Source organism: Podarcis erhardii, assembly GCF_964252035.2.
Source record: "Podarcis erhardii genome assembly, chromosome: 10".
Lineage (NCBI taxonomy): Eukaryota > Metazoa > Chordata > Lepidosauria > Squamata > Lacertidae > Podarcis > Podarcis erhardii.
The window spans coordinates 51,314,175-51,386,263 of record NC_138500.1 but is presented as its reverse complement, the minus strand read 5'-3'; the positions used below and the strand labels follow the sequence as shown (position 1 = coordinate 51,386,263).

At 41.5% G+C, this 72,089-nt stretch overlaps 1 protein-coding gene across 3 annotated transcripts; it reads right to left on the bottom strand.

Moving 5' to 3' along the window:
- Positions 1 to 37,057: 37,057 nt before the first annotated feature.
- GXYLT1 (glucoside xylosyltransferase 1) lies at positions 37,058 to 71,320 on the bottom strand. Of its 3 annotated transcripts, none has more exons than XM_081878047.1 (8): positions 70,905 to 71,320; positions 60,170 to 60,262; positions 53,489 to 53,663; positions 51,875 to 52,000; positions 48,018 to 48,269; positions 44,784 to 44,907; positions 42,602 to 42,774; positions 37,058 to 40,084 (listed from the first exon to the last, which is right to left on the bottom strand). In XM_081878047.1, the coding sequence occupies exons 1-8, from the start codon at positions 71,132 to 71,134 to the stop codon at positions 39,923 to 39,925; spliced, it is 1,335 nt and encodes a 444-aa protein (XP_081734173.1). In that variant the 5' UTR covers positions 71,135 to 71,320; the 3' UTR covers positions 37,058 to 39,922. The 3 variants fall into 3 exon arrangements, with proteins under 3 accessions (XP_081734173.1, XP_081734175.1, XP_081734174.1); XM_081878049.1 differs by lacking the exon at positions 70,905 to 71,320 and adding an exon at positions 65,377 to 65,685; XM_081878048.1 differs by lacking the exon at positions 60,170 to 60,262 and having other exon boundaries at positions 70,905 to 71,316.
- Positions 71,321 to 72,089: the final 769 nt, after the last annotated feature.

The following is a 72,089-nucleotide window of genomic DNA, read 5'->3' as shown; positions in this document are numbered from 1 at the left end:
GTGCATAAAAACCCAACAGTTAATGACAAGAGGGATTCATCTAGCCCTTCAATTATTTTAAAAGATCCAAAGTAAACACTGATAACCTCACAAAGATGAAATTCTAAACAGAATGGCCTTTTAAAAAATTTAATTGAATTTGAAATTATTTTCAAACTTAGTGACAAATTCTTTTCTTAGGATGTTCCAGGAGCTCGTTTTCAATTTTGCAGACCAGAGGTACCAGAGTGTGCCTCAGATTATCCTGGCCCTTCAGGCTGACAGGGAATTGTCATCAAGCCAGTAGAGAAATGTTCAGTCTGCAGGCCATGTAAGAAGGGGATCCTGGGAAGGAAAATACCTGCTTTTTCCTCGGACACCCATGGACAAGAAGGAGGTGCCAGCATGCTTGGCATAACAGCAAGCTATGCAATAATAAGAAAGATATTTAGAAAATAAACCTCTCCAAAACAGTCCAGTTAGGATTGTGCATGCTTCGGTGGTATGAAATGATTGAGTACTGGGCAGCGCCCCTGCTTGCCGCTGCTGGAGAAGCGGGGAGAAGCTGTTGTAGCTTCCAGCAAGCTCTCGTAAGAGCTTTGTGATATCTCACTAAAAGCCAGCGCTGAGATGGGCACTGCCTGCCCCTGGCCCCCACTGCCACCAGAGAAGCGAGAAGCAGCTGGTTCCAGTGAAATCTCACAAGGCTCTCTACATATTCCACAGGGGAGGGACACGGGTGATACTGTGGTCTAAACCATGGAGCCTCTTGGGCTTGCTGATCAGAAGGCTGGTGGTTCAAATCCCCATGATGGAGTGAGCTCCCGTTGCTCTGTCCCAGCTCCTGCCAACCTAGCAGTTCGAAAGCACGCCAGTGCAAGTAGTTAAATAGGTACCACTGCAGTGGGAAAGTAAACGGCGTTTCCATGTGCTCTGGCTTCTGTCACGGTGTTCTGTTGCACCAGAAGCAGTTTAGTCATGCTGGCCACATGACCTGGAAAGCTGTTTGTGGACAAATGCTGGCTCCCTCAGCCTGAAAACACGATAAGCGCCACAACCCATAGTGGCTTTTGACTGGACTTAACCATCCAGGGGTCTTTTACCTTTTTTACCACAAGGGGTGAGATGTGATGATTAGCTCAATGCAACTCAATAAAGAATGGTTAATAAACTTGGGCCATTAAGACTACAATACTAGACCCGCTTACTTGGGGATAAGACCTGTTGTTCTCAGTGGGTCTTATTTCTGAGAAGAGTCTTCTCATATGAGTATGCTGCAAGGCTGTCAACCTATGCAAACTTATGAGGGAGCATTTCCCATTGATATCTGTGGGATATGCAGAGAGTTATGTTGTAAAACTTCAGTTCTGTCTCCAAGCATTTATGCGGTAATGTCTCAAAGGTGCAAGCACTAGCTCTGTAGAGTCAGTGATCTGATTGGTCTCACCAAAGTATCTCTCACTTGTTCTCCTTGTCCTTAATACACTTTTCAGATTCATCTTTTGCATCAAAGCTGTGAAAGCCATGGAACACCTCAGAGACTCATAAAGATCAGTTAATAGAGTTGCTGGCAAGGGAAGGATTTGCTTTAATTTGAAAAATACAGGGGGTTTGACACCACCTTTCATAAATGGAAGCTTCTCAGGAAGCTATAATACACACAGCACCCAAAGTACCCTAAAATAAAACCTCTGGCTGCAATAATATAGTCTATATTTATGGGCACAACACTCAGGACCATTTCTGAAAGTACATGGGGCAACTGTAATTGCACCGCACATCAAGGTTAGATTTTTATTTTTTTTTACTTTTGACATAGAACAAAAGGTGATATATGATGTGTTTTCAACTAAGCATAACTCCCCTCTGTGAAACACAGATATGCATCCCTGATGGAAATTGCACTGTTCATAATATCTCAGATCAATTAAGTCTTTCTTACTTCTTTGGATTTACACTGCAAATTCCATGTGTGCTCTGATGCATGAACAGAGGTCCTGTAAGAATAAATACATACATGCATCGTCTATATTTGCGTGCTGCCTTTCCATAGTTGAAACCATGCTTGAGGCGGCTTGCAACATGGGGGGGAAATTACATAACAAAAACAGTCAAACAATACATAAAACGTCAAACAGCATACAACCAAACTGAACCATTTCCACATACATAATAAGATCTAAAATATTCAAAAATAATAATACCAATAGCAGCAACACCCGCCCTCTCACAACCCGTTAAACAACACCCCAACCCAAGAGTTTCCTCAGACTCCTCAGAGAGATTAAAGGGGGTGCCCCCAACTTTGGTTTCAGCCCTACCTACTTTTGGTTCCAATGCTTCCCACGTTTTCTTTCAGCCTGCCACTACTGATATCCGGGCCTTGGCAGATTACTCCTGAGGAAACATGGTCCTGCCAAGATAAAAGGTAGTCATACATACATACATTGAAAGAAAATGTTAAAAGTCTGACCAACTCTGTTATTCCACTAAGACCAGGTCAATGACCAACCTGTATAACAATTTACTCACACAATTGTCACAGCCATATCTAGTACATAACAGATTAAGCAGCCAGCAAGACTTTATATATGAGTGCCTGCTTAAAGGTTGGCCATTGGTTTATTTAAATTTATTAAACAAGTAGCATAAAGTAACAGGTCTTTTATGTGGGCACTGAAAACATTGTTTACCGCCTCTTTTTCATAATTTCAAGGGTTTTAATTGGGCTGTTATTGTGTTGCTGTTTTATTGGGCTGAGTGCAAATTTAATGTTTTGATGGTATTGCTGCCTGCCATGGTTCACTTTTATCACGGCTGCGTGTTTTTAGTTTTTGACTGTATATCTTTATAAATTGGTTTCAGCTATATATTATTGGAAGCTGCCTTATAAGAACATTCCTTTCTCCACCACCACCACCATAAAAGGTGCAAACAAGGCAGGGTGGTAGCAAGGTTGGGACAGTACGAGCACACCACCAGGCGTGCTCTATTGGGTCCACTGGGGCGCAGCTCTGACCACACTCCTGCCCTGCCCCACTCAATCCAGGTAACCAACAGTGACACCAATGTTTGGGGTGGTGGGGAACTCTGTGGTACCATGCCAGCCACTTCCAACTGCTAACTACAATCAGAGATATACTTCACTTTATTTTTCACTTTCCCAATAATGATAAAACTAACCCTTTAGAATTTAAACGCCCCAGTCTGAGTCAACCCCAAGACTTTATAGAACCACTGTCTCTGGACCAATCTGTTTGTGGTATGTTGACCTGCTAGAATGGAGGATGAAGCAATTTTTTAATTCCTTCTTTCCAGGCTGCCATGCCCTGATGAAGGCAGAGGTACAGCAGACAGCAAAGGATGTGGTGTCTCAGGGTAAGCAAACTCATACCCTCCAACATTTCTCTGATGAAAAAAGGGATGGTGATGTTGTTGTTGTTGTTGTTGTTGTTGTTGTTGTTGTTGTTGTTGTTATGCCCTCCCATCTGACTGGGTTGCCCCAACCACTCTTGGTGGCTTCCAACATACATAGAAACATAATAAAATCTTAAACCTTTTTTTATATACAGGGCTGCCTTCAGATGTCTTCTAAAGGTTGTATAATTACTTATCTCCTTGGGTCAGGGGTTGCATAACTCCATACCCTCCAACATTTGTCCAGTGGAAATAGGGACATCCTAAGGAAAAGCGGGACATTCCAGGATCAAATCAGAAACAGGGAATACTTATATAAATCCGGGACTGTCCCTGGAAAATAGGGGTATTTGAAGTGTCCACAACTCTAAGAGTTGGCTGGATATGAGCAATATTGATTGTGATAGTTCTTGTTACATCATGGTTTTCAGCTTGGCTTCTACCCCTCTATATTAGACATTCACTCCTATCTCCCCAGCATAACTTGCCTGCCTCCATCAGAGTTAAATAAATTACATTTTCAGCCAGTGTCATCATTTGCATAGCCAGATTTCTTCATTTAGAGAAGCCACGTTACAACCCGCTTGCTGCTTAATAAAGCTCTTCATTTCTTAGGCTAAGCACATGCTTGCACCAGCTCTCCTCTCTGAATAAAAAGCTTCATGTGTGACTAAGAGGTCTGAAATTTTATTATTCAATGTTCTAACTTTTGGGCTGAATCAAATGGAAGGTCAGTAATCTTCTTGACAGTAGATTAAAAAAATAAGAAGCTTAGCAAGATAGTCTAGAAATTTAACCTCTAATTTCCCATTAATATGCTTTGCATTTAAAAGGTGATCAGAATGGACTAACCTCTCTTTTTATAACAAACACTTTTATTCTCTCTCTTTCGCTTTTTTGGGGGGTGGTAAAATAATGAATAGTGCTTTGTGCCAGGGAGTGAGACCTTGTCCTGGTCTTTAAAGGATAATAGGAAATTTCAGTGGTACCATTTGCTTAAGTACAATTTCAGCCAGTTACCAAATAAAACTAAATAGAATTGATCTCTTATGCAATGAAGCATCTTTCAAAAATAAACAGAAAATGATTGCATTGTGAATCTCAGTTTCACAAAGGAAAAAACAGATATGTTTCATAAACTGTTAGAGGTATGTACATAAAGTTTGTTGTAATATATATACATTTTTAGCACTATGTGCAAACTGGGACAATGTGTGAGGAAAGAGTAATAGTCATCTGAACCTTTCTACAAAGATCAAGCAGCTGTAGCACAGCCAATGATTTTGAAGACTTGCAAACACCATATTAAACAATAATATGTAGATTTATTACCAACTTCCTGTTCGTGATATTATTCTAAGCCACTCTTTGTACTGAGCAGTTTAATCAGTCTGGATGTTTCCAATACATCAGTGAGTTCATTTTTTAAAAAAATAATATTTATTCAGGTTTTAAAACATTACAAAAAAAAAAAAGAAACAAAACACAATACAGAAAAACAGGACAATTCCAAGAAAAAATGAAAAAGTAAAAAAGCAGGAAAGCGATAAAAAGGAAAAAAATAATTAAAAAATACATACAATCAAAAAAGAAAAAGAGAAAAAAAACAAGTTAAACCTTTACATGATTTTCTTTCTATGACTTATTTCCTTGACCTCCTCACACCTCCCCTCTTTGTTTTCTAGTTCAAATAGGTATTTCAGCAAATCCTCCATCTTTGTTTCTATCCTAATAATTTATCTTAATATACTGTAATTTTCCATTCTCTCTTTCACCAATTAGCCACCCACTTTTACCTTATTTAATCATCAGTGAGTTCAATAGCAAAGAGAAAATTATTGAATGTCACAACATTTCATTTAAAAAAACTGCACGGCATATTGTGGGGAGCGTTTATTTCTAAAATATCCTAGTGTCTTCCTCAAGAGAAAAGCCTTTTATTAAGAAAATTAATGGATTCCTATGGTTCTGTCTAATCTGACAGGGGTGCCACTGAACCCATGAATGCAGCCTGGACCCCCTCAAACCAACTGAGAAATGTGGAAAGCATTTTTCAATGCAAGTAATTAACCACTGGAAAAGTCAGGGGGGGGTTCTCAATATAGTGCCTTGAACTTTTCAGCTCACAATTAGATAGCTTTGTTCTATAAGCATTAGTCAATTAGGATGCACAATGTGTAATGAATGGAAGAAACTCTGGAGAAGCAAATAGGCTGCGTGAATCCGAAGTGGGGAACCTGCCCAGATCTTCCATTCCTTCCAGTGTCTCCTTACGATCCTGTGTACATGGCTATGTGCTCCCGTCAGCACAGACTATATGGGACTCTGCACTCTCACTTACTAGCTCAAGCCCAACATATGCAATGTCCATTTAAGAGTTTCAAAGCGGATCAAAGAAAAAGCATATAATTCTGATCGGCACTGAAAAGGATATTTAATATGAGCTCTGTATATAGGCAGCCTTCAAAACACTGCTGGTTAAGTTATTCTCCTGCTCAGCAGGTTATTCCTCTTCTGCAGGCATGCCTTTGATATATCTTCTATAGATCATGGCTGACACATGCCATTTTCTACTGACCCTTAGCCTGGTGGGAATTTGGCAAACATCAAGAGAAATGTGGATTGCAGGTGTTTTCTTCGCTGAGGGAGATGAAAAGAGGTGGCTTAACATCAAGACTGTTCACTTTGGGTATCTTTCCATTAGACTTCCATTTCTTGTGAAGGAAGATCTTAGACTAAACCTTAACCCATTCTCCTTTGGAAAAGATTGAAGCAGTCATGTCTGAATGTTTCTGCCATCAGCACACTGGCTAATGGAAGCTTGCATTTGTGCCTTTTACGCCTCCTAAATCCAACCAGTTGCTGCAGCAGGAGTTTTTGCCTTTCTTGAAACATATCTGAACTCCAACATATTGACCTGCATGCAAGCAAACAGTTGAACGGACATGTCTGGCCTTCTGCCTTCAGCTCGGTGTTGTGATCAAGAAAAACCACAATGATTAAATCAACAGGCCTTGCAATGAATGCCCATCTGTAAGAGGTGCCTATGGGACAGGCTGGGATTAATGCAAAATCAAGGACTAAATATACCCCTGGGATGTACAGTAAGACTCAAACCAGGAAGTGGTGGGAAGAGGGGGAAGAGGGTAGTCACAGTATATACACCGGACGAGGAATCAAGTGCATTTTTGGTGTTGTGGGCACCCATGAAACATTGCCCCCCCCCAAAAAAAAAAAAAAACCTGAAAGATAGCTTCATCCCTTTTATACACAACTAACCTTCTTTTGCAACTCATGGTTACTACTAGTGAAAGGTTACACATTTTGACAGACTCCCATTACCATCTGCAAGATTTTATATTCCCTGATGTCCAGCCAGGTATGTAGCAAGTTCCAGCAAGATGGCTGCTTTGCTAGAAAACACAGGATAATTTTGCAGCCATCCTCTTTGTACCACTGCATTTTCCAACCTTTTCTTTTGGGGAAGGGGTTAACTTTCTTTTGTCACCCTCCTCCCCCATTTTATGACTGAGGTAGTGCTTCTGTTTTTGATGAATTGCCTCAACTCTGCCATGGCGTTTTTCACTCTGCAGCATGCTTGGAGTTGTTTTACAAATACTGTGCCTTGTTTTCCCACTGTAAACATTTTTTAGCCTCAGGGTGCAGTTCTAAATTGCAAACTACTGAAGCTTTAAGCATGCTTGGTAGCAACAGATGCTGAGCATTCGTCTCAGGTGTTTAGTTTGTGCTTGGATGGCACAGGTTTCTGTGCTACTTTCTAAAGACTGTAGGCCTAGGACCCTCGTACCTACAGGACCGCCTCTCCTGGTATGTCCCATGGAGGACCTTACGGTCTTCAAATAAAAACATCTTGGAGATCCCAGGCCACAGGGAGGTTAGGCTGGCCTCAATCAGAGCCAGGGCTTTTTCGGCTGTGGCCCCGATCTGGTGGAATGCTCTGTCACAAAAGACTAGGGCTCTGCGGAACTTGACATCTTTCCGCAGGGCCTGTAAGACAGAACTGTTCCACCAGGCCTTTGGCCAAGGCACAGTCTGACCCCTTCCTTTGGTAATCCTCACAGAACTCTAGCCCAATGGTTGCCATTAAATTGATTTTGAATTGATTTTTGAATGAATTGATTTTACAATGCATTTCAATTAACTGATTGTGATTTTATGTTAACTGTGTTACTTTTATTGTTGTTAGCCACTCTGAGCCCAGCTTCGGCTGGGGAGGGCAGGCTATAAATAAAATTTTATTATTATTTATTATTATTATTAGTATTATTATTATTATTATTATTATTGTTATTATTAGATGTCCTCTTTCTACTGAGGTAGAGAAGCGTTGTGGGCCTTCCATATGGGGGGCGGCCAGTATGACAAAGGGTCTGGAAACCAAGTCTTGTGAGGAATGCTTGAAGGAGCATGTTTAGCCTGAAGACTGAGAGGTAATACGATAGCCATCTTCAAATATCTGAAGGGCTTTGTCATGGAAGATGAAGTAAGTATGTTTTCTTCTGCTCCAGATGATAGGACCCAAACTTCTCCAGGCCAAACAAACCCAACTTCCTCAAATGTTCTTTGTAAAGTGTAGTATGCTTAAGGGTGCTCGCATTGTGCCCTAATATCAGGAAGCAGCAGAAGTCAGGAAAACTTCAATGGCTTCATTAATTTGTGGACAACAGATCAACAACTCAACACAGTAGCTAGAGCTTTCTGTAGAGGTAAGAATAAGGTTCCAGCTATGTTATGTACTGAGTTGAATAGGATCCAAAAGGCAGCAGCCTGATTGGTCCTAGAACAATAGGATTCAGAATGCAGCAGTCTGATTGGTCCTAGAACAATAGAATTCAGAATGCAGCAGTCTGATTGGTCCTAGAACAATAGGGTCCAGAATGCAGCAGTCTGAGTGGTCCACAGGAGCCACCCAATCCAGCTCCAGGTGGAAGTGAATCCGCAACCTGATTGGCCTACAGGTGAATCCCGGAATTAGCCAATCACGTGGGGCCCATTGTGTAAATAATGTATATAAAGCAGACATTCTGGAGGAACTTCCATTCCTCCTCACCACTATGAGCTGAGCAAAGAGCATGAAATCCACTCTTGACTCCAAGTATATTTCACTAGTTCTTATTGAACCGTAGAGGGAGCCACACCCAAGAAGAGGAGGGGAGCATTTCTATTACAGACCAGGCGCATCTCATAAAAAGACAAGCCACATTCACTACACTGCAAGGCTGCGATAACCTCCATCCTCAGCTGAACTGCATAGATCCGCAAAAGGAGAAGGGGCTATGTGTTTCCACATGTAAAAGGATGGGTGCGAGTGTGAGGTGGTCACATCTACCACAGGCAAGCAGCTTCTGCAGGGTAAATGCAGTCCTTGGGCCCAAAAAAGAGAGGTTGGCACCTCTGCCTGAAATTAATTTGGCCTGCAATTATTTATTATTAACTGCAGCTCAACTTTCTTTTCAGTTCCAGGGTTTCTCCTCTCCCCCCCCCCCATTTTTGTACAGTTATATACCATTAAGATGAAACACAAGTTTCTAAAATAAAATAAAAGCCCTCTGCAGATTATCTGCGCTGAAGTAGTGTTATCCTATTTGAAATTCAACAATATATTTTCTCCCAACAGCTTTATGGTACAATTAAATTTCATTCTTTCTTTTCAGCATATTCTGAATATGCATTAGAAGATCAACCATCATAATTCTAAGCCAATTGGCTTGATTTGCTTGCTTAAATTCAAATCTAGCTTCTTTCATCCTTGCCCTAGAGACTCCATGGCAGTAGCAGTCATGTGGAAAAGGACATCATTTTTAGGCTGTTGTGGATGTTTTACAAGCAGGTTTGATTTACAAAAGCACTGACTCTCAAGTTGTACTTCACACCAAAATTAGTTCTTACAACTTGATTTTGAGACAGTTGTTGGGGAAGAGGGAGGCAGTAAATTTGTCCCAGGCACTCAGAATATGCCTTGAAAGAAACAACTTTTCTTTGGTAGGGTTAGTCTGTATGTTCACCACTTAATAGTATTAATAAAAGTATCTGAGCAGTTTGCATAATAGCAGAAAGTATTCATTACTTTAAAAGACAAATATACATAATAAAATTACATGCCTGGGTATTCATCTTGAGGGGTCCCCAGAGAATAGGTGCTCTCACACTGTATCACAGGCTGAAGTAGTGAAATGGGCACATATAGGGCAAGAGAACCTGTTTAAAATGGTGCTGTAGCAAAGCTTTGGCTAAAAAGTGGGCTATGATTGATACAACTGAAACCAAAATACTCCTTGCTGGGACAGGAAGTGTTATGATGTGGTTTTATATATTTTGCATTTAAATCAGTTTTATACCAGTTAGTATTCACTTCAACGCTAGCTAATCTATGTTAATTTGTATTTTTATAGACACGTTTTTTGTAATCAGACAAGGTTTGATTATACCTTAAATATTTTAATTGCCATGTCAATTGCCAAATTAATATTTACTGTATTGCATTTGTGGTGGCAAAGCCTTAGATACTGATTGGCTGAGCAGGTGTGGTGGCTGAGAATGTTTCATTCCTCGGGGGGGGGGACATAGATGTGCCCGTCACTGGGGCATACATTAGCAAACCGTACGAACATCTATGCCAGAGAGTTGCTTGAGGTTGCAATCGAGTCAGCAAAGTGAGCCTTCTTTTCTGCTCTCACCAGTACACATGAGGCATGGTATTATTAAAAATGTTGGGGACGTGGGTGGCGCTGTGGTCTAAACCACTGAGCTTCTTGGCCTTGCTGATTGAAAGGTTAGCGGTTCGAATCCCTACGACGGGGTGAGCTCCCGTTGCTCTGTCCCAGCTCCTGCCGACCTAGCAGTTCAAAAGCAGTGCAAGTAGATAAATAGGTACCGCTGCGGTGGGAAGGTAAACGATGTTTCCATCCCCTTTGGCATTCGTCATGGTCCTCCGTGTGCCAGTAGCAATTTAGTCATGCTGGCCACATGACCCGGAAAACTGTCTGTGAACAAACGCTGGCTCTCTCAGCCTGACAGCGAGATGAGTGCCACAACCCCATAGTTGCCTTTGACTGGACTTAACCGTCCAGGGGTCCTTTACCTTTTACCTTATTAAAAAAAAACCAGAACATTTAATTCTGGGTTTGCAGTGTTCGGGAGCTGATTTGTTCAACAACTAAGCCATTCGAGAACCAAGGTACCACTGTATTTGGTCAGGTTCATGATAAACATCCATATGTGCTCTGGTTACCTGCCCAGACTGTTTCATTGCCCCTACTTCCCCTGAATACCAGGGGACATCCTGAGGTCTACAAGACTGGTGAGGACACTCAGAAGGGATGGTGTCAATGACTTTCAAAACCATCTAAGCTGGTGATCCTTGCCACATGACTGTGAGACAATTCATTCATTTCATTTGTGCAAACTTTTCTTTGACTCTTTTCTTCAGTCATTTATTGACCTTTCTGATATGGTCAGAGGTGGCTGTCAAGATTCGGAAATATCTTTCTAGTGATTAAATTGTTTCCAATTAGTGTCATGACTTGTGTTCCTAAACAGACCTTAGCAGGTTATTCTTCTAATTTTTTTACTGTTGACTGCCGTTCTAATAATCAATATGTCTAACCAATGCCTATATTTCACATGTTGGAGTCCCTCCAGGGCAATTATTTCTCAACACATATAAAACAAAAGACGGTATGCCCAAGCATGCCAAATAGATAGCCCCTTATATCCTTCCAGGAGATAAGCACTTTCTTTGCTTAATTTATACTTCAAAGTTCCAACTTTATTTCATTTCTTTTATCATGTTTTGAGAATTGAAATCGTAAATTCCTCCTGTCAACTCTGTACAGATAGCTTTTAAAGTGCTCATAATTCAGATCTCTTTTAAGAAACAGACAAAATCTTTTAGCTTCAATGACCTTGGGCTTCATCAAGCGGTGTGGAGATAGAAGTCTAGTTGAGAGACACATTACAGAGATAACCTTGCAGCACCCATGTTCTTATTTCAACCCGATCTGTTCTTGTGACAAGTCTTGGCTGGGCAAGAGTCAACCGCTGCATGACAAACTGATTTGATTTGGATCTGAGTGACCCAAGCTCAAATTCCCTCAGTCCACAACACTCTGGTAAGTCACTGTCCCTCATCTACAAAACATAAAGTTCTGAATTAGAGAGGAAACTAGGACATAAATTATAATGTGTGTGAAACCTGCTCTATTTAAGTTATAATGTACGAGTTCTTACCCTTCTAATAATTATATTAATTCTGACTGCTATTTTCCTTTTCCTGTGTTTTGAATATTATCTTACAACCCTCAAGAGAACCTAAGATTTGGTGACTAAAACCCAATAAGAGTATTAAAAAACACACACCTGGTCATTAAGGATCAAATTCTGATTTCCCCGCTTCATTCAGCAGGGGGAAATCCTGCAGGATGAGTCTAGGTTCAGCCAGAACTTAATCAGTCAGCCAATATTATGGTAAGCTGGTTTCTAGAATGGCTGGTAAACTACATGTGTTTTCTATTTACAGAATATCTTCCAATTCATGTGTCTGGGAGAAAGAGGGGGCGTGATTTCATATCCCCTGTAAGCCATTCATGACCTACTTGCCCATTCAGGTTCTTGTTGTAGTTGTGTACAAGGTGTATGTACAAGTATATGCAAACTTTTTGTCTAGTTATTAGCTATGGTTCCAGTTGTGATCACTGCGAATATCTATTTCCAAATGCTAAAAATGTACAGACGCATTCTAGTATTACCGGATGATATTTCCCTGCATTATTCCTTGCGGTGGCTGTTTGGAAGAGAAGGTTTCAATTGTACAACAACATTATGCTTCTCCTATCTGCATAATATTGAATGCCTGAGGGAGTCAAAAGAGACCAGTACATTTTTTTCTATGGCAATTAACCTTTTGTATGTGGGGATATTACCCATTTTTATTATTCCTCATTGTTATTACACCTCCGTCTTCATTGGTTCTTATCCTTCAGGGCTTGCTTTAAGGATTATTTATTCCAAAGTCATTTGCTTTATTTACTTTCCATTTGCTTTCAAGAAAGCATTAACGACATATGCAGAAGAACAAAACAAGGGTTTTTCATTCCTTTGATGCACCATGGGGAAGCAACCCAAAATGCGCTAGGACCATTCATGCAATTGCACACACATCCCCATACCAGTTCACAACAGATTAAAGCGTCTCCCATAATAGCTGCTTGGTACTTACAATGCTACTTACTTTCTTGTAATTATGTTATTCAGAAATAATTGGATTTCTGGATTTAATTGGGCTCTAAATTTGCCATAGCTTTCATAAAAGCTATTACAGTGATTTCTAATAGCCGTTTCCCCTGCTCTCTAAGTACAGAGTATTTCAAAGAGAGTGATTCGCCAGTATGAAAAAGTCTTGGCTGCCTTGAACTCTTAAGAGAGGTTCATGTTAATAAGGACAATTTAGGCCCCATCCCATTGTAATTAAACATTTGCAGGAAACATTGCCCATTGCAGAATTGTTTCTGACAACTAGCTGCCTCCTGCTTGGAAAGGTGGAACACAGTTTTCTACCTCCTTGAAAGATCAAGAAGCTTTGCAGCATGAATGTATGTTGTTGCTGTTTAGTTAGCCAGCAAGGATTGTGGCTCCATGTTTCTCACCACCTCTCGATCCTAATTGGATTCAGGTGTGCCACATACAAAGCATGCAGAGTAATTCCATTATGATCCTTAGTTTGTCCTAAGCTATCTCTTCCATGTCCTGTTCAATTCTTACAGGTCACCTTGTAACTTGGATCACTTGTGACAGATAAAACGAGGTGGGAAAGAATGCGCTTGGACTCCGAGGGGTAAAAAGGAAAGAAAGCCATAACACAAATTTGACTGATGGGGCCTTAGAGAATTTACATTGTTTATGCTCTTGTATAATCTGAAGAACATTAAGGTTGCTTTCACAAATTTGATTATTTCTGGATAACAAGAAAATGATTATTGAATATAACTGTTATTTCTTTCATATTTCTAGACCATCCTGCCCCATCCCCATAGTCCAGTGTAGCATTAAATTCATATTCAAAACCAAGGGAACTGAATCTCTCCAAAAGGGAGGTTTTATAGCCTGCATCTTTGCTAACCCAAAGACTGCATGTTCCTTTTTGTAAAGAAACAAAGTAATTTTCTTTTTAAGTCATTTGGAACCTTTTTTCCATCTTTGTTTTACTGTCAGTGGATGGAGACTTGATTGCTGTAACATCTGTCAAAACTGTGAGTGAAATATTCACTTATTTGCAAAGCTAAGTATCTGTGATTTATTCTAGCCTAAGTATTTTCAAGGGGAATGTTTGTTTAAAGGTGGGTGAGGGTAGGTGTAAATCTAACCAAGTTTAAATGTGCTTGGAGCAATCTCCTTTGTGCTAACTCTGCTACGACAGAGTAAGAATCTCTCTTCCAAACCTCTCTCTCCAATAGTTACCCATTCCTCAGAATTACTCCAACCATTGCTCACACTATGGACTCAGAGCATAGCTTTGACTGGAAATGGAAAGGATGGTTGGAATTTTCAGTATGTTAATTCTGCTGATCATACCAGTAAGTCAGATATAACAACAGGACTTTTAGAACCATGACTTTCTGTTCACCTGCCATATTCCACAAAGTCTTGAAAGAGTACTTCATTGACATGGTAGTCTAAACCATGCTGCCATGTGTGTGTGGTTAGGATTTCAGCCACACAGTGTTATCTATCAAGTTAGCATGTTTACTCAAAACAAGTCCCTACTGTGTTCAATTGGGCGAGCTCCCATGTATGTTTGATTAAAATCAGAGCCTAGGGGATTTAGGCAAACCACTGTCTTTCAGACCACCCTCTGTAATGGCGGACACAATTTACAGGGTTACCATAAGGATCACTGATTTATTATAACGATGCATTGTACTAAATTGTATGTGAAATTATCTGAGCACTCTGTGGGTGTGGTGATGATTCCCTAGCTGAAATGGCTACCCAACAACCATAAGTAAATTTGAAAGTTATAGTTTTAAGCTATGGAGAATGCATTGGCTTTTGTTTAAAACATTCTGAGCTGAATATACTTATGTTACCATGAGACCACTCCAAGCTCTTTTCTTGACTAGTCTCTTCTTCAGAAAAGATTGTGCCTAATTTATTCACTTTTATAAACCTCCTACAAAATATGTGTGCCTATTCCCAAGGAGAAACTTTAAAATCGTGTTCCAGTTCGACTCCCAATCCCATCCTTAGAGACCCAACTCAAGCAGATGATTGCAAACTTACATTTCTCTTCTCCTGTTAATCAGGACATTCATGGAAACCCTTTGAGGGGTGTGTGTCCCCCCCCCCCAGGATGGCTTGAAGTGCCTTGATCTTTCAAGAAATATCTATAATGAAAGATGCAGATATATTCTAAAATGACAATAAATAAAGCGTAGTGTTTTCCAGCTGATTTATGAAATACTTAAATACACCTCTGCTTTACAAGAATGTTTCTTCTTCCTGTTGCAAATTTCCAGTTTGTGATTTCTGATTACAGATCTCACTAACAAAGAAAATTTTGGGGGGCGGGGAGGGGTCCACATCCAACAAGAGTTGGGGTAGGAGAGAAATTTGATTCAGTTGGCATTTAAAGTCGAATCTCTCAAATTTGACCTTTCCAGAAAAATACAAGAACCAAAAATAGCAATCCTTTGAAATTCAGACTTCTCTGAACTTTGTGGTACAAAACATAGGCAAAATGCATATGTTAGGGGAAGTGTGAATAAAAAATTAATAGTGAAAATAACCAGGGCTTTTTTCAGCCAGAACTTACCAGAACTCAGTTTCCGGCACCTATCAGATGGGCGCCATTGCAATTTTAAGAGAACAAGGAAGGCTTTAATGGTGTGTTCTGGCACCTCTTTTTCTAGAAAAATAGCTGTGAAAAGAAGCTATAAAAATGCATTGAATTTGGGGGAATTGCTTGAAAAAAGGTGTGTATGAGCCAAAACTGCATACCCAAAAAGTTTTTATAAAAAGAAATTTCAAGTAAAATGCTGATGGATTTTCATGAGGTTTCTTAATAATGATAGTCACATCATGGTGTGGAGGCTGCTGTTCAATAAACTCAAACCCCAAATCACCTAGGTACATGGGTCTTGTTGCAGAGTCATTTGGCTCCTGGCTATAGTGCCTGCAGTGATGCAATATTCAAAAATGTTTTTAAAGTTCTACCTATCCTCGTGCATTCACACATTCAGGTCATCACTTGATTCTGCAACGATATGAAGAAGAGACATTGTCAGCCTAGTAAATGCATCATTCTCATTTCCCACATTGTGAAATCTGAGAAAAAGTGATGTTTCTTTCCAAGAGATTGGTCAGATGACCAGACAAAATAATGCAAATCTCTCATCACATTGCTTAGCTGTGCTTTGGACATTATACAGTATGTGTAAAGTGATTGGGAGGGGGAAAATACATTGGGCATCTTTCTGGTGCTTTCCCAAAAAAGGATTTTGAAGTGTGTGTTTTTCACACTGATTGCCTTTGTGTTCATTGATATTGCTCTTAGTGCACCTATTTTCCAAATATTTTTGTACTCGGTCGCATTAATGGTTCTTTATATAACATTTGAATATCTGTACTCCATATATTATTATGTTACAATAAAGTATAATGGTTTTCATCCAATGTTTGTCATGCTCAAGAGCAGACCCGCTGAAATCAATGTACATGACTAACTTAAGTCCATTGATTTCAGTGGGTGGTACTCAGAAATTACCCCATCATTTTCTTTTTAAGTCTATGGAAAGTAAATTCTTTTAGCATTCACTTTTAAGAGCAAAAGACAGAATCAGTGTATCAGCAACTGCATAGGAGAAAAAATGAAAAACAGCATGACCAATACTCTCTGAAACCTTAGATAATCCTCTGTGAGCGTTGTCGTAATAGTGTTCATCTAAACTTTTCTCAATGAAGTAATAGAATATCCCAGTGCTGTTTCCCATTTTGACATTTCAGATTGCACCAGGACATATTAATCAGTCAATGATGGGTTTGTCATCTGGAGGCGGTCAGTTATTTCCCAGAAATCAGTGACAGTTTTCTACCATGTCATCCAAGTGCAGACACTGGTTTGACAGGTACATTTTTTGTTTGCCAGTTTCCCTCTTTAGGGCCTAAGCTGTTGTTAAGGAGCATTTAAAAACAAATTAAAGGGGGATCTGATATTTTTAAACTCCAATTTTGTTACTGGTTTTTTTTTTAGACTTTCCAAAGCAAAGCATTAGCTAGGATGTATTGACAATAAGCTATGAAAAATAGGCAGAAAACACTGCAAGTAGTTTTCTTCTGTCTAACAATCACCAACAGGGGAAAAAAATAAGTATTCTGATTGCAAAGTTGCTATTATAGCTCTTTGCGTTAATGAAGTCATAAGCCAGTTAAGCTTTTTTCCCCTGGTTTATTACATCATCAGGACAGACGGTTAAAATTCTAATTGCATAAACCATGGGTATGAATAATATCCAAGGAAAATGTAATAACAATACCATTTTCTAGCTGAGTCAAAATTTACAGCCTCCACATCATCATGATTATTGTTGCTGCCAATAGAGATACTATATTATTCATGGGCTTTGTGGAAAAGTTAGAAACATTCAGAGGAAGTAAACACTCTGTAGCTGAACAGCACTCACTTCAAAATGTTAGGGAGTAACCACAACTCTTGTGAGAAGAGATGATCTGCCCGCTATGTTGGATGCCTGGTGGCAAATCCCACGTTGGCTTGCAGAAGTCCCTGGTTAAAAGAACCAGGCAGCAGATAATGCGAGTTACCTCTGGAGAGCCGTGGCTACTTGGTGTATACAATGGGTTGAGAACCTCAAGTCTTCAAAAGTCTTCCAGAAGTTGTTCAGCTACTCCCATCATCTCCAGCTAGCCTTGTCAATGGACAGTGATTACAGAAACGGTAGTCTAGGAGTATCTGAAAGGCCCCACTCAAAATGTCCAGCTAACAGGTGAAAATAAAGTGAAAACAACGACCGCAAATAATTTTACTCAAGCTAAGCAAAGTACATTTTACACACTGTGGAAAATGCTCCCCAACTGTTTTAGGGCCTCAGTTCACATTACACACAAATGCAAGTAAGTAAACTGTCCTCTTTTTTCCACTAGGAAAAGTTGGTTTGGGAGAGAGCAATTTTAAGCAAAGACAGAACTAAAGGAGGTATAAATACACTAAACAGGAGTCACTGTGACAAGAAGATGTGCTCTGGTGTAAGGGTTATTCTGGGTATCTGAGGGCTCCCCTTGGAGTAGAGATTTTGACATTTTCTAATATATTTCTACTCTATTTCAGTTTTCATCAGACTGCACGTTCTCCCACTCAAGTAAAATTTGAAGCCATCGCTGCAAATAGTTGCTGACAGGTAAAATTGTAATGTTTGTCACATCAGACAGGGGTCTGATTAGCAATTTTTACAGAGTAGCATAATAATTTATAAGAAAACAGAGAGACTGACAAGATACAGTATTGGCAACAGTATATTTCATATCATATTATCACTACCAGAAGAGTAAAAAAAATGATAGAAGGATTCTACTGAGTTTAACTTATTAGAATGACATTCTTGGCATGTTTTCCCTCACTGCTCATAATTCTGACATTCGATGAATACGCATATTTATTCACACCTAAGATTAGATTCAGTATAGTCAGGCTTACTTTTTTAATGGGAGTTTTCCCCCAGTGTTACGTTTTTCTGCTCACACTTTGAAAATTCGTATAGGCAGAAAACTCGTCTTACAATACCAGTTGAGGCATCTATGGGCATATTGTGGCCTATGGCCCTAGCCAGGTTTTCAAACCCAAGGATAGGGAAATGTAATAACCAAAGGAGTCCACAGTACATCCAGTAGTTTCTGCTTTTGCTTTTATCATCAACTCTAGCTATGAGGAAGTGCCAGCCAATCTGGAATGCAGGCAATGAAGCACAGAAGTCAGTCAGCTCAGGTTTATAAAATGATAATGGTTAAAATGGTTGTATGTAGCTGGTGAGGCAGCACAGATGGGGACAGTGATGCTTACTGAAAAAGAGTCCTCAGCACTTGTTTCAGGGGACCCTGCCTGATGCTTAAGGTTCGCCACATGTGGGGTGTCTGGTTCATCCCCTGGTTGTTGTTGTTGTTTAGTCGTTTAGTCGTGTCCGACTCTTCGTGACCCCATGGACCAGAGAACACCAGGCACTTCTGTCTTCCACTGCCTCCCGCAGTTTGCTCAAACTCATAATGGTAGCTTCGAGAACACTATCCAACCATCTCGTCCTCTGTCGTCCCCTTCTCCTTGTGCCCTCCATCTTTCCCAACATCAGGGTCTTTTCCAGGGAGTCTTCTCTTCTCATGAGGTGGCCAAAGTATTGGAGCCTCAGCTTCACGATCTGTCCTTCCAGTGAGCACTCAGGGCTGATTTCCTTCAGAATGGAGAAGTTTGATCTTCTTGCAGTCCATGGGACTCTCAAGAGTCTCCTCCAGCACCATAATTCAAAAGCATCAATTCTTTGGCGATCAGCCTTCTTTATGGTCCAGCTTTCACTTCCATACATCACTACTGGGAAAACCATAGCTTTACTATACGGACCTTTGTTGGCAAGGTGATGTCTCTACTTTTTAAGATGCTGTCTAGGTTTTTCATTGCTTTTCTCCCAAGAAGCAGGTGTCTTTTAATTTCGTGGCTGCTGTCACCATCTGCAGTGATCATGGAGCCCAAGAAAGTAAAATCTCTCACTGCCTCCATTTCTTCCCCTTCTATTTGCCAGGAGGTGATGGGACCCTGGTACATGGTCAGAACTAGGCATGACATATATCTGCTGAACGTCATAGGGCAAACTGTGCTGTGGGCATAAAGAAGTGCCATAATCATGGAGAGTTTTAAAGTACATCTTGCTAACTTTCCTAACCCCAGTTTTGACACAGCGTACTGAAGGGTCTGTGTCTGTTTACCATGCTATCATATCATATTAGGGAAATCAACTTTGCTGGTGCAGAATAAAACCATTGGTATGAACAAAAAATCCTATTATCATAGCCTAATCATATTAGTATCTTTTGTATCCTATTACCAACCCTCTTACAAAAATACAATTTTCTAATGACAGGGGTTTTGCTAATACAGTGTGAATGCTGCTGATATAATTTAAAAGTTGCTTTCAAGCATGTGTGTTCCTAGATTATAAAACCATCCCCTTTATGCTTACGATGAGGGAAGGAAACGCTTGCTTGCGATTTGATTTCCAAAATGAACATTCATTCTGACACCGTGTGGTGCTCGCTGGGGGGAAACTCCCAAAGAAGTAGAAAGGGGAGGGGACTGGAGACGGAGCAGACAGGAAGAGCAATGATGCTAAGGCCAAGTAGCAGGGGTTGGGGACACTTTGCAGCTCAAGAGCCCCCTACCCCCATGGGCAGCCTACTGGCAGTGAACACTGGGCAGGGCCAAAGGCAAAAGCGGGCAGGGAAATGGGTGCAACTCTTACCTTTGTAGTTGCATTCTAGCCAGGCAAAAGCCAGAGGCTTTTACAGGCACACTCTCCGTTCAGGCAAGCAAGTGGCATGATGGCGGCTCAGGCAGTGGTGGAGCTTCATGCTCCAGCACCGGGGGCGGAGAGCAGGCGGGGGTGGGGCTGGCGTGCGTCCCAGGGGTGGGGTGTGCCACCCAAAGGGGCATGGCGTGTGTCCCGGGGGTGTTGCACGCCACCTGCAGGGGCAGGGCGCGCATTCTGGGGGCGTGGTGCACCACCTGTGGGGGCAGGGCGCCCAGCATGGGCAGGGGGGCAGTCGTGATGGAACCCCACTGGGATCACGCTGCTGGGGGCAGTGCGCCCCCCACCCCCTCTTCTTCCGCCAGTGGGCTCAGGGACACATTCTAATCAGATAAAGGTGCTTGAGGAGAGCATGGAGAAGGGCCGGCGAGGATCATGGCCTAGGAAAACGTTCTGAGGCTTTAGGAGATAGTATGGACTGGGGAAAGTTCCAAGGTCCAGCTAGAGAGGGCTGGAGGGTTGCAACATGAATACCATATTTTTTGCTCTATAAGACTCACTTTTTCCCTCCTTAAAAGTAAGGGGAAATGTGTGTGCGTCTTATGGAGCGAATGCAGGCTGTGCAGCTATCCCAGAAGCCAGAACAGCAAGAAGGATCGCTGCTTTCGCTGCGCAGCAATCCCTCTTGTTGTTCTGGCTTCTGAAATTCAGAATATTTTTTTTTCTTGTTTTCCTCCTCCAAAAACTAGGTGCATCTTATGGTCTGGTGCATCTTATAGAGCAAAAAATACAGTAATTCCCATTAGTCTTCCTTCCAGTTGCCTATACGCTGCTGGCGTTCTCTTTGCAACTTCATCTTAATCAGTCACTGGCTCCAGTATCTATTGCCTCCTCTTCGTTACTGGCTCCCTCCTGCCTGCTTTATATGTTTTGGGGGTGTTGTTCTTTATATTGTTAAATGGCATCTGTTGCTTGAAATACAATGAATTCAGCAAGAAAGTCTGTTTCAGAATATTCCGTATTCTGAAACAGAATATTGCCTTCAGAACCATGTCTTTGCAATATAAAAGGCCATGCCTCCTCTTCGTGTAAGTGAATTCAAAAAGAGCTGAACTGTGCTTTTGATTCCATAGATTCCACTGCATCTTTTTTTTTTTGTTAGATGTTTTATGCCTTGCTGATAATGGAATATGAATTTTTGGAAAGCTCACGCTGTTTACAAATACCAGCATCCTTCTTCCCCTGCAGCCCCAATTCACTAGAAAAGCTGTACCATGGGGCTGTTGTTGGGTGCTTAGGTTTATTGGCTTAGCAAATTATTCTTAGGTTTGTTAATCAAAAGTAAGATTTGGCGAGTTTTCATCATGTTGAGAAGTGACAAGTTCCAACACAATATTTGACCTTATTCACTGTTTACAATTAATGAATCTAATGAATATTAATAAATAATTGGCAACTTAGCTTGATGTTGTAGATCAAAGGGATTATAATGGATGGTGATATTATGTAGTTCTTGCTTCTTTACTTATTTATTTTTTCCTGGGAAACATTCACAAGATGTGTATTACATATGCATGTAACGTATTATATATTTATGTATGCTATTTTGTAGCTTTGTGTATTAATTTGAAAAAATGCTGAAGAGCTTCGGAAATGTTGTGCTACCTCTCACTTTCTCTTCTAAGTCAAAAATGCCAAAAAGAGGATTCCAGACACTGCTTGACCAAGAAAATTATGATAAAGACATGCTGCCATCAACAACTTTAGGCAGACATCTATAAAACAATTTTTTTAACTGTGCACGTTTCATTTCGCAACACTATTGGCACTCAGTACAAAGAAATCATGAAGCACCACTTATATCTGTGAAAATTCAATTGTTTATAAAATGTATACTGATTTGTGATCCTAGTATGGAGACACTCTTACAGGATGAACACAAGTTAGCCAAATTTCGATGTGTATCATACCTGTATCTAATGTGAAGGGAGATGTGAGGTTTTCCTTGTCATTCTGTGAGGTTTTCTGTTTAAACTTATTGTCCTGGAAGTGTATGTCTTCTTCTTTTTAAAGCTAATTTGCAACAGAGAGGTGCTTTTGAATCGGTTTGCATACCCCTTGTCATGACCCACAACCTGGAGAGGGGGTGTGGCTTCTGGTGCATGATGGAGGAATCCAAGGAGAATGAGAGCCAAGGTAGTTTCTTGAGGGGAGAAGTGCCAGTGTCTTTTATGGGGCCCTTCCAAACAGAGGACTCAGCTCCATCACCATCCTCTGACTCAGAGGAACTGCCAACCACACAGGAGCAGAGCACTGCAAAATAAAATGAGGGCCTTTCACTACACATTCAGCTTCTCCAGAAGGGTAACATCTACTACACACTAGATCTGGCCAGCCTACATAAAGTTGCAATTAGGTCTAGCTTCCTGCAGAGAAGACATTTTTTAAGCTGCCTTCAGAGGAGATGGCTTTAGCCAGCAAAGCCTCCTTGGAGCTGTCCTTTGTCCCGTTCTTTTCTTCTCTCTGTGTTGACTTTGACTGGACACTGCATGTTTCTCCTTTGAGCCTCAGGATCGCACAGAACTGGACTCCTTTAATGTCATAGTGGGGACAAATGGAGATAGAATGTCTTGGTACTGACCTTTAAAGCCCTAAATGGCCTCGGCCCAGTATACCTGAAGGAGCATCTCCACTCCCATCGTTCAGCCCAGACACTGAGGTCCAACGCTGAGGGCCTTCTGGCTGTTCTCTCCCTGTGAGAAGTGAGGTTACAGGGAACCAGGCAGAGGGCCTTCTTGGTAGCGGAGCCCGCCCTGTGGAATGCCCTCCCATCAGATGTCAAGGAAATAAACAACTATCTGACTTTTAGAATACATTTGAAGGCAACCCTGTTTAGGGAAATTTTAAATGTTTGACCTTTTATCATGTTTTTAAAATTCTGTTGGGAGCTTCCCAGAGTGGCTTGGGAGACCCAGCCAGATGGGTGGGGTATATATTGTTGTTGTTTCAGTTGCCCTTCATTGCTAGGTGATCCGATTGTAGGACACAATTTTTAAAAAATGAAGAGTACTTCAGACAGAAGGAATAAAACATACAGCTAACAATTAAGACAATCCTGCAACAGCTATATCCAACCCAGGCACTAATAACAAGCAAAGATCCGGGCAAGGACATGAAGGCAGCCACCACAAACCTGTAAGAATCAGCACTTGCTACAACTTAGGTCACATCCCACATATTCAGTGGCAGCTGTGTGGTAGATGTAACTGAGTTTGTTGGTGAAATGGCATTATCTGATAAAAACAGGCTGCCCAGTGGAGCAAGGATGCAATGCACAGTGAAACAGAAACGCAGTGACAGGCAGAAGATGCAGGAATCCCAGTGCTCACCATGTTTCTGCCACCCTCTTCAGAGTCTATTCCCGGCTCCTTTCATCCAAAAACTGGTCATTATACCAATTAGTTGTGGATTTTATCTTTTCATTCGATCCGGTTCCTAACTGTTGTATCCAATCTCTTCCCTGACTTATTATTCATTCTGCCGCATCAACGTTTCACAATTTCTTACCCCTTCACCAATCTCAGAGAAGCAACTCCGTCATATTGATACAGCCACTTAATATTGGAGTCACTGAATTGCGATGAGGGGGTCGGCATCTGCACTGCTCTTACATTCTTTCCTCCAAAGAGCAAGCCATGCCACTGCAGGCAAGTTTTAGTAAAGAAATATGTGCAAAATATTAAGAGCCAACCCAAAACATTTTGCAGTCTGAGACAAAGGACAAGATGGTGTCCACGCCAATTTCATTTCCTGAAGTCAACAGGACTGAAAGATGAATTTTACAACCATAGCAATAGCATTTAATGGTGCATCTGGGAACAACAAGCTAGGTTGGAGGGTACTACTACTACTACTACTATTGCATCTACAGACTTCCTGTTACAATTAATCTGAAGTCAGTGGACATGTTAAAATAGTAAAGCAATAAAACCACAGTAATATGAATAAGATGCAGCTGCTAACCCATTCATTCCTGCTTTTAAATGCCAGAAAAGACACACACAGCTCTTTCCTCCAGTACTTTCCTGCCACTCCCTGTCCTGGATCATCTGCCGCCTGAGGCAGCTGCCTCTCTCTGCTTAATGGTAGGGCCGTCCCTGGGAACTTCACTGCCACCCTCATCTTGCAGAAGAAAATGGAGGCTGGAAGGCCATGGCAAAATTGAATATACAAAGCCGAAGGTTGTAAGTGAGCACTGTATAAGGGTGTTTTCACATTGCTGGCTTAAAATGCAGCTAGGTCATTTTTTTTTCTCAATTCAGATGGAAGCTAGCTTAGGGGGAAACACATCAACATGCAGAATTTCACAAGAAATAACAGAATTGATACAGGATAGATATAGATTGTGCCTAATGTCCCAAACCAGTGTGCTGGAGTGGGAGCACACTGGATGCAAAACAAACAGGGGTGTGTGCATAGCCTTTGATACTGAACAGACACCTTTGCTCATAATGGTATGCAGGCTATGGCTGGAGCATTACTGCACAATTTCCACACCGTTTGGAGTACAGGAGAATATGTAACATCCTTGTCTCTACTCTTAAACCAAAGGTGGTTGCTACATCCCAGAATTATTACTGAAACTACAGGAGTAAAATTGTAAATCCAGAAAATCAAATATTCAATTGATGGAGATTCTGGCTGCACTGAAAAAGTCACCTTCATTTGCAGAAGGATTGTGCAGATTTTATGTCCCATAAAGCAAACGAGAACAGTTAACAAAGTATTATTCCAAATGTGTGACTTCAATTGTTCCACTAGCTTAGGAAGCACTATTGAAAGGTCTGTAGTGTTGGTTTGAAAAGCTCTGCTAATACAATATGGATTTATTCTCAGCCCTGAAAGACAGGGAGGAATGGTGCCATCTGCTGCCCATGTTCAGCAAGTGATGTGGAAAGTGCCCAGTACATTTATGGTGGGATGAAAGAATCTTTACTGTGCTGTTGGCTGTACAGAACTAATTGCATAAATTTCATTTTGATATGGAAGCAAGCCAATTGATGCTTTCAGTGCCAGCATGCTGCAGCAAATACCAAAAGCAAAGTTTCTAATCCATTTGGAAACAAGGCATCATTTTTTATAGTTCAAGAAATAGATACCATTTCAGGACATCAAATTGCATGTTACATTGGTCAGCCATTTTCAAGAGGACTACATCATAATCACATTGCGCTTCATTGCCTTTCTCTAATTTAGAAGCATTCTGATGTATGTTTCTGCAGTAGTTATATGGTTCCCAAAACAATAGCTGAAGTATTGACAAAGCTTAGTTACATCCTATGCTTCCATGTGGTTTGGGCACCAACAATAGCTTCTAATTAAAGGGCAATCAATGGCACAGGTGATTTCAGTGAATCTATCACAGGTGATCTTAAAACTTCACAAAATGAAAGCAGTTGAGATCATTTACACTTATGACACAGTAGAAATCAACAATTGCTTCAATTTGCAAAGGGGGAGAAACAAAGATAAACAACGGTGGTACAAAGTACATGAGGGACGCGAGTGGCGCTGTGGGTTAAACCACTGTGCCGCTTGGGCTTGCCAATCGAGAGGTCGGCAGTTTGAATCCCCAGGGTGAGCTCCCATTCTTCGGTCCCAGCTCATGCCAACCTAGCAGTTCGAAAGCACGCAGTGCAAGTAGATAAATAGGTACCGCTCCGGCGGGAAGGTAAACGGCGTTTCCGTGCACTGCTTTGCTTTCGCCAGAAGTGGCTTAGTCATGCTGGCCACATGACCCGGAAAAACTGTCTGCAAAAGCAGACAAATGCCGGCTCCCTCAGCCTGTAAAGTGAGATGAGAGCCGCAACCTCAGAGTTGTTCACGACTGGACTTAACTGTCAGGGGTCCCTTTACCTTACCTTTACAAAGTACATATATTATGCCCTTCCTGTGAACTATCGTGGTCAAGGGCCACCCACACATATGATATAAATTAGGAGTAAAGTGAGCTGAATGGCCAGCCCTATCATTAGGCAGCTATCTCAGGCAGCTGCTTATGAGAGTCATGAAAGGGCAGGAAATTGTTAGATTTTTTTAAAAAAATTATTATTTCTATTACCAGGAAGGGAGAAAAGTGCCTGGGATTTGTTTGTTTGCTTGCTTGCTTGCTTGCTTGTTGCCTCAGGTGTCAAAGTATCTTAGCCTTGAGTACTATGCAGGGTGGGGTGGGGTGGTCCAGTCGCGGACGACTCCTGGGTTGTGGTGCTCATCTCACTTTATTGGCCGAGGGAGCCGGCGTACAGCTTCCAGGTCATGTGACCAGCATGACTAAGCCGCTTCTGGCAAACCAGAGCAGCACATGGAAACGCCGTTTACCTTCCCACTGGAGCGGTACCTATTTATCTACTTGCACTTTGAGGTGCTTTCAAACTGCTAGGTGGTCAGCAGCAGGGACCAAGCAACGGGAGCTCACCCCGTCACGGGGATTCAAACCTCTGACCTTCTGATCGGCAAGCTTCTGATGTGGGTTAAACCACAGTGCCACCCACATCTATTGCATCATAGCTGCCCCCAAAACAACAGTTAGAGAATATCTAATTCTCTGCCTCTCTGAGTTTCTGTAAAGTTCACAAACATAGCCTATCGATTTTCAGTCCTTAGTGTTTTGCTTTCCAGCCCCAAGTATGCAGAGCTAAGGGGAACAATAACTGTGTATATACAAAATATTGATTAAGAACCATTGATTCAAATCCCCAGGCTATCAAAACATTAGTTACTTTAAAGGAAAATACTTTCTTTTCTTTTTTTCTTTTTGACAAACACAGACAAGATAAATCTTTTTTAAAATCTTTCTTTCAAGCTGAATGATGATCAATACGAGCTATGTGCAGAGAGGAAGAAAATATTTATTTACATACCTGTTGCTGCTGTGAGTATTGGAAGGAAGGCTGCTTCCTGCTGCAAGGCCCATTTGCACCTGGCCTTGGGGGCGGGGCCACACTCACCCTGAACAGCTGAAAGAGGCTCCTGGGAGGCCAGAGGAGTGTTGCTGGGACAACTCTTGGGTTGGGGCAACTGGCTAAAATGTTTTACAATGTTTTAAATGGTTCTAATTTTGGTTCCTCTGTTTTGTTTTTCTTGAGTTGGGGTTGGTGGTTATTTTAATTTGGGCATAACTGTAAACTGATTATGATAGTTTTCTATTGTCCGTATAAGATATTGTTTTTCAATGTTTGGTGTTTTATCATGGTTTATATATGCTTTAAGCTGCCCAGGGTGGCTGGGGAAACCCAGCCAGATGTGCAGATGTGTGGGATATAAATAATAAAATTATTGTTTTTATTATTATTATTTATTATGGGACCCAGGAGTATAAAGTACCAACTGTGAAGTTCTTTTTTATTTCTAAAAGAACTCCACTCCACTCACAGTTGAACTGATGAATTGGATGAGAATCCTTCTGCTCAGAATCTTAAGAGCCTGTCTGTCCCTTAAGAGAAAGCTGCCATATTAAGAGACATCAGCTATGCATTTTTATCACTTTGACAGTCATCTTTTCTAACAAAGAATCCTGGTAACTGTAGTTTGCTAAGGGTTCCAGGAGATGCCTATTTCCCTTGCTGAACTACAATTCCCAGGGTTCCCTAAGAAAAGAGACTGTTTAACCAGTAAATGTCTGTGGTGTGGGTGTGTTTTGATAGTAGCGGTTGTTAGTAAAGAAGACAGGAATGTTATGGAACGCTATTTTGAATGTGAAGTCAGGGATTCAATTACCTGTTTGAGTCAGATCAAAACTCCTGAAATGATGGGCTGATGGGATAGGATATTCATTCAAAAAGACAAAATGCTCATCAGAATCTAAAGTAGTAGATCTGGCACATAGCAAGCATGATTCAGTGTAGACAATCCTAAGCACACAGATGAAATTGGAACACAGGGAGGTGAGCTTCAAAGCAAATGTGCCTAGGGTTGAGCTGTATCCTTTTAGTAAGAAAAAGGAAAGAAATGTTCTTATTGTTAAACAGCAACTCATCGTTATATAAAGCTGCTTTGTTTGATCTACAGGCTCAGTGGATAAGTTGAAGAACTACATAGATATATCAGGATTTTCTTTATGACAAGCTATCATATACGCTGTACAGGAATTTTATGAGGTGTGTGCCTATATCTAGTAGGGGTATTTCTGTGTGTGTAACTTTGCATTTGCTGAAACCTATAAAGTATATTTTAAAAATGTTTGGTTTTTTCCAAGCAGACCTGCAATCGTAAACAGAAGAGTTAGCACCTGTCGATCTATGACATCATCATATTCTTGGAATGGGGTGGAAATCTAACCTGTGCTTCAATCAGCTGTGATTCTGAGCCCAAACTTGCAGTCAAGACCCCTGCCCATCCTGCCTAACCCTGACCTGGTGGCAGACACTGGGTCTGCAGCGGATGAACCAGATATGCCACAGATATGCAAGGATCTTGGAGATCAGGCAGGATCTCATGGAACTGGTGCTGAAGATCTCCCCTCTTGTGGGAGACCTGCTGAGGAACCCATGGAGCTGTGAAAGGGGGACAGTGGAACCACCAATCCTGGAAAAGGCTGGTACCAAAAAGGTCGAGGTGAAGGCTGGAGAGAGGTGACAAAGCATATGTCTACGGATCCAGAGTTGTAGGTGGCTCTTGAGTAAGCAATACCTGAAAGTCCTTTACTAGCAGTGGCTGTGATTAGAGTGTGTTCCAGGAGGTGCAGCGTATATAAGGACCCCCCACTTTCACCTTCCAAGTTGCTGGAAACAACACAGGTCTCCTTGTAGCTTCACACCCAAGTCTATGTCCTGCTCCTTGCTGTACCTTGCCTGAACTTCCCATGATATTGGCCTTGGACTGTTGCCAGCCTGGGCCTCTGGATCATGCTTTGGGCCTAGACTGGTACTCCCTGCTCTCCTTGGTGACTGTTTGGTTAAGAAACTTGGAGGAAAGGCAGGATACAGTGGTACCTCGGGTTAAGAACTTAATTCGTTCTGGAGGTCCATTCTTAACCTGAAACTGTTCTTAACCTGAGGTACCACTTTAGCTAATGGGGCCTCCCACGGCCGCCGCACTGCCGCCACATGATTTCTGTTCTCATCCTGAAGCAAAGTTCTTAACCTGAGGTACTATGTCTGGGTGAGCAAGTCTGTAACCTGAAGCGTCTGTAACCCGAGGTACCACTGTATTGTTAAAATGGGAAAGAAGGCAAAAGTGCTGGTGCCATTTTAGAAACTTTGTGAGCTCCCAAGAATGTGAAGCAGCTGTCATCTCCATTTCATTTTGGCAATCCTTTTGATATGTTAGCCCACAGAGGCTATCCTCTAAATCTTTTAAAGGATCCTTGTTAAACAAAAATGTGTGATCCTGGGTCATTTTCTTTCCTCCCCAAACAGATTTCTACCCTTAGGAAAATGACAGTTACTGTGTTTAACTTAACGTTGTGTCTATGCATTGCTCAGTAAACCTAATACCTTGCTTCGTGTGGCTTTTTCCTTACCACTCTTGGGGAAAAACAAATGAATAGAGGGAGGGACTTTCCTTTGGCTCAAAAGAGCTTAATTTCTTTGGAGTACTTAGTAAGCATTTCTTACCTTGGCTATTAATTCCCACTCTGAAAGCTTGTTTGTTTGATAGCAACTGTAGTATTTCTAGCTTTAAAAAAAGAAAGAAAGAAAACAGGATGACACAGAAGCTTAAAGACAAAAGGGATTTGCTTGGCAGTTGTTTAGTGCAACTGCCTTCTCTGAAATTGGTAGATATAAATCCATGCTACGTGAGAGCCACACAACTGCATTCAAATCTGCATCGTTTGATATGAATATATAAAGCCACAATTGATCACATCTACAGTCCAATAATATGCATGTTGACACTGATTTCTGTACCAGGGCTTACTCCGAATTCCTCACAGCACCACCTGGGACCATTTTTTGAAGCCCTATTACCCAATCCTTTCCAAAGTCCAAGGCCAGCCCAACCAGGAGGTTGACTGAAGCAATTTTGAGGAAAGGAAAGAAAAGAATCAGTGGAAAGGGTGGGCTGCTGCTGGGGGAGAATGGGAAAAGAGCCAGTAGAACACTACTAAAGTACCCTTCCTTCCTTACACTACTAATGGAATCGTCAGGAAAACAACAGGGTCAATTCAAATTTCAGCTTGAATTGTCAACAGATGCCTTCCAGATGTACCCAATTTAAATGTATCCCATCCAGAATCACAGAGGTGATCTACACAGAGTCAACCAGTTTTCAGAAACAACACATTTTCAGGAGTGATCTTCTGAGGAGCATCCTCACATTGGGGCTACAACTCGGCTAGTCATTGAAACTGTTTTTAAAAAAGGTCTCTACCAACATATTGTTACAAAAGTTGGGTGCCACCCACTCACCCAGGGTCTGTGTTCCTTTGGAGAACTGAGACACAGCGGAGGCTATTGTAAGTTTAAGAAAATGGCTTATTCACCTATTTACACCTTCAGTCTGCAGGGAGGGAGTCCAGAACTTACAGGATAGTCATTTCAAGAGAGGCTTGTCACCCACAACAGTGCAGCCAGCTTTTGGCCATTCTGCCTAAAATGGATCTATCTTCTTTCTTCTTCTTCCCATAATGCCTTGCTAAAAAGTCTCTATTGATCAGGAATTCCTCTGCAGCTTGTCTTTCTCCCTTCACATCCCAAATAATCAAAATCCTACCATTTATTAAATTGCTGGGGTTTAGGGGGGGTCCCCTCAATCTATAACACCGTGTAGATAGGACAGACTAGGAAACTAAGCACTGTTTGGTTTGGATGCACAAAAAGTTTTTTTTTTAAAAAAAGAGCACAACCCATATATTTGGTTTAACTAGTTCCATCATTAATAAGGAAATATTTCCACCTCTTCAAAACATTCTACCTTGCAATATCTCTAGCTAATGATATATATCCTTGTGAAAAAGCTCTCATGCCCCAAGCTGTGATGTAATTTTTAAAGTCATTCCCCATGTTAGTATGTTGAGAGCCGATATGCATTCTACAGTACTTTTTCCCAGCTAAATGCATTATTCATCGACGAAGAAACTTTGCTTAATGCATGCTAAGGTTGAAAGTATTCACAGGCTCTTTTATCAGACAGCAACAAGAATAAATTATCCAGTTAGAGGCTATCCTAAGCTACCTGTCCAGCAGTCACAGATTTATGTCTGCTTTCACAAACAGCGTAACTATGTAGCATAAATCTTATCATCAAAGCCACAAATACATACATGAGCAAATGCTAGCCTAAAGCCCTGGAAGTTGTCAAGCAGTTCATGTACCCTACAGATCATGCACCATTCCCTCCTAGAGATTGGGGGGGGGGCTCTCAATTTCCATTCTCTAAGTTTCTGATTTCCCTAATCCTAAATGCAGTTTTCCACATTTACGCAACAATTTGCAACTTTTTAAAAAGATCCTCCTGAAGATTCATCATGATATTCGTGCAAATTTATCCCAATAAGCAAATTTTTTATTTCCCTTTTGACTAACGTACATATTATTGCAAGCAGTTTCTCCTAGTATAATGCATTATTGTATGTTATTTTCACTAATATGTGCATTTGTTTGTTTGTTATTTTGCAAACTTTACCTCAGTCTGCATTTTTGTACATACTGCTTGCTGGAGAACTGTACTGCACAATTCGGAGAAGTGTGAATTTCAAAGGCTGGCTGTTCCTTAGATTGTGAATTGTTTCAGAAAGTGCAGATTTTGTGTGTTCACCTTTAAATGTAAACAGAATCACATTTCTTCCCCCCTCCCTATTCCCTCCTGATGCCTGATGCCCTTTCCACACCGTCTTTCTTATGACTGGATGCACATTTTGTTTCCTTAGGATTATAGAAAGTGTTCCCAAGACTTTTCTTCAAACTGTACATAATTAAAAATAGGTTTCTCTGGCATTTGCAAAGCTGAGTGACTAAAGCAAACTAATGTATTAAATGCATTAAAAAAAACACCTTTAGTAATGCTTGTGGGATACCTAGTTCAGTAACTTTTAACTGTATAGTGATACATTGCCTGAAAAAGAATAATGCGGGCACATGTATCAAGTTGTATCCTTCTATGTTATAGTCAGAGTTTACCCAAAATACTTTAGATACTTCTGGTAAATCATTTGGCCTGCTAGTAATGGTCTCAAGCTTGTGCAATGATTCTTTCAGCTGAGCACCCCTGTGTCATAATAGATGTTACAGTTTTCTATAACTCTACCACGTTCAGAAATGTTCACAAACCCAGACAGCATCCTAAAAAGCAGAGACATCACCTTGCCAACAAAGGTCCGTATAGTTAAAGCTATGGTTTTCCCAGTAGTGATGTATGGAAGTGAGAGCTGGATCATAGAGAAGGCTGATCGCCGAAGAATTGATGCTTTTGAATTATAGTGCTGGAGGAGAGTCTTGAGAGTCCCATGAACTGCAAGAAGATCAAACCTATCCATTCTTAGGAAATCAGCCCTGAGTGCTCACTGGAAGGACAGATCATGAAGCCGAGGCTCCAATGCTTTGGCCACCTCATGAGAAGAGAAGACTCCCTGGAAAAGACCCTGATGTTGGGAAAGATGGAGGGCACAAGGAGAAGGGGACGATAGAGGACGAGATGGTTGGATAGTGTCTTCGAAGCTACAAACATGAGTCTGACCAAACTGCGGGAGGCAGTGGAAGACAGAAGTGCCTGGCGTGCTCTGGTCCATGGGGTCACGAAGTGTCGGACACAATTAAACAACTAGACAACAACAGCACCACGTTCAGAAATGTCCTGCATAAGGATTATTGCATCTTCAGTGTATTGTGGGGACAGTATGATGGGCCTCCCACAAATTCTCTATAAAGGGCACCAACAGTTAAGAAAGGAATCTCCTGCCAATGTGCATTTACTGAAAATCGTGCCAGATGAGTCAGTAGTAACCAGGTTTGGATTTTATTCCATTTCAGTTTCTCACAATGCACATAAAGATCAGGATAATATAGAAGAGACACGGCAAAATCATTTCCCCCCTATGCGTCCTCTAGCCATTTGCACCATTCCTGTCAGCTGCAATGAAAGGACATGGAACAGAATGTCAATGTTAAGGGGAATACTTAGTCCCACTTTGTTTCTTGTAGTTTTCCTGTTGAGAAACCTCAAGAGAGTGAATCACTGTTGTCCAGTAGATGTTTGCAAATAGAAAAAAGGAAAAGCCAGAAATAAAAGGAAGGGGAGAACTATTTTCCAACGTAAAGTGGTACCTCAGGTTAAGAACTTAATTCTTCTGGAGGTCTGTTCTTAACCTGAAACAGTTCTTAACCTGAAGCACCACTTTAGCTAATGGGGCCTCCTGCTGCAGCTGTGCCGCCGCCGTGCGATTGCTGTTCTCATCCTGAAGCAAAGTTCTTAACCCGAGGTACTATTTCTGGGCTAGCGGAGTCTGTAACCTGAAGCGTATGTAACCCGAGGTATTAGCAGGGTGGCTTGTCCCATTTTGCCACGTACGGTGAAATGGGAATTGCCACCTCCTGTCTCCCTCCCGCTGCCGTGCTCCAGACCCCACCACTTCCACACCCCAGCTCTTGCCAAACTCGGGTAAGAGCTAGGCATTACAAAGCCACTCGCCTTCTCTGTCTGGGGTGGGAAAGCTGAGCAGCAGCATGGCACACACAAACCCCCTGTTTCTCACTGGTTGGATGGAGGCAATCTGGTGTTGGCAGCATCGGCAGGGGGTGGAGCACCACCTCTTGCGCTTCCACTGCCTGAGGTGGGTGCTTCACCCTACCTCATGTGTGGGCTGGCTCAGCTAATATTATCATTTATGTGTAGCTGATTCTTTCATTGAAATATTCATCAGTCATTGATTGTCTCATCAAGTGACATCTTCAATGTGTGAGTAAACTATAGCAGAATAAGCAGGACTTTTACTGATTAGACCAGGCTTCCTCAAACTCAGCCCTCCAGATGTTTTTGGCCTACAACTCCCACAATCCCTAGCTAGCAGGACCAGTGGTCAGGGATGATGGGAATTGTAGTCTCAAAAACACCTGGAGGGCTGAGTTTGAGGAAGCCTGGATTAGACTGTGTCCTTAAATTTAAGAGATAAAAGTAGGAACTGGTTTGTTTATTGGTTTGTTTATGTTGTGTCCTTAGACCAGTGTTTCCCAAACTTGTATCTCCAGCTGTTTTTAGACTACAGTTCCTATAATCCCTGCTAGCTATGGATGATGGGAGTTGTAGTCCAAAAACAGCTGGAGATACAAGTTTGGCAAACGCTGCATTAGACCATCACAAAACAAAAGTTTAGCACTATGAAAGCAACACAAGATAACACCAACAGATGTTCACTTAGTCTACAACATAAACAAACTGAAAAGTCTGAACAATCCTGACAAGAAACAACATTTTCTCTTCAGAATGTTCTTCTTTTATCTGCTTTCATTTAGTTCTCTGTTCATCAGTCAATGTTTGTCCATCACGCCCAATTTGAAAGGCACCAACTGCTACGTGATCCTTCCATCTGGAGATGTCAAGGGTTCAACGTGTAACTTCTGCGTGAAACTGCTTCTGCTGTTACAAAGTTCCGGCACATCTTTTTTCCCCCTAGAAAAATAGCACTGCAAATAATAAATGTGATAATTCTAAAGCACACAAACTGTATTTTCTAATATCAGAATTATTGCCTTCCTTGGAAATGCCTAATTAAAATTTTGACACATACCTTACCATACCTAGAAGCTGACTGAACTCTTTATGCAAGAATACCACCGAGTTCTGCTTTCTGCTCTATGCACAATCTGCTCTCATTCAACATACCGCTAACCTTGGCGGGGGGGGGGGGTTGGGGGACTCAGATGGGAAATATTTTAAATATGCAAAAGAAATTTGAAGACAAGGGACCAGCTCTGCTGTCTTTTACACAGTAGTTCTAAAGTTTTTCAAGATTACAACATTCAAGCAGCATGGGTCTCTAGACACAGCAGCTCAGTGAAGCATAGTAGGATAGCAATATAAAGATAAAACATCCAGCTTAATTAATTTTTAATTTCCTACATTCCCAAATTAGGAGTAAAAACTGATTAAATATCTTCCATTTTCTTGAAAGCTTTTTTAAAAAAGTGCTCTAAAGACCTATGAATTTTTGTAATTTAGGGGAACTTCTACATCCACGTTCTTTTTTTCTCAAAAAAAAAAATTAACAGGAGTAAAATAAATGGATTTAACATGAATTGCTCTGTTAAGATGTGTACACGAATGGCTGACTGAACATTAAGATTCATAAGAGATGAACGTAAAAGAAAAAATGAATCCTTTGTATCCAAGTCTGTAATTATGTGAATGGGGATGATGTTAATGAAGCAAAGGAAAAAATAAGACACAAATTGACCTTTCCAGAACATAAGGGAGGGAAAATGCAATAGGTCTCCCTCATAAACTGCACGTTTCTGCTGGTTTTATAATTTCATATAATTTATAATTTATAATTTTATAATTTCTGCTGGTTTTATAATTAATATGAATAAAAGCGCGCACTCTCTCTCTCTCTCTCTCTATATATATATCTGAACACTATACGGGGGTGGAAGTAGTTGATCTTTTTATTCTCTACTGTAGGGTTGCCATATTTCAAAAAGTAAAAACCAGGACACCCCCAAAATGCCCCAAAACTGTGATTTATTTTTTTTACTGACTTGTCTAAGATCCAGGACAAAATGCCACATTTCAGAAATTCCCCCTGGACATCAATTCTTCCTTTGAAATTCCATTAATGTCTGGGATTCTCCAGATGTATGGCAGCCCTACACTACTGTAATGGCAGAATGACCTGGTAGTAATCCTTGGCTGGCAAAGGAAAGCTGAACTACAATTATGGAAAAGATAAGACTATTGATCCAAGCTATAACTAAGTTCTAATCATTGTGGACCAGATGTTCCTTATTTCTCACCCGGAAATTAATCTAGTATACATAGCACCTGGCCAAACTATGTATATACACACATGAACGCACACACTGGCTGACATAATTACATCCTTCCAAAACCTGGTCCCCTCCAGTTGTTTTGAACTACACTCTCATTTGTCCCAGACAGCATGGCCAACGGACAGAGTTGATGTGAGCGCCAACCCGAAACTTCCAGTGGACACCAGGTTGGGAAAATCTGCATTACAATACTTTCTTTCACATTGGGCCCCAAGTGCCCACCCCCTCTTTAACTGTAATTGGCCATGATGGGCAAGGATCAAGCTCGCTTGTGCTTTGTAACCCCTTTCTAGTCATCCTGTCCACATTTTGCATCTCTCCTTGCCTTAATTAGGGACAAGGGTGGCACTGTGGGTTAAACCACAGGGCCTAGGACTTGCCGATCAAAAGGTCGGTGGTTCAAATCCCCACGACAGGGTGAGCTCACGTTGCTCGGTCCCTGCTCCTGCCAACTTAGCAGTTTGAAAGCACGTCAAAGTGCAAGTAGATAAATAGGTACCGCTCTGGCAGGAAGGTAAACGGCGTTTCCGTGCGCTGCTCTGGTTCGCCAGAAGCGGCTTAATCCTGCTGGCCACATGACCCGAAAGCTCTACGCCGGCTCCCTCGGTCAATAAAGCGAGATGAGCGTGCAACCCCCGAGTCAGCCACAACTGGACCTAATGGTCCTTTACCTTTACCTTGCCTTAATTGCTTATGGGGGTTCCATTTGGAAGGGGGTTTCCATTGCCCAAACGGAAATCCTTGCGCTAATGGAACTATTTTGCTGGATACTGTCTCTGGCCACCATATTTTGGCATCAAAATAAAACTAGAAAGTTATCCCAATTAGAATTGTCAGGATTCAGCTTTCCTTGCCGGGAAAGTTAAGGTTGGCATCTCTCATCATACTCAACAGAGAGCATGGGGCAAATGACATAATGGAAGTAGCAGAAACTGAACGATGGCAACATGTATTACATCTGTGGTTGTCCAACATACAGAACTAGTGGGAATATTTTGGCATGAGGGTGAGGCCTGGTTAGACATTTAAACCCAGAGGAATGCAAGATACCCACCCCATTTGACACCCTAATGTTATAGTTTGAGTGTCAAGATATACCACCCACTGGCAACTTCCTAAAAGAACAAACAAGAAGCAGAGTAATACAAAACACAGTTTATGTAAAAATAATTGTAACAATGCTTCGCATAGGAGCCAACTGGCCTCCAGTTGTGTCCATTTTCTAAGAGAACATGTACACTATTAAAGTAAACTTACAGCATGACTTCATAGAACTTAATTCTTATCTATACCCATGTTTCAGTATTAAAATGAGCTTTTTCATCACTTAGAAATCTGAACAATTGAGCAATCTATAAAGGTACATAAATAAATTTAGCAAGACATCAAGACACTTACTACTCAAGCTATAGTTATGAACAGTGAGACACGAAAAGAATAAGGTAATTCCTTTCAATGAGCCAAATGAGTTTCCAAAATATGAAGGTATATTTTGCTCTTAGTGTGGCATTCACTGGGACAAACATGCGAACAGCATTCCAAAAGATGGATGAGAAAGGTGACCCATTGCCAAATTATTTTCTGAAATAATTCTCCCCTGCTTTTTTAACATCTGCAAACTGAAGTAAACTTGGGGCATGCCAGCTTTTGTCAACTAAAATTAACAACTAAAAATGAGATGTAGCATTAATTTTCACCAGTCAATTATCATCCCTCTAACAGTGAACTCTGCTGGTGAGTGCTAACAGGTTTTAAGCTGAAACAGAGCCACTGGGAAACAAAAGGAGGCATCACCATGCTCAGGAAGGTAGGGGAAATCCCAAGGTTTGCAGAGGTACACAAATTGTTTTTAAACCTAAGGGTCAAATCCCTACCCCGCCACACAAAGAAGAAGAATCAGTCCATAGATGACTTAGCATGCCCAGTAGCCATGGAATATTCTGTGTCAATTGGAAAGGGAAACTGGTAAACGGGAGAGTCAAGTGATCATGGCTGGCTGGCACCCAGAACTGTTAGAGCAGATACACTGCAAGATTTTGCTGCAGGTCCCACCTGTCATTCAATAACAGCAGAGGTTTCACATCTTAGCATGCAATGCATATGCCCTTTTCTAAATGTTCTCTGTGCTATATAGTAGGAGCTGCAGTAGGGAGAGTAAAGGATGCCTTACATTTTTAGAGTTCACTCTTTTAGCAGCTGGGGATGCTAAGTTCTGAGATGTCAGCCTATGCCAAAACAGAAGAAGAGGGATGAGGAAACTGGGGCCCTCCAGATGTTACTGAACTCCAGCTCTGATCTGCTCCAGAGATCAGGGTTGTTAGGTACTATACTCCAGTAAAATCTGGATGATCCCAGGTGTCTCACCCCTGCAAGAAAGCTAGATCCAGTTAGACAAGGAGGGAAAACTTCCATGTTCCGATATGACCAACTTCATTCTCACTATATGTATAATATTATAATAATTAAGTACTGTAATGAAAATAGCATTTTATGCAGTAATATATTTTGCAGTCATTAATTACTATTGCTATAGCAAACATATTAATTACAAACCAACATTATAACAAGAGCGCCATATTATGGTTCCACTGAAATCAAGACACTTGTAACAGCACAGATTCTGGCCAATCATTTTAAAGCTTTGTTGCAAAATATACAATAACTATTTGGTAAGCAAACAACTGTCAAATCAGGATGAGTAACAGCCCATCCACACATCATTATTTTATGACTAAGCCAACTGTATGTGGAGCTGAGTGAATAAAATATTTTCATAATAAACTATAGTATATTTCACAACATGTTTTTTTCCTTCTTCCAGAAGGGCCAGTAAGAATATATAAAAATCTTACTCAAATTTAATAAAAACTATATAAAATCTATATCATATTTTGCCTTAGTAAATCTAGCCATATTATTTTGGCGTTGAGTTCTACCATGTTAAAATGTTGGTCGGGACCCAAAGAATCACACTAGCTCTGGACTTGTAAAGGGGCTCTGGGAATGGACTTCTCAAACCACAGCCTTCACACCATGTTGCAAATTGCGTCTGATGCTGTTAAGGCTTCCAAAACTGGTTTGGGATATGGAAACGAGGTCCACTGTTCAAGCGGTTGAGGACAAAGAAGTCTAACTGGGCCAAGCTCTTTAGCATGCCTATGTAGATCTTTGGATCCCAGCTTTTGTTTATAGGAGTGGGGAACCTGTTGCCTTCCAGATGCTGTTGGATCCCAGTTGTCATCAGTCCCATCCAGCATGGCCAACGCTCATGGACAGCGCCACAGATTCCCCAATCCTGGTTTACGCCAATATATTATTAACTACATATGTCACTAGCTTTGCTTCCACTAAGTATTTATTTCTAGAGTGGAAGTTCTGTTATTAGGTGCAGCTTACATCTAAAAAAAAGTAAAACATGATTGTCAAAATATTGTAAAATACAAGAGATGAAGACAAAGGCACATATAGATTGTCATCAGTCATAACACATTCCTCTGAAAACGGAATAACTTCTGAGATTTGTAAACAATTGGTTCTCACGCTTTTAAAGTGAGGTTAGTGCTGACTCCATTACGGCAATGTTCACAGTTTTATCAGAATTTGAGATTAGGAATGACAAAGTGTACAGTCATTTATAGAGTCTAAAGACCTTCATTTGTATCTGACGCATTTGAGGTTATAAAGAAACTGAATTATATTATATAGAGGGGGAAACCTGAATGCAAAACTCTGCAACACTTGACTCAGTTACAATTCACCGTTGTGAAAATGTGTACTAACTGAACTTCAAGCTGTTCTCTGCAGTGTGTTTTTCTTCCTGCAGAGAATTCTTCAAGAAGAACGGCATCTTCATTTTGTCCACACTGGGAGATAGTTCTTAGCATGCTTCTCGACATAACAACTGATTAGAGCAATGTGCTGTTTCTTTCATGAATATCCTTCAGGCATCATATATTCTCTCACATCTGTGTTGTTTAATTCAAAAGTTTGGGGAGCCTATGATGATCACCTTCCTTTAGATCTTCTATCGCAAATGTCCCTTATGCTTTTGGTTAGCTGCTTTGTGAATACTTTGTATATTCTTCCACAGTAAGTGTGCTGTGTCTTTTGTAGCTCCAGTTCAAGGGGTAGCAACAAGGCATGTACCAAGTCATCACCAAATGAATACTGGGGGGAGAGGAAATTATAAATGCTGTATTAACAAGTCACAGTTAGCAACACAACCTAAACAGTACTGCTTTGGCCAAAACAATTCTAAAACGGCTTTCCATTGTTGCACTAAATATTCAGTTTTACAAAAGTCTCCCTAAATACGAGTCGTACTTAAGACAAGAACTAGTGAAAAGGTGGCAATATTCTTAACACAGTGTAATACGTAAAGACCTCTGGCAAGTTTGCAATATATTTTGATTACTCAAAACATCCAATTACTGTCAGCTTAAATGAATGCAAAATGGTTTTTGCACAGGAAACAAGCCTCAAAAAAAAAAAAAAAATCAACGTAACTATTCAGGCAAACAAATCTGAAAATGAATGTCAGGCACCTAAATTAATGGGTTAATTTACATGATCACATGCCTGCCACGTTGTAGCTTTGGCCTGAAATGTGTATAATTATCTCAGTATGACATTCTTTAAAATAATATATGGCTCTTATTGAGTTGAAACAGTAGAAAAAGAGTAATCTATAGTACCATTAAAGATGGGGCAGCTTCATTAAACTGAATTATGTACAAGCATACACAGTATTTAATGGAAACCTGAAGTAAAAACAGTCATTAATCCAGAGTTACAGGTTATTTTACTACATTAGAAACCAAGTAATATGCTAACTTAACATTTCAAAATAAAATAATTTTGCTAATCTTGCTGGCATCAGGTCAGTATTGATCTACATCTTTTCTATGTGTTATGCATAAACAAAAACTGATCATAAATAAAGCTGAGAGATTTTCTTTTCTTAATATTTTTCTGGCAATACTCAAAGGAACAAAGAAATTGTATTTTTATGAGACCACATTTTCTTTCGGTGTAGTGCATTCTAAGGCCCCCAATAGTACTTTTCTTCATTTTTATACCTATATGACAACATGCAACAAAGCACCATTAAAATATACTATTGATCTTTGAAGGTTATATACAAGATAGGATGAACATTAAAATAAGCAACATTGCTACGTTTTACAGCTCTTCAGTGAGTATGCTGATATACTGATAAATAGTTTATTAGAAACCTTATTTGCAGAACAAGAAAGCTGAACAGTTATGCCAAGCATGAAAGACTTGCACGTGCATTTATATATTACAAACTGCACAAATTAAAGTAACTAAATTATACAGATATGAGACAGGAATAAGAGTTTGGAGAGAGAATAAAATGGAGCTTTCCAGTATCAAAGCACTGCTTACTAATTTCAACAATAAAATGGGAACAGAAGAATTATCTAAGGCACTTCTGGTAACGCCTCCATTGTGGTTTGTCAGTGAACTTCTGGAAACTACCAGCATTTACTAAAGCAATATACCAAACTGAACTTCTGGTTATTTTTTAATGCGGTTAACAACATTTATATATCACTTGACTGAGGTAAAACCTCTAAGTAGTTTACAAGAAATATTAAAATTATCAATAAAGAACAGTTGAGAACAATTAGAAATTATTTTTTTAAAATTAACAGTAAAAGAGATAAAAACACAATGACATCTATATGTCTGGATAGGCTTACTTTAGCAAAAATGTTTTAACCAGGCACCAAACAGAGTACAGTAGTACCTTGGAAGTCAAACAGAATCCGTTCGGGAAGTCCATTAGACTTCCAAAACGTTCGGAAACCAAAGTGCGGCTTCTGATTGGCTGCAGGAAGCTCCTGCAGCCAATCGGAAGCCGCGGAAGCCCCGTCAGACATTCCAAAAATAGTTCGCAAACCAGAACAGTCACTTCCAGGTTTGCGGCGTTCGGGAGCCAAAATGTGTGAGAACAAAACTGTTCAAAAACCAAGGTACGACTGTGCAGCAAAGAGGCCTGTGTGTGATGTCAGTAGACAGAGACTTCCAAATCATAGGTGACACCACACTAAAAGACTGATTTCTTATAACTGCAGAATGAGAATTATGAGCCACCTGAAAGAGTGCAAGTTCCTTAGATCAAAGTGGTCAAGCAGGCATATATGGGGAAAGGAGATGGTGCCATGTTCTAGAGCCCAATGTTGTGCTTCATCATGCTGAAGTTTAAATTTAAGCTTAGCACCATTCAGGATTGCAGCCAAAGGTTGCAACCCCTAAGCCCACAGGGGGTCTCTCTCCTCTTTTTCAGATACTGGAAGCCAATACGTTCAAAACCTACATCGATAGACTCCATACTTCAAGAAGTCCACAATAACTCTTTCTTTCAAAACTTAGATCTAACTTTATGTACTTATGCTACCCTTAGATATTAAGATCTTTTATAGAAAGTGTTCCTAAAACTTCAGTATAAATTTCTCAAAATGTGCACTTCGCAGGTTAGTTAATAATTATTGGTCAAATGAAGTTTGAGGACATGGTTGCGTTCATATTAACTGGAAAGTTAAAAAGGGAGATGCATAAAAAAATGACAGAGTAAGATTTCAAATTTTTCTTATTTCTAGAAGTTAACAATAGTAGAGATATCAATTCATATACCAGATTGGAGATTAAAAAGCTTACATTTCTTATTGCATCGTACACAGCTCGAAAAGCTGGCTGTTTATCGTCATGGTAAACCCCTCTGTTTCCATGGAGGATGAATATTCCTTCTTGATCGACCTGCTGACAGTTGCTTCCATAAATACAGTGGTCAGGCCGATAGTTCCATTGGCAAGGAAAAACAAAAAGGCTTTCTGTGCAAAAACAACAACATTGCAGTGATTACAGGTAAGCCATTAATTAGTTTCAAGTTCCTTTTTAACTTTTGGTGGCTTATCAACAGAAGACAATAGTAATCATACAATGATGTCTACCTGCTTGCGCAAGGGAAATCAGTGCAATGAAACATCTCGTTTCTTTTCTTCCTTCCTACCCCCTTTCAACCCTCAACTCTCCAGAAATTGGGGTATATGGGGGGCTGTGAGGGTGGAAGAGAGGAGAGGCCCACTCATACTATGATGGATCTCTCCCAATATTTTAATTAAATATATGCTATAAACCACTAACAAGCCAGCCATGCATACAGTCACTTTACCCTTATTAATCTGATTTCTACTAGCCAATTGTAATTACACTAAACGTATTCAGTCTTATTCAAAAGATGGGAGATCTTGCTTTAGAGATCAAGCTATCCCAACTATTCATTTGTATGCCACCTTTCTGCCAAGACACCAAATTTCAATACACTGGTATAAAATATTCTTGGGCCTACTTCAGAAGCTGGTGCCAGGGTCCACAGCTCTTACACAACCCCAGGGAAAGTGGGGCTGCCCCAACAGTCACCTCAGGCTGTTGACGTTCCAGATTTTTCAGATTAGATTTATTGCGTCCATTGGCCCATATCGAAAACAATACATCCAAATTTATCCATACACAATACAATTTAAACAGTTCCATGTTAAAACACCCATATAAAACCAATTTTACTTCAATTAAGTAAACACTATACACAATAAGTTCCCTCTATGTAAACCGCAATTCAAATCCATCAGATTTTGGGGGGTATGCATCTTGGTTCTGGCACTTATTAATGGTTCTTAAGTTTAGCTAAGCTGTCAGAGTCATACAGTGCTCCATTTCTCCTCTTTTGAAATAAAACATTAATCAGGTATCTAGCGACTGCAAGGGATCTACTTGTATCTTCGTCGTTTAATAGGTATATTATTTGGGCTTCCTGAGGTCCGTCAGCAATTCTCGATAAATATGGGGCCAGAAACTTGGACCGTGAAGCCGAATGTAATGGACAACAGAAGATTATATAACGATTCTATAGATCCACTTTTACAGTCGCAGAGGAGATAGATCTGTCCGTTGGAGAGTCTGTTACCCAACACATTTGATGGGAAAATATTGAATCTAGCCTTTATAAAGGCATACCTGTGCGTCACCACAGATAAGGTAGTTAAATAAGATGGAAGTTTCGTTGGTGGTGTTAAGCCAAGGTTTATCGGCGAACAAGTGCCAAGCTGTTGACGTTCCTTTTCAGAAGGTGTTGGTTATGTGTTCCTTTGGCCTGGATTTCTTGGCTTCTGACTTCCCTTGGGGCACATAGGTCTTAAGTAGCCCCCGGGAAGATGTGATTTTAACACAACTTTAGGTAGTGGGCAAGTCAACAAAAAATGGCACAGAGTTCCTACTACATCCATGTCACTGGAGCCCCAAAATGAACTTGTCTGTACAATGTTTCAAGAACTACCATATTAACCGAAGCCTAACCCATGTTGAAAGCTCTTTGGAGCTCAACAAGCACTGTCTATTTATCAAATAGTTTCCCAGCCCTTGTTTTCACTCAGTCACATGAAAGAAAGCAAATTAGAAATAAGTGAAATTCTGTGGGGAAATCCTGGCTTATATCGTGAACCAGAAACGACCGAGATTCCAATTAGCCCCACTCCAATTCAAATGAGATCTCAACCACACAAGCAAAACCACACCAAATCTGTTTCTTGGGTAGAATTTGATAGCAGCCGCTCTACAGCAGCTGTAGTACAAACTGAAACTTGATTAGTATGGAAGTGCTCTTATAGAAAAAGCTCATAGGAGATTAATTTCAAATACAGATGTTCTGTGATAGAGATGAGAAGGCATAGGGAAAATAACCAGACACATTATGAGGAGGGAACCATACCCATCTCTATTGCGTGATAGCAGTAGCATATGGATAGGCAATATTCGAAGGGCATTCTAAAAAAAAGCAGCTTACCTGGATTATGAAAAAACATAATGTTCAGAAGATCCTGATCGCCCCATGTTATGTTCAACTTATATTTTTTCAGCAACGGCATCAGAATTTCTTCCCACCGTAACCGTGCTGTGGTCATATCATTCTTCAACATCAAACACAAATGACCAATATTAGAGCCAAGACAGGAATATAATAGGTTTTGACATCTATCTTTTGGAACTCTGTTTTAAATAAGAGCCACTTTACACAATCTCTCCAGTCCCTTTTAGGATTCAGCTTATGGTCTGAAAGCAAAGTAGGCTGCCACCTTGCTAAAGCTAAGCAGATCTGGGTCTGGTCAGTGCCTGGATGAGTGACAGCCTGGGAACCATGTACATAGTGCCTTGGGTTCCGGGATGAAATAAATAAATAAGGAAATAAATAAGTTAAAGGCGTTCACATTTAGGCAGACTTTGAGGCTTGGTTGACCACTCACCTGCCTTTGTGTGTTTCATTTCACTATACACGATGATGATGATGATGATGATGATAATAATAATAATAATAATAATAATAATAATACAGCTTTACAACATGCTCCTGAAAATTCACTTAATGGACTATTGTAATGCGCTTTATATGTTCTGCCCCAGAAGAAGCTGTAACCGGTGCAGAATGTAGCAGCCACAGTACTGACAGGTGCTACAGACCAGATGCACATTACATCAGTCTAAAAGGGTAGATACACTGCTTGCCAATTTGCTTCTGGGTCCAATTCAAGGTGCTTGCCAATTTGCTTCTGGGTCCAATTCTTATTAATGTATAAAAATCTTAGATGGCTTTAGCCCCAAATATCTGAAGGAATGTCTCCACCGATATTGACTTGATAGTTTTGGTAGGCTTGAAAAGCCCTGCTTTCAGCACCAGCACCAATTGTGGTTGAAGGGGTAGTGGCCCATGGAAGGGCCTTTTCAGCAGTAGCCCCTAGATTACAGAATGCCCTTCCTTCCAAGGTGCATCCTGCCCTGGCTTATAGCTTTAATCAGTAGGTCAAGATGCACCTTTTTGTCCAGGTTTTTGGAAGTGTGGGGCAAGGTGGCATTTTAGTTTCCTCCATGCCTACTATTATGCACAGCTGCTGATTTTACTGTGATTTTGAGGTTCTGGTTTTTTTAATAATAATAATAAAATCACATAAATCGCCATAGGACCTTTGGTTCAAGGGCAGGTAATAAGAACACTAAATACATGAGTAAATGAATAAATGTGACATACATATCATGACTAGCTAAATTCAGTTTTAAACCTGTGATTATTATTTTTTAAAGTCAACAAGCCTCAGCTACTACAGTTCATATCTGTGGCTAATCATACAAAACAAGGAACAAATTCATTCAGCTGCTGCAAGAAGCCCAAAGATACTAGGGCTAATGAACAGAAAGACAAGAAGGGTACGGAATATAAATAGTGAAATGGCAAGAAATAAGAATGCAGTACTCTCTTTTGTGGCATTCAAATGTTTTTTAGTAAAGACTTTCAAATAAAAGTGAATACCATTTGTGGTTGTTAGTCACTGATACTAACAGTCCCCTTTGCTTTGGGTATGATGTGTAAACAAAATAGTGCTTAGTTTGTCTTCCAATAAAATAAAAATAAATATTTTTTAGGTAAAATATTCAGAATTAATGTCTCCTTTCAGTTCTCACAGGTGTTCCCTGTGCTCCTTAATCAGGCAGGTGTAAAGGAGCAGATGACAACACATGGTTGGAAAGCATATTTTCCTCCCCTCCAGGAACCCTTCTCTGGCAACATATGAAATGTGTCTGAACATGCTGAGCTGTGTTTTTCTTGTTTAAAAATCAAGGAATTCAGACTTGCTGTTTGTATTGGAAGAAAAGTTTCAAATGGTGTGAATGGGAGTTCTGCCCTGATCTGGATTGGGGTGGGATGGGAGCAAATTAGGCATCTTCTTACCCTATCCACTAGGGTCACGATCCACAATGGGCCACCTGTGCCTGCTATTTCCTTTATTCAATGGTTCCACACCTAGTTCAGCCCTGATATTTGGTTCTCCTTTAGGGTTACATAAATAGCACTTCCTATTCGAGACAGTTCTCCTGCACACTAATAAATGAAGCCAAATTTTAGGGTGGTATTCAACAAAGCTTAACTGATTGAAATTAACAAACATGACTAAGTTAGGTGTGTTAATTTCAATGGATCTACTCTGAGTGAAACATAGCTGAATACCATCCTTAAAGTTTTAAAGTCTGCACTGTGAACACCAAAGCAACTCTGAGCAGACCACAAAAGCATTTTAAGAGCACTTTTCAAGCACACCAAACGAGCAAATACAATGGCTATCAATTCTCCATGGTTGAAACAGCAGAAAGGCAAAACCCATGACATTTTCAAGAGTGACCATTTCAGTCAGAGTTTCCCAAACTTGGGGGTCTCCAGCTGTTTTTGGACTACAATTCCCACCACCCCTGACTAGCTAGGGATGATGGGAGTTGTAGTTCAAAAAGCAACTGGAGACACAAGTTTGGGAAACCCTGAGTGAAGTGCTAATGATGAGACTGGAGGGCTATACTAAATTTTCTGCAAATGTGGCAACCTATTTCAGAAAGAGTCTGTCAAATAAGAACAGAGTGCCCCATAACAGCCATTTGCCACCAGTGCATTGCATCCCATAAGCAAAAATCCCTGCAAAACTGTTAGGTACACCCCCGATTTTAATACTTATCCTAGCGTCTCTGAGTATTCTTTTAATAATGTCAAGAGCTGCAGTAGAGCAGCAGTTAATATAATTTTTCTAATTTAAACATTGGCTTATGTGCTGGTTATATGAACTGATTAAACAAGAGGCTTTAAGAACAACATGCACTAAAGCAAGCAGCGTTTTTACAGAAGTGGGAAGGTTGTAGTAAGCAGTGTAGCAGCGCCACCTTCTGGTTAGGTCAGCATCTACACTATAATAGGCTGTTCCCATTATTTCTTTAGCAGGATAGTAATTCACAGTAAGAAGACAGACACCATATTCTATTTGAGTGGCATGTGATGAAACGCCATAAGGAAGAAGCTGCAGGAAAGATCCTATATTGAAAACCAGGAATAAACCAAAAGGCTTCCATTAGGAAAAATTAAGCAGGATGATCTTCCTTGCAGGATGAGGAAAAACAACGTATGGGAAAATTGGGAGGTCAGTGAAACTGCATACATTCGGTGGAGAGAGTAAGCTGACCCTGGAAATGAGAGAACCAAAAGACGTACCTTGAAATGTTTCCTTCTTATGCGGGTCATATTCATTAACATTACTCCAGAATTGATTCCAGTCTTTCCATAATACGGGTGCCTGGCAAAACGGTTATACCACCCGATGCGAGGTTCTTCATGTTCAGGTGCCATTGCAGCAATTTGAGTGGAATTGAATTTTTTCAAGAAGGACCAAATATCATCAACAGGTCTTAGGAACAGGATGTCCGTGTCAACATAGAGCAGAGAGTCCACATCTTTGAGGATTAACTGTGAAGGAAATGGGTTTTTAGAAACAGGGTTTAAGTCAAACCCTAACCATGCTACTACTCATCTTGACCAATAAGCCACTGAGGAAGATCAGTATCAATATCAGTATTAATTCCTCACCAATAGACAAACTTCTCTCTATGCTGCAGCTAGACTGTTGGAGGGGACATATTATCACCAGCACATAATTCCAGCGCTGAAAGCTAGTGCTGGCTGTTCATACACTACAAGGCCAGGTATATAAGGCCCTTGACAATTTGCATCCAGGATACCTAAAGAACCACTCGATCCCTTATATTCCTGCCTCATTGCTGAGGTCTTTGGGGGAGTCAACTGTTTGTGGCATCACATGAAACAGAGGCATGTCTCCTGGACACAAGGAGCTGTGCAGTCAGGACTGTAGTCCCAATTTTAAGGAATTCCCTTCTACCTGAGGTCAAACAGGACTCTTTCCCTGCTCAACTACTAAAGTCTATTTTATTCCAGCATGTATTTTAATAGAATTCCGATTTAATAGTTTCAACTGATTTTTATTTTCATTCTGTTGAATCCCTTGTACACCACTTGGAGAGACAACAGTAATTAAGTGACATATTTGATTTTAATTTATATCCCACCCAGGGCTTTTTTTTTCAGCTGGAACTCCCCAGAACTCAGGTGCAAATGCAAGTTGGGCAGCCAAGGCTACTTGTGTGCCAAAAAAACAGACTTAAATTAACCTATATCAGGGCGGTCCAACTTTCCCTACCAATTGGGACGCAAGAGTACTTCAACATGGAACCCGCCGGCCATACAATGCCTTATCATGTGTGGGGGGGGGGCAAGGCCAAAATTTGACACCCGGCCCTCACACCACATTCCCAAAGCTGGATAAGCAAGGTGCTGGGCTTTGGGAAGGAAGCGTAAGGCTCTAGGACCCTGTCAGAGCCCTCACGCCTCCTTCCCAAAGCCCAGCAACTCGCTTACCTAGATTTGGGAAGGCAACACAAGGGTGAAGACATCAAATGTTGCCGAGGGACCACCCTGTTCTAATCTAGATAATATACTTCCTCTAGTTTTGGCTGTATCCCCATAACGGGGTGAGCTCCCCTTGCTCGGTCCCTGCTCCTGCCAACCTAGCAGTTCGAAAGCACGTCCTCTGCCAGGAAGGTAAACGGCGTTTCCGTGCGCTGCTCTGGTTCGCCAGAAGCTGCTTAGTCATGCTGGCCACATGACCCGGAAGCTGTACGCCGGCTCCCTCAGCCAATAAAGCGAGATGAGCGTCGCAACCCCAGAGTCGGCCACGACTGGACCTAATGGTCAGGGGTCCCTTTACCTTTACCTAGTTTTGGCTGTAGCTGGCTTGGCCACAACCTTCTCCATCACCTTGCCCAGGAAAGGAATATTAAGACCAGATGGTAATTTCCAAAACCTCTGGATCCAGGGAGTGCTTCTTCAATGTGGGTTGCACTAGCAGCTATTTCAAGTCACTGGGGTACCCATGTGAGGTACTGACCACCCCCTGAATCCATCCAGTCTATCACCTTCTATTAAGATTTTAGGTAAAGGTAAAGGATCCCAGTCCAGTCAAAGGCGACTATGGGGTTGTGGCACTCCTCTCGCTTTCAGACCGAGGGAGCCAGCTTTTGTCTGCAGACAGCTGTCCGGGTCATGTGGGCCAGGGGGGCACGGATGGCATTGTGGTCTAAACCACTGAGCCGCTTGGGCTTGCCGATCGGAAAGTCAGTGGTTCGAATCCCTGCAACGGGGTGAACTCCCATTGCTCTGTCCCAGCTCCTGCCAACCTAGCAGTTCAAAGGGACGCCAGTGCAAGTAAATGGGTACTGCTGTGGCGGGAAGGTAAACAGCGTTTCCATGTGCTCTGGCTTCCATCATGGTGCCCGTTGTGCCAGAAGCGGTTTAGTCATGCTGGCCACATGACCCGGAAAGCTGTCTGTGGACAAACACCGGCTCCCTCGGCCTGAAAGCGAGATGAGTGCCACATCCCATAGTCGCCTTTGACTGGATTTAACTGTCCAGGGGTCCTTTACCTTTACCTCTTTTTTTATTAAGATTTTAGTAGCTATGATAACCAGGGATCAAAAGGATGTGTTGTGTAAACAAATACAAACAAACAGCCTATAATTATTTTTTCACATCTGTGAATTGACTGCGCAGCATAGAAAATAAGTGTCTAATAATGTAAGCAGGTTCAGCTGGTGATTCACCACAGGCTAAAATTTAGTGCTACCCATGGGCTAAAAACATGGATATATTTTTTTATGTTGTTAAATTAAATGGCGACGTTTTAATGATATTTTCTCATTTTAGGGTATTTTATACTGCTAGAGATTTTAGAACTTTTTGTGTTTTATTGCTTTTAATTTTGGAAGCTGCTAGGAGCTCCTAGCATAAATAGAGAAGTGCACTTTTCTGAAGTCCTATTCAGGCTTCCTAAAGTGGTATCCGTGGAGGGGCTGCGTATGTTAGTCCCAAGGGAACTGCAAGCATGTACAGCTGAATGCATTTACAGCAGCCCAAGCAAAACGGAGCAATGGCAATAGGAATGTGATTGCCAAGAGGGATTAGCAATATGTAATTAAAGTCTTTGTCCCCCAAAGTGGCTTGAAAAGAATAAAATGTTTTTGTAGCTTGGGGTGTCAATGCAGATGTATAAAAGAGTAGAATGATTAGTGGGTATGTACCACACATGCTACCCACCCCCTAACGCCTGGACCATATGGTCGGTTACTATTTCAGAGATACAGGGAAGAGGCTTGAGGAAGGGTACCAGCTTATATGGAGCTACAAAGCACACCCGGCTTCCCTATGGAGAAAAACACCATGTGTTCTAACCTAGCGAGAGAGCAAGAAGTAGGCGAGATTGGGGGAATACAAAAGATACAGTTGAAAACACTGGGGTTAGAGAAGTGAACAGCTGAATTTCCATCACAGCCTAGGACTCTATGGTCACCAGCGGGCTCTGGGTTCCTAGCAGTGCCGGCATCGTTGATTAGGGTGCGGATAAAATTTAAGACAAACAGAACCAGATCAATCCTGCTGCAGGCTCCAATCTGGCTCCGCATTCCCTCTGCTCTGATAAAGTTCAGGTTTATCTATATCCAGGGCTGCTAGGAGCCCTCCAGTACAGTTTTTAAAAGGCAGATGGGGAAACCTGGATGGTTAAGTCCAGTCAAAGGCGACTATGGCGTTGTGGCCCTCATCTTGCTTTCAGGCCAAGGGAGTCAGCATTTGTCCACAGACAGCTTTCCAGGTCATGTGGCCAGCATGACTGAACCGCTTCTGGCACAACAGAACACCGTGACATAAACCAGAGCACACAGAAACACCATTTACCTTCCTGCCGCAGCAGTACCTATTGGTCAGGTAAATGAGTGGTCAGGGATGGGAATTGTAGTCTCAAAACATCTGGAGGACCGAATTTGCGGAAGCCTGCACTAGACGTTCCTTCGTGACAGATCTAGACAAGCAGCAAAATATATCCCTGCACTCCAAATTTGAGAGACCCAAATAAGCTGATTACTGTGTTTGGAAGAACATCTGCATTTGATAAAGTAAGCTAATTTTTTAAAGTTACAGATTTTGCCATAGCCTCCATCACTTACTGGCAAGAAAAGCCTCTGAGATGCACAGGGCTTGAACAGTTTCTTCCATTCAGGTGCATTCTCAGCTGGAAACGAGATGGGGTATAAAGTATAATTAAATTTTCCTTGAGACGCCAAACCATCAAGCTGGGGAAAAGAAATTACAAAATTTTATTAAAGGCATACAGTAAGGAATTTAAAAAAAAAAAAAAAATCACAAGCAAATCTCCAGCTTGAGAGGCACCCTAAGTTTCAGAGTGGTCTCAGCACATACTACTGTACTTCCCAATCTGGCTATAAAACAGCAAAAAAAAATTTTAAACAGAGTAAAGTAAATCAAATCAGATAAAGCAGGGATGGGCCTTCCTTATATTATTAGATTCCCAGGAGACATAGCAGCCTCTCCCTCTATGCAGGTGGACAAGAGAGGTCCTCCCTCGCAATCCACCCCACATAGGACCACCACCATTGCCCAACCTCTGTCTGTGCTTAGATGGCAGAGGGTACAGAAATATGCCTGTCAGTTTGCATTTCTTAGTACAGAAAGTATTAATCTTTCTGATGTGTAGAGATCTTTCCTATTCTAATTCATTCAAGAGGGTTCTGGAAGCTTCTTTGTGTGAAAGAAACAAGCAGAAGGTTCGTGGTGTTTGGGTTATTCCTTCAGAGAAGCTGAGTACAGCTGGCTTAAACTGGTTCTCTTATCTCTTCCAATTAAGGTCATGTTGACTATAAATATAGGCCAGAAGGAGCCTGGTTTCACTTTCTCTTTCTATCTCTTTTCCTTCTAGTGTTGTGTTCTGTACATACCATACTTTTCTGTGTATAACATGCCCCCATGTATAAGACACCCCCTATTTTGGGGGACTCAAATTTTAAAAAATGGGGGGAGATGGCACAACCTCGTTGAGCTTTTTGGGGAGAGGATTGCCCAGAGTTGTTGAGCTTCTTTTGGGGAGGATTGCCCACCCACACGTGCCGATAAATCTGCCTCTTGTCTGTCCCATCACAGGCAGAAGCTGACAATCGCCCGCCCAAATGCCTCAGTGTTGGCCAATCAACACCACCCATTGACACAGCAACCAATAACACGGACAATAGCAGCTGACAGCCACAGCAACAAGCAATCAAATGTCCACCCTATGCACTACCCATGTATAAGACGACCCCCACTTTTTAGCACGATTTTTTAAATAAAAAATACCCTAGTCTTATACATGGAAAAGCACGGTAGTATGCTTAGTGTTAGTGCTTTGTAAGTTTAAGTTAAGTCTGCTGGATTTCTTATGGACAGTGCCAATCCTGAATATATTGGATTTGTGACCATTATGCCCATTTGCCTTCAGTAGCAGTAAAGCTCTGCTGGATGAAATACAATTGCCTCTGGTCTATTTTTTGGGAATCCTACAACGTGTTTAAGTTTTTGCTCTGCTAACTATACGTTGGGAGTTCTGCTCTGGATCAATATTGAGTAGAATTTCATGACAATGCCTGCCCTTGAAATGGCATACACTTCCTTCTTCTCCAGCTGCCCCAGATTCTCGCACTCCTGCCCTCACTTGAACTAGAGCAAAGTATAGCAACAGTAACGATGCCCAATCAAAACCCCAGAAATAGGTGGTAAGGAATACTTACTATTTCTCTGAACTCGGTGTGTAATGGGTCCTCTGCAAAAATATGAAAGTGCAGGGGTGTGATGCTAAAAATAATGGCTGATTTCAACATGGTAACAGTCTCTTCCAACCTTTCGCCACAGGCTACTACGGCCAGGTGCATCTTCTCCAAAGGTTGCTTTTTCACAAAATCATATCTAAGGAAAAACAAGAAGAAGAAATAGTTGCAGGTGAAACCAACATAAACATGTTTACACTGCAGCATTTTAATGGGAAGATTTATGCATGCAGGTGGCACATGTTTTATGTTGAACATGCTTTAAAATCTAATATATTGTTTATTATCTGAGTGGAGTATACCTCTGGGTATAGGGTTGTATATAAATTCAATAAATCAATAATAAATAATAAAATTAAAATTTGGGGAATTGGCATTATGACCATGGAGGCAAATGGTACAGACAAATGAGATGTTTCCAACTTTCAAACCAGTTCTTATACGACAACATTTTTTTAAAAAAATCATAATATATTTTAATTCCTGGATTACATGCTTTTATACTATTTATAGAAGGGTATTTTTCATTTTCCTTAAAGGACCTGAACTCTTGGATAATCATGTTTTGTTTAGAATATAGCCCATTTTTAAACTGCCATGTTACAACAACTCCTATCCTCTGCCCCTGAATTATACTTCAGCAGCTAGGCACTCTTTTGTTGTAAGGGTAATACCACTGGCCACTGACTCTGGTTCAATAAAATGGCGCTGCAACAGTAATCTGGACAGATGGCCTATATAAAATGAGCATTAACACTAGGTCAGGTTACTGGGTGCAAACAGAATCCAGGTGTGGCAGCTTCTTTGCAATTTCAGAGACAGAGTCAATTGCTAGGCCCATACAATGCAAATGAAATGAAGTTATATTATATTAACAGAGGGTAAAATGCATTTATCTGTCCCAAGGTTAGTCAGACTCCAGACCTATCAACTCACTAATATTTGAGCACTAGAAGTTAGTACAGAACTCAGTGCAAGAGGTTTGGTAGCAAATATCGCTCAATCATTTTAAATGAAGAAAGGCATCCTTCAGAGTTTCATTATTGTTTTGCCACATGTTTTATTTTGTGACGTCTCGACTTTTCCTTCCAGTAATCAGTTCCCCTTCTGTGATAGGAATTTGAGGTCTTAGATATATGTTAAATGTTCATAAGTGTACCAAACAAGCACAAACATAGATCAGCACAGGAAGAACGACCTGGAACCATTTTGATTCCCAAACTGTCCCAACTGACCAAATGTTTTCTCTGCAAGGTCAAAGGAAAATGGAAAAGCCTCCCCATTGTCTTTTCCTTCACAAATCCTGTCTTAAGGGTATATCTGTGTTTGAATAGGGTCCTTCCAGTAGCACCTTAAAGACCAACTAAGTCAGTTCTTGGTATGAGCTTTCGTGTGCATGCACACTTCTTCAGATACCATCTGAAGTGGCATCTGAAGAAGTGTGCATGCACACGAAAGCTCATACCAAGAACTGACTTAGTTGGTCTTTAAGGTGCTACTGGAAGGAATTTGTTTTGTTTTGACTATGGCAGACCAACACGGCTACCTATCTGTAATTTGAATAGGGTGTGAGCCTGTGACCTGGCCCAGGAACTAAGTATTTATCATTACAAAAGACTAGCCAGGCTCCCCAGGAAATCCAATCAAGTAACCTGCCAGACAGGAGATAAACAATGACAGGAGAAAAACAACATTCAAATTTCTGTTTTAAGACCGCCTTTTCTGTGATGTAGGTATGATGTATCTGAGGGGTGGTCTTAGGTTACACCCCTTCTGTGATGTATGTATGATCTACAGGGTGGCAATTTCAAAAGTCTTTATAAGGCCTTGCGCGCCATTTTTCTGGGTTCCTCCTCTCTCCTGCGGGTGAGGGGAGCACCCTGTTGCAACAGATCAATAAAGATCAAGCTTACTAGCAGCTTTGCTTCTCTGGTTGGCCTCTGTTATATTCTCTCCTACCAATAGGGAACCTATGTAAGGACTCTATATGGGCTCTTGGATACTCCGTAAGGGAAAAGGGCAAGTTTTGTTTACAACACTTCCAAACATTGCATCCTCTACCAATGCCGGGTGGAAGATCATTTGGACCCATTACAGTTGTGTTGGAGCCCATCCAAACATAAATGGTGATCTCGCATAGCAAAAAAAAAAGTTCTGCTAGTTTTTGCACTATTGTTCAAACTCTTGTTATCTTCCCTGTTTAGATAACAGAAGTCTTAGGAATGGTTCAACAGTGGAAATCCTGCAGGCAAAGGATGTAACACACAAACAAAACGAACAGGAGCAAGTGCAGTTTGCTCTCATTTTACACATAAAAGAGCAGTTAAGATAAGTAGTGCCTTGATCCGGTTCATATCCTTGCGACTCACATCCCAACCCTGCCTGCGTTGCTGCCAGACTCCTTCCTGTTAAAGATGCTACTGCCCAAAATATTTTTTTTAAAAATAAATATTTATTAACAATTTTTTAATACAATACAAAAGAAAAAACAATATAACATGTATCTTAACATAATTTCTTAACTTCTTTGGACTTCCTCACATCTCCCGCTCCTGCGTTCCTCACACACACACAAAAATTTTTCCAGCAATTTATCGCCTTGTTTCCAATCTTATTATCTAATTTCCCCATGTTTTTTCTCTAATTTTAGATATCCTTTGTTCAAATCCTAAAAATTTAAATGTAATCTAATAATTATCCATAAATTTATCTTTTCTTAAATCTCACTTATCTTCATAACACCATCTAACTTAGTGGTGCCAGATTATTTATGATCTAGCATCCTTCTTAACATTCATACAATTTACAATATTTTTGTAAGTAAATCTTGAATTTCTTCCAGTCCTCTTCAACCGTCTCTTCTCCCAGATCTCGGATTCTGCCGGTCATCTCGGCCAGTTCCATATAGTCTATCAGTTGCATCTGCCATTCTTCCAGTGTGGGTAAATCTTGGGTTTTCCAGTGCTTAGCGACGAGTATCCTTGCTGCCGTTGTTGCGCTACTGCCCAAAATAAAGGGAAACCTGGAAAGTTCACTGGAGTGCCAAGGATAGGATTAACAGGATAGCTTAGGCTGGATCTAGACAAGTCAAAGAAGCAAGTCAGCTAAATGTGTTGCAAACTCATACAGGGAAATCCGGCAGGGAAAGACTAGACTCCACAGCGCCATCTGGTGTCACAGTGTTATATCGCATAAACAACGCATGTAAAAAGCGCTTTTTCTTTACCAATCTAGCTGAGTCCCAAGATGCAGCATAGAATAAATATTATATGGTTATGTCCTCTGATCCACTCCTTTTGCTGGATCTGCTGCACTCCAGATAGGTCAAATAGAGGACATACAACAAAGGCTTGGTCAAAGGATAATATTTCATCTTGCAGTATCACCTGCGCTTTGAAGGAAATAGTATCCATAGGAAGCCATAACTCTCAAAGCTGCCTTTCGAAAAGCTATTCTACTCATTCCCCACCCCTGCATACCGCTACTTCCAGGGAGAAGCATATTTTAACCTTTGAAACAGAGTAAACAACCAAAATCAATGAAACAGTTCATAATATAACACAGTGAGTCAGCAGGACCAAACAACAGTGTTTTATAGATTAGAGTTGTATGCATGGGTTGTTCCCCTTATACCCCCATGTTCATCTGCAAATAAGCAAGTGTAACACGCCCCCCCCCCATGGTGATATCCAACCCAGTTGTACTAAGAATAAACCCACTAAAAGTTAATGGGCTTAAGTTACTTAAGCCAATGATATCAGTGATTTTGCTCTCAGTATGACTGATGTTGGATAGTATCCCCAAGTCTGAAGTGTACACTTCTCACAAAGAAACGGACGCTGCCTTTGAAATTTCCAACTATTTGGGTAAGTCACAAGACTCCTCTCAGCTATTTATTTATTTATTTGTTTATTTGTTTGTGTGTGTGTGTGTGTGTGTGTGTGTGTAAATACACATACAAACTTATGTATTATGTACACCTCAATTAAGAGTCCCTGTGAACATCAGGTTTCCCTTCTGCCGTAAGAGAAAACACCCATAAAACACACAACTCTTCATTGAATGGGCCATTCAGTTCTTATAAAAGAGAGGCAGAATTCTATCTCAAAAGTAACTAGCACATTCTTCAGTATATTGAATACAGAATTATTGTTTTATACCTTTAAAAATCCGTTTTTTATATACAATTAAAAAAGAAAGACTACCTGGGCTGTAAACTATAGATCTTAACTATGATTTACTGAAACAGCAGAAGACAGGTGGGAAAGAATAAGCAAGCACAAAGCTCAGGTACACTGACTAACAGTTTAGTATTGCGTGTCCAAACCAGGCCCATTAGTCATGAATTGTATTTATTGCTGCAATGCATTATACGTAGGGCTGCCTCTGGAGATGGTTGGGAAACTTCAGCTGGTGCAGAATTCAGCAGCCAGGTTCCTCACTGGAGCAAGACGGTTGGAGCACAGTACACGGATCCTGGTCCAACTGCACTGGCTACCAATTAGTTTCCGGGCCCAATTCAAAGTGCTGGCTTTGACCTATAAATCCTTAAACGGCTCAGGACCACAATACCTCAAGGACCGCCTCTTTCCATATGAACCTACCCTGACCCTGAGATCATCTTCTGAGGCCCTTCTTCGTGTGCCCCCTCCTCGAGAGGTCCGGCAGGTGGCAATATGAGAACGGGCCTTCTCTGCAGTGGCTCCCCGTCTGTGGAATGCTCTCCCAAGGGAAGTCCACCTGGCGCCTTCACTATACACCTTTAGGCGCCAGGCAGTAACATTCCTCTTTAACCAGGCATTTGGTTGATCTGATTTACATCCTCTGCCCTTAAAAAAAAAATTGTGGGGGGGGTATTGGGTTGCTGTTTTTATTTTTATTAGGTATTTTGTGGTTTTATATCTTGATTTTATTCTGTGAACCACCCTGAGACCCCCGGGTATAGGGCGGTATATAAATAATAATAATAATAATAATAATAATAATAATAATAGGGAAAATGGACTATTGAGTCATCAATGACCCTAAGATTCACATGATACTTTCCTGCATCTCTCCACAATCATCCACAAAGCCCATGTGGGTAATCTTGTACATCTTTTTTTAATGTCGCAATTACTTGTGGTCTGCCGTGCTCTCAAAATTATTAGTCTTTATTATTCTACTAATCAAACAGTAAGGACAAACACCATTTTGTACTGTAACTATCAGTCTTGCTTTTGTAAAGTTCTGGACATTTATATTCCAATCTTGTGTGTGTTCCCTTGCAAGTAAATCCCACTTTGTTCAATGAAGCATGCACATGATTACAACCTTTGAACCAGACAGCACAGTACACATAGTTTTGTGATTCCCCGCTCACCTGCCCCACAATTCTGTTTTGACAAGGTTACAAGACTGCACGAATGTAGGATTCACAAACAGCAGCTTAGCTTACTTGCCATGACTTTTTATGTCCTCCCTACCTATTCTTCTGGCCCACTAGCAAGCACAGAGGGCTTCAGATATAGGACATTGCCTTGTGTAGAAATACCAGGAGAACAGATGTTTGCTTGCTCAAAGTCACTCCTCTCCCACTGGGAACGGGGGAGAGTTCTTGTACCTTTTTCTCACAAACAGACCCTTCTCCACACAAGATTTCCCACAGCAAGTCACCTACAGCACCTTTGCATTTTAAAAAAAGTTAGGGAAAGCAACCACCAAAGTAAAGGCAAGCTTCAGTTTGACTCTTCACTCTCAAGTCATGTTGCTTAGTATCCATGGGCGTCGCTTTGATTTCTGTTATGTTAGGCGGGCACAAAACCCACATGTCATCATCCTCTGTCTGGGTCTGTCTATCGCCCGCCTAACATAACAGAAGCCATGTCGGACGTTCAGCTTCCAAAAACCATTCACAAACCAGAACACTCACTTCCAGGTTTGCAGTGTTTGGGAGCCAAAACGTCTGAGTGCCAAGGCGTTTGACAACCAAGGTACGACTGTATTCTGATTATTTCTACTTTTGTTATGTATTTTTATTTATTTACTTGATTTGATGGGGGAGTAGCTGCCTCCCTCTGCGACACCCTGATTAGTATCTCTATACAGTCGTATCTTGATTGTCAAAAGCCTTGGGACGTGGACATTTTGGCTCCTGAATGCCGCAAACCTAGAACGTTTTTCAGAAGCCAAACATCTGACGTGGCTTCTGCGGCTTCCAACAGAGTGTGGGAAGCTCCTGCAGCCAATTGGAAGCCGCGCCTTAGTTTTTGAACCATTTTGTGAGTCAAATGGATTAAGTTTGACAACCAAGGTACGACTGTATATGTAAAGAGAAGACCAGCAGAAATCTACCTCTACCACTCTGGTGCAAGACCCAAAGTTTGGGATCATAATGCTAGGTTGCATAAAGGTTTGATTTAGTTGCAAACCAGCATGTTTTAACATGCATGCTTGTTCAAGAAGTGTATATGAATTTCAAAACGAGAAACATGTTTTATTTAATGAGTTAGATCATGACTGAAATCTAGTAAGACTGTGAGTGCTAGAAAGTGGGGGGGGAACCAAACTTTTTATAACTGCTTCAACACTTTTTAATATACTCAAATATGTATGATTATACCTAAAATTAGCTAATTGAGCAATCAAATCTCTGTCAAAGCCTACCTACGAGCAGCTTCCCAAAAGCAGTTCCTTCCACAAACATCAGAGGGCAGCATCCAATAGGAATTCCAATAGGATACAGACACATTCTTACACCTAACAGGGTAAGACAGAAACAATCCTGTATGAATGTTACTTGTTTTATTCAGCGGTTGCAATGGAGCATTCCTGCTTGCGCATTTAAACAAAACTAATAAAAACTAAAAAAACACCACCAGCTACTAATTACAGATAAACGGCTGAATGTAGAGCTTCATGTGTTGTGAGTGATATTAGTTTATATCATATAAGGATGTATGTAACCAGGATCCTGAGCATACAGCCCAAGAGCAATTCTACTGATAAGTGAAATGCAGAGTAATCCATTGTAGGAAGTAAATACCACCCTGTTCAATGGGCTGTACTGGCATTGTGACATTTCTGAAACACATCCAGTGACATTTCTGAAACACATCTGATGATTTCATGGTACCAAAGGTATATTTTAAAACAATTTTATGTTTATTTGCACAAGGCAGGCACTTCTGGGCTACAAGTAAACATGTGGAAGCATGGGGGGGGGAAGAGTGGGCCTGTTTCCTTCCTCCCCCCACCCATTTTTTGCTAAACAAAAATAATAAAAAGAGGGTGGATGCAAAAATCCCAGTTTTGGCCAAGGCTTCAAATTTCTAGCTGGAAATTTATGCTAACGATTATTTTCTGCTTGCTCTACTGCATGTTTCCATGTTATAAATCATTATATCTATTCACAAAGCTGAGTATGGTTCCTTGTTTAGCAAAGGTGGGGCATCTACACACAAGGCGGAGGTTTCCACAGGCTTATGTGAAGCCCAAGTTTGCAGAAGTAGAACAATTATTTGCAGGTGAACCTTAAGTGGTTGCATAATTGCTGACTGACCATTGGTGAAAAAGAGGGGAAACATTGAGAAGAGCTATGGAATGGAATATCATGAGCTGGGGCAGGGGGGCCGCTGCCTTCCACCCCCCAAAAAAGTAAATAAATAAAATTACAGTCATACCTTGGAAGTCGAACAAAATCCATTCCGGAAGTCCATTCGACTTACAAAAAACAACCAAAGTGTGGCTTCTGATTGGCTGCAGGTAGCTCTTGCAGCCAATCAGAAGCCGCGCAAGCCCCGTCGAATGTTCGGCTTCCAAAAGAACGTTCAAAAACCAGAACACTCATTTCCGGGTTTTGATCGTTCGGGAGCCAATTTGTTCGGGAGCCAAGGCGTTTGAGATCCAAGGTACTTAACTAACTGACCAATTGTGTCACAGATAACTAGGTTCTGCCCCCCCCCCAACATACAGCCAGCCCACCAAGGGGGGGGGGAAATCCTGGCTACGCCCATGAAAGGCATAGCTAACTGTCTGGAACACTGAAGAACAGCAGAGCAAAGTGTTATAGGCCTGCATACAATATATTTTAAATGAAGCAGAAACTTGTATGCACAACTTACTAAAAAATACAGTGCTATATATTCTAATACTTAATTTGAAACAGGAAAATATGCAATGAGGAATGTGAAGATGCTCAGCAAAGGCTAACTAATAATCTGCTTTAGCCCCAATGACACTGGCCCTTGGGAACGCAATCCATCAGGCATGGTAAGTTCCTATGTTCCCTGGCAGCTGGTTACCATATTGGCCTGCTGAAGTCCACTTTAGTTGTTTAGCATTTTCAAGTGAAAATGCTGTCACAATGGTTCAGAACATCAAGTCTCAGAACTGACACAGAATGCCATTGCGAACCCAGGCAACAAAAGAGAAAGATAAAACTAAGATCCATATTGTGACGGTATCGTTAACCAGCTTTTAAGATTCAGCCCTACGAATTGAATGCTGCAGTTGATCTGATACAGCAGCATCACTAATGCTGAACTGGGCGCTTTCACAAGCTAATTTCAAAGCCTGTGATCTCCACACAAAATACTGCTGAGAGGTCAAAAAAGGATCTAATCCCTTCTCCTCCCTTCTGCAGTTTAACTACACTAATATAAAGAGACCAGACAGCATTTGCACATATCATCCAATTAAGATGTGTGCCTCATAAGACAATTAATGTATATTAAACTGAAACTCCCTTTAATAATAAAAATAGCTGCTGCAACACTTGCACTAGAGCCAAAGAAGTTGAGACTTCACATATCCAGTCTTAGCAACTGCCATGCCAAAGGAGCATCTCCTGAAATCAAGCTATTGGTTTAAAACCAACAGCAGCTTTCCTATTTAGAGCAAACTCTCCATCCCTTTTTAATTACACAGCTCAAACAAGTCAATACGAGGCTGGTTTAAAATAGACAACTGTGGAGGCGGTGCAATGGCAGAAGTGTGTTTTATATCTTTTGCACAGCGCACCGCGTAGCGTCACAACCACCTCGGGCAAGAATCCTACTCTCATTTGAATGTTTCCTTTCCACTAAAAGAACTGGAACAGCAATTACCGGTAGGTAGTTCATTGCATCATAGCTTTCATCTAGCAAGAAGCAACCAGAAAGATATGTACAGGCATGACCAGTGATCTTAGCAAGTAAGTCGAATTATCAATCCTCGCTTTACATATGGATATTTAAACGATCAATTATCTTAAGATACGGGTTCACTTTGATGTACTGTGTGATTCACTCTTTAAAGTGCATCAGAAGGAAAGCGCAACCTGATCACGACCAGCAGTACTGGAAAGAAGTGGTTTCTCCTTTACATAATTAAACCATCACCCGCTCCCACATGTTCAGCTTTGATGTAGCAGTTAAGTACAAAAGTAATATGTATATATGCAGGGGAGTACCCAGGGGTTGGCTAGGCTGGCCCTCGCCAAAGGTGCAGGTGCAGGCGGGAGAGAGAAGTGTAAAAACCACACCTTTCTATTCTGGCTTGGAGTGGCTAGAAGCCAGCTCTTCTGGGTGGATTTGCAGAAGAGTCGAGTTGCTAGCGTGGGCCATCGCAGCAGCCCTGCAGGGTCCCCGTCCCCAGTTGGTGCTATTAGATATGTGACTAGAATGCCCCATAAGGTTCAGAGGGAAGAAAGACAGAGAGACCTGGGGAGGGTTGCAGGAGGAGGAAAAAGGAAGGGATGGAGAAAGGAGGCAGAAGGAAAAGTGGTGAGCAGAGGGGAGAGAGAAAGGCAGGAAAGCAGGTAGATGGACCAACTGACGAGAAGGAGGAGAGGAAGTGGTGTGGAGTGGAGTGGAGCAGACCCAACCATGATGGCCCCAGAGGAAGTCACTGGCAGAGTGTAAAAGCCAACGAAAAGCAAACTTTTTGAGTTTTTGGTCTATAGTCTTACCAACTTCAGAGGCACTGATACAGCTCCTTGCAATGGGCGCAAAGGTACCTGGGTACGCCTCTGTATATATGTCTTTGATTTTGACCTTCTTTATAACAAGGAACCAATAAGGATCCCTCCAGACTGGTGTGTATCATTGACATAATGATATTCCATTAGCGGCAGGTTTATACTGGACTGTCACCACATCATTCCACTTCTGTGATATGAAAAGTTACCGAATTTCAGCAGGAAGCTGCAGGACACACACATGGCAATTGGAAATGAAGCAGTACAGCCACTCTAAAATGTCTGCAGGCATAAACAATACTGAAACCAGTATCAAGTATAACCACCCCAATACCATCACAAGCACATTAATACAGTGGTATCTCGGGTTAAGTACTTAATTCGTTCTGGAGGTCCGTTCTTAACCTGAAACTGTTCTTAACCTGAGGTACCACTTTAGCTAATGGGGCCTCCCGCTGCTGCTGCGCCGCCGGAGCACAAGTTCTGTTCTCATCCTGAAACAAAGTTCTTAACCCAAGGTACTATTTCTGAGTTAGTGGAGTCTGTAACCTGAAGCATATGTAACCCGTGGTACCACTGTATCCTTTAAGAGAAAACATTCCTCTTTACCCAGGCATTTTGATGGTGGAAAGATACTGTTCCTGGTAGCACTGATAGTATTAGTTGTGGGAGTACATATGCGATTGTTTCACATATTTTTAGAAGCTTTAATTGTTTTTACATATGTTCTTTTGTTGGTAATTGTTTTGCTACAGTTGTGCTTGCCACCCTCGGCTACTTTGGGAAGAAGGGCAGGATATAAATGTGATGAAGAAGTAAAATCATCATGAATGCACAATTGGAGGAGTCCTAAGCATCTGAAATCATAGTGCTTAGTTAGTACAACACAGTGCTAAGTCTAGCATGAACTGGAAAAGCACTGCATTCAAATTGGTATTTACAAATGCATTGGCTTTTACGCACTAGCACAACTTTTTAGACATTTGTGAAGTTTAACAGCCTGCCGCTGAACTAATCTCAATAGGAATTCTCAAAGTCTCAATAAAATAAAAGGGTGAGAAGCCAAACAGGCACAAACTGTAAGTAGTGTCTTCCAAGAACCACTAAAAGTCCAAGACTACCAACCATTCCACATTCTTTTTTTTTAAAAAAAAATAATATTTATTAACAATTTAAACACTACAAAAAATAAAAACAATACAACACTACACAACACCAACACATTTAAACTAACAAAACAAAACAAAACAAAACAAAAAACAATTTAAAACACATCAAATAATTTCAGTATCTTATCTTTCATTCACTTATTTCTGCGACCTCCTCACACCTCTTTTTGTATTCCACTTCTGTTAACTGTTTCAGCAATTCCTTTCCATCTTTCTCTGTTTTCTATCCTATAATTATCTTAACACATTCTAACCTTATTTTTTCCTTTGGTACTCTATTAATCTATTTATACTTAATTCCTTATAACATTTCTACTAAAGCCATATAACTTCATTCCAACATTTTTCTAACATTCATTAATTTTGCAGTATTTCCGTAAATAATCTTTAAACTTTTTCCAGTCTTCTTCCACCGGCTCTTCTCCCTGGTCTCGGATTCTGCCAGTCATTTCCGCCAGCTCCATATAGTCCATCAACTTCATCTGCCATTCTTCCCGGGTGGGTAAATCTTGTGTCTTCCAATACTTCGCGATGAGTATTCTTGCTGCTGTTGTTGCATACATGAAAAAAGTTCTATCCTTCTTTGACACCAATTGGCACACCATTCCACATTCTCACTCCCGGAATGGAAGAGCCGATGGAGGGGAAACGGGTATCCCAGAGTTATTTGTTTAACAAGCACAGGAAAGCTGCCTGGCATACCACCGGGTGAAGTATTGACAATACTACCAGGCAATGTTGCTTACTTCTGCTGCTGGTCTTTACCGGCTAAGATGGAGAGGGATGCAAACAGCAGCTCATCACCTTTATTCCTGGTCAATATCAATTGCAACCTGCGTGTGAAAACCCGACAAGGTAAGCCTCCCATATCCTGAAGCTGAGAGCTGTCTGTCTATAAGAAAAGGTGCCTGAAGAATACAAACCATGAAGCTTCCCAAATCATTTCAGGAACAAATAACTTCTCTATTCTGCTTTCCTGTACTCCTGCTACAGGAAATGGGAAGAGAATGTAACAATACCATGGAGACCTAGACTCTTTTCCGGGAGTCAATGCCTTCCATACTAATCACTGTCCTCCCTGCAAGCCCTAGACACAGAGGTTGGGAAAGGAAAACTGAATAATGCAGAGAAATGGGGGCAAATGATCACTGCCCTGATAACGCTGCTATCTCCTACTCTCCAAGCCACAAATTCCTACTTGGAGGGGCTCAAAATAACCTTGTTTCTCAAGAGCAGCAAAGTGACGTTTGTCAGAGGTAAGGAGAATGCATACAATGTTAGATTGATAAATATTTTAAGTCAGGAATAATATGGACTGCATATTTTATTTTATTTTATTTTATTTTATTTTAAAAAAGGTCCCGGATTCACTTTTTATGACAGAATTCATCCAGGCAAAAAACAGAATCATTTCTGGGCAGAGACAGTGTATGAGCTGTCAGGAAAAAAATATCAAGGGACAGTTTACAAACCAACTAATAACACAATTTTACATGTGCATGCATTTGTCTGTAGTGGTTTCCAAAAATATAACCCTAACCAATCATCTGAGAGAGTCTGGAATGCCTGCAGAGGCTTTTCTGCTCATTGTCAAAGCCATCAATGACTCATAAAACCTGCAGGATTTCTGCCAGGTCATTAGTTTCATTAGAAACCAACTAAGTTTGTTACCGGTATGAGCTTTCGTGTGCATGCACTTCTTCAGATATCAGGTATCAGATATCAGGTATCAGAAGAAGTGTGCATGCACACAAAAGTTCATACCAATAACAAACTTAGTTGGTCCCTAAGGTGCTACTGGAAGGATTTTTTTTTTATTTTGTTTCAACTACGGCAGACCAACACGGCTACCTACCTGTAATTAGTTTCATTGTTAAGATACAAAGGGATGTGAAAATTGCATATGATTAAATTCCCCCCCCCCCCCACTTTTCCAAATAAATAATTTTTAGATAAAGCCTATTATATAATTCTGGGATTGCCCATAGCTGCAAAGGCACCTTTCAGTACTTCCATTGGAATCACTACCGCATTCATTGTGAAGTGATAAGGGTGGTTCTCTTATCTCCCTTTGAGAAAAGCAAAAGGAGAAAAGATGAAAGAGCAATATTTTTTCCCACTTCCTCTTTCAGATCTATGTTCTTTTCAAGTCTCATACCGGCACCCTGAGTCTTGATGCCAAGCCACAGTCACAACCACTCCTGACTAATGTGGGGCTTCAGCTCTGTGCTGAACTTAAAATTCCGTGCCAACTGCAAGTCCTACTTCTGGCAATGACATGTTCCATTGGGGAACTCCCAAATGGAACCAACCCACGTTGGGCTTGCAAGTGATGCCAAATTTAAGAGGCCCAAATCTAAGTCCTGCTTGCCAAGGAACTCTTAAGAGTGTTCCAAATTGCTAATTTACAGCCATGGCTTTCCCTGCCCCATGTCACATGGTATCAGTTGGGTGTGGCTTGAGAAAAATGATCTCACAAGCCAAATTGAGACCTAGGGGCATGAGAGCAAATCTGGCCTGCTGACTAGAGCTTCCCGAAGCCTGATTTAGGGCATCAGAAGACTTTCTACTTTTCCAGTACTGTATACCCATATCTCTGACAAAAAACTGTCACAGATTCACACCGGTAACAGTATTAAATTGCATAATAGAATCATGGAAGGGACCCCGACGTTCATCTAGTCCAATCCCCTACAATGCAGGAATATAGAGCTGTCCCATACGGGCACCAAACTTGCAACCTTGACATTATTAGCACCAGGCTCTAACCAACTGAGCTATCCTGGCTGACAATATTTAAATGCCAGACTAAATACTTCTCTTGTAACGCATGGTCCTCTATTCACTTCTTCTTCTTATTTGGAGATCACTCGTAGCTGAGTAAGATTGTCTTCCATGAACACAGTCTTAACAGTGAGTCCGTAAGTGACTGTGGAGGCCAATTCTGGATACACACGTCCTTCCACAGTGAGGACATAGGTTTCCAGATGGGAGTTGATCATGGTGAAGGTTTGCCAAAAGTGCCTTTCTCTTAGCACATTTCTCCCTTTCGTCCTGAGTTTAAGTGTCTTCAAAGTCCATGACACCTTTGGTAAAGGCTGTTCTCCAATTGGAGTGCTCACAGTCCAATGTTTCCCAGTTGCTGGTGTTTATACTATTTTTTTTAGATTTGCCTTGAGAGAGCCTTTAAACCTCCTTTGTTGACCACCAGCATTGCACTTTCTGTTTCTAAGTTCAGAATAGAGTAGTTGCTTTGGAGGACAATAATCAGGCATCTGAACATGACCAGTCCTACGAAGTTGATGTTGAAGAATCATTGCTTTGACACTGGTGATCTTTGCTTATGCCAGCATTAGTTCGCCTGTCTATTCGATACGTCTATTCACTATGGTATGCCAAAGGAAGTGTCTTGGCTGCACATAAGCACCCAAACAATTCAGATGAAGATTTTTTGTTTAGAAACGATGTTATCAATAGTATGTGTGATCAGTGTGTTTTTTTTAATGTTCAATAAAAGAATCACTGGAGAGTACACCAATTTCTCAGCAGTTTATGGAGAAATTTGTCACCTCTCATTTGCACTGCCAAAATTACATTCAGGCAAGTTCATGCATAACCCAGGTGATCTAGAAACCAATGGATATCCTCTTGCATGTAGTCAGGTTCTCCATTACTGTAACAGCATATACAAGAACACGTTTATGGCAGTGCCTCAGTCCAACTATGTTATTAAAATGAGGTTCTCAATCTGGGGCTCCTACATCTCACAAGAGGCCACAGTAGCCTCTGTGGCATAAGGTGATTTCAGTTGTGGCTGCTGCTCCAGCTGCAGCATCTAGACAGATATAGCCTAGCCTAGCCTAGCCACTGTAATCTATCCTCTGACAGCATTCACAACCAATATGTGCAATGGCCAAAGGCTCTTTCCTGAATCCCCCCTGCCCTCTACCCTCATGGAAAGCAAGGTCTGAGTAATCGTACCCCATTTGTGTCATTCCTTTGCTTGGCCTTGATATCCTTCTGATGTGGAACAAAAAAAAAAATTGTTCTCCCAGGCTTTTTAAAATTTTACTATAATCTGATGCTTTAATCACTGGTCTTGCTGCTTTTTGTGTATGTTTCATATTGATTTTATTATGGCAGGCATCCCCAAATTTGGCCCTCCAGCTGTTTTGGGACTACAGTTCCCATCATCCCTGACCACTGGTCCTGTTAGCTAGGGATGATGGGAGTTGTAGTCCCAAAACAGCTGGAGGGCCAAGTTTGGGGGTGCCTGTATTATGGTATTTTCTGTGGAACAGTTTGGCTGAAAGTCAACAAACAAATAACAACAACAATAATAAACAACATAAGCAATAAAATAAAAAGCCCAGTTATGGTCACACTTTTACCAAATACGTATGAATTTGCTCCCAGACCAGTCCTATGCTTCTCCTATGTTTGCACTACTGCTTGCACGGCACTTCTACTTGTAGGCTATGCTCCAATCTGATCAGTTGATATCCTGTTCTACACTCAGTGTGCGTTCCTTTTGCACCATTATTGTGATAGGGGCAATTCTGGGAACAGGAAAAAGTAGTGGCATTCTAGGACCCAAACTCACTAGCATGACGTGATGGCCCGGCAAATTACCCATTGCCCTGCCCTGTTAATCTCTGCCAGGCAGCAGCCCAAGTTTGGATTAAGTCATAAATTTCTTACACAGATAAAGGAAGGAGGAACTTCTGTCTGCACAAGTGGAAATCTGCCTTGCACTAGGGAATAAGGTCAAAACTACTGTATCAGTTAATCCTTTTAATAAATTAAACAAACTGGATATTGAGTGTACAGATGTGCAGGATGCAGCCAGGAAGAAGCAGGATTTGCTTCTACTTAATAAGAGAAAGCTTCACCCAAGCCATGGAGATATGATGGCTGTGCTGTCAACTATCACCTACTGCCAGGAAACCTTGACAGTATATAAAGCAATATGCAGGCACAAGCATTCAAGTGTCGCGCTACTGACTGACTAACCTGAATTTTTTAAAATTCCTTCCAGTGGCACCTTAAAGACCAACTAAGTTAGTTCTTGGTATGAGCTTTCGTGTGCATGCACACTTCTTCAGATATCTGAAGAAGTGTGCATGCACACGAAAGCTCATACCAAGAACTAACTTAGTTGGTCTTTAAGGTGCTACTGGAAGGAATTTTTTTATTTTGTTTTGACTATGGCAGACCAACACGGCTACCTATCTGTAACTGAAATTTTTTTATAGTCTGAAAGCAGGGGATGGGAGGAGGATGGGAAGAGATTTTTAGAGGAAATGTCTCAAGCCCAGTCTCCCCAACTTGGTTCCTTTAAGCTAAGAAGACAACTGCCAGTCATGGCTTATGAGCAGGTAGGAAAAGGGGCAACTGCCCCATTTGTGTTGTCAAAATCCCATTTCTCCACTTTAATCTTCTGTAATATATATACATATATATGTATATATGTATACGAACACTGGTTTTCAACAGTAACACCAAAAGTGTAACATAAAAAGAAAAAGAACACAGGAAAGTTCATATTATTGGGCAGCCAGTTACAAAAAGTAACAGTAAGGTACATACATAATAGGCTCTCTGATTAATTACCGGTAGTCCTTTCCACAGAGATACATGGGTTATAGGGGGTTGCAATAACTGCACGGGCTTATTGATGTGATCAATAAACTAAGAAGCAGGCGCCTAAAATTCTCTCTCTCCACCTGTCCATTCAGAACTCCCCTGTGTTGGGCCAAGCGTTCAGAAAGTGCTCTTTCCCCCCCATATACGCGCATACCAGGATGAGCGCCAAGTTCAGACGGGTCTCCTGTTTCCCACCTGGCAGCAGCTGGGAGAAAAGCGACTTGCTAGAGGCTCCTTTGAAGCTGCACGGCGGCAGCCCTGAAGCGACAGGGGAAGCGGGGTGACCGGCGGCGGCAGAGGGAGGATTACGCACGCTTGGAAGCCGCGGAATGCTTGACCGACAAGATGGGGAGGGAGGGAGGGAGGGAGCGAAGGAGGGAATCCGGGGGGAAGCAACCAGACTGGAGTAAAGTCCGTCTGAACACCCGGCCCTCCGCACTGGAAGCGCCTCCTTGCAAATTCAACTTTGTCCCAATCTATCCCTTGAGATTGTGAGCCTGGAACTACCTGGCTTCCCTCACCCTCCCGCCTGGAGCAAAGGCACAGCCCCCCCCCCCGCCCCGCGCTACTAATACTCAGGCGCTCCTTCCTCGCAGGAAGCGCAGGCCCCGGCGTCCCCAGACGGTACCTTTCCGGCGGCTCTGGCTGGCTGCAGCCTGCGCTTCTCGCCGCGGCCCTCCAGGCGCCGCCGCCGCCGCCGCCGCCGCTGAGCTGCCTGCGCACGGGCAAGGCAGAGTCCCCCTGGCGCCGGGCCGCCTGCTGCTCCAGCGACAGAGCCAGCTGGCTGAAGGCGTAGAGCAAGGAGCACAAGCCGCAGCCCAGGCACAGCAAGACCACCTGCACCAGCCGGCGGCTCATCCTCCGGCGGCCCCGGCTGCACCGCGCAGCAGCCGGGGCCTAACCGGGAGCGGGAGCGCCAGCGGCGGCGGCGGCGGCGGCAGCAGCAACAAAAGCAACGCGGCGACCGCAGCGAGCAAGTCAGCCAAGGCGCCGGGTGCAGCAAAGGCGGCGGCGACGCCGCTGAGGTAGTTGCAGGAGAGCTGCCCCGAGAGGAGGAGGAAGAAGAAGAAGGCCCGGCTCTCAGGGCGGAGCCAGGCGGCGGGGAGGCGGCGAGGGGTGGGGTGAGAGGCGGGTTGTGGGCGCCGGGCGATGGTGGAGGCACGAGAGCGGCGGGAGGCCTGTCCTGGCGGCGGCTGGGAGCGCTGCAGCGTCGAGCGAGGGAGGCGAAGGGCAGAAGTCGGTGGCCGCCCCCCTCCCCGTTCCACCTTTGCTAGGACAGAGCTCTCGAATGGTGGGTCTCCACACGTTAGTGTGTCGGCTGCAGTGCGACAGGCGAACTAATATCAGTGTACTGGAAGAAGCAGCAGCAGTGTATCAGGAAGAAGCAAAGATCACCAGTGTCGAAGCGATGATTCTTCAACATCAACTTCGTTGGACTGCTCATGTTGTGCGGATGCCCGATGATCGTCTTCCAAAGCAACTACAGTGGTACCTCGGGTTAAGAACTTAATTCCTTCCGGAGGTCCGTTCTTAACCTGAAATTGTTCTTAACCTGAAGCACCACTTTAGTTAATGGGGCCTCCTGCCGCCACACCGCTAGAGCACGATTTCTGTTCTCATCCTGAAGCAAAGTTCTTAACCTGAAACACTATTTCTGGGTTAGCGGAGTCTGTAACCTGAAGCATATGTAACCTGAAGCATATGTAACCCGAGGTACCACTGTACTCTGTTCCAAACTTAAAAATGGAAAGCGTAATGCTGGTGGTCAACAAAAGAGGTTTAAAGACTGTCTCAAGACAAATCTAAAAAAATG

What these genes read in the sequence shown, in the direction of transcription:
- GXYLT1 (XM_081878047.1), bottom strand. Translation starts at nt 71,134, where the DNA reads ATGAGCCGCCGGCTGGTGCAGGTGGTCTTGCTGTGCCTGGGCTGCGGC. An exon ending in CTCAGAGGCTTTTCTTGCCA is followed by an intron (nt 48,270 to 51,874) that starts GTAAGTGATGGA and finishes TTTCCTTCACAG; the next exon opens with TTAATCCTCAAAGATGTGGA. An exon ending in TAAGAAGGAAACATTTCAAG is followed by an intron (nt 44,908 to 48,017) that starts GTACGTCTTTTG and finishes TTGATGTTGAAG; the next exon opens with AATGATATGACCACAGCACG.